The 72,089-nt window shown below is 46.6% G+C and overlaps 3 protein-coding genes across 4 annotated transcripts; 2 read left to right on the top strand and 1 right to left on the bottom strand.

The window, feature by feature from the left end:
• Positions 1-19,067: 19,067 nt before the first annotated feature.
• On the bottom strand, positions 19,068-34,733 carry LOC140185230 (zinc-binding protein A33-like). 2 transcript variants are annotated; one of them, XM_072238616.1, is made up of 7 exons: positions 34,403-34,733; positions 31,433-31,770; positions 30,648-30,743; positions 29,999-30,232; positions 27,061-27,083; positions 26,868-26,986; positions 19,068-19,820 (listed from the first exon to the last, which is right to left on the bottom strand). In XM_072238616.1, exons 1-7 carry the CDS (start codon positions 34,434-34,436, stop codon positions 19,276-19,278), a joined length of 1,389 nt encoding a protein of 462 aa, XP_072094717.1. In that variant the 5' UTR covers positions 34,437-34,733; the 3' UTR covers positions 19,068-19,275. The 2 variants fall into 2 exon arrangements, with proteins under 2 accessions (XP_072094717.1, XP_072094718.1); XM_072238617.1 differs by lacking the exon at positions 34,403-34,733 and having other exon boundaries at positions 31,433-31,864.
• Positions 34,734-48,936: 14,203 nt separating this feature from the next.
• On the top strand, positions 48,937-57,567 carry LOC140185220 (uncharacterized). The gene is made up of 2 exons (XM_072238609.1): positions 48,937-48,965; positions 51,816-57,567. Exon 2 carries the CDS (start codon positions 52,563-52,565, stop codon positions 54,462-54,464), a length of 1,902 nt encoding a protein of 633 aa, XP_072094710.1. The 5' UTR covers positions 48,937-48,965; positions 51,816-52,562; the 3' UTR covers positions 54,465-57,567.
• A 9,872-nt stretch (positions 57,568-67,439) lies between these two features.
• On the top strand, positions 67,440-69,123 carry LOC140185238 (uncharacterized). The gene has a single exon (XM_072238633.1). The coding sequence runs from the start codon at positions 68,124-68,126 to the stop codon at positions 69,060-69,062; it is 939 nt and encodes a 312-aa protein (XP_072094734.1). The 5' UTR covers positions 67,440-68,123; the 3' UTR covers positions 69,063-69,123.
• The last annotated feature ends 2,966 nt before the right edge of the window (positions 69,124-72,089 follow it).

The raw sequence follows: 72,089 nt of genomic DNA, 5'->3' as shown, positions 1-72,089 counted from the left end.
GCGAACATTACTCTTCCATTATCTCTACTCTAGACAGATGACCAAACAGCATCCTGACACTAACATCCTCACTAGCATCCTGTGCAACTTCAACATTAGATTCCAATTCATGTACGCAGCCCTTTGATTTATGAAGGCCAATGAGCCAAACGCTCTTTTCATGAACCTACCTTGGATTATGGAATTGTGTTCCCAGATTCCTCTGTTCTCCGCAGACGATAGGTGAAGCCCACCCAGCCTCGAAGCATATCTATATAAAAGGCTGTCGTAGGAAAGCAGCATCCAGCAATGGAGACGTCTACCACGCAGGTCACGCTGATACCATCAGTTGGAAGGTAGAAGAGCCCGAGGTCTCGAACCACCAGGTTCAGGAACAGTTCCGAGCCCTCCGCCATCAGGCTCTTGAATTAACCCATCATGGTATTCATCCCACAACCAATCATCTCACTTTCAAGGACGTGAGTTAAAAGGGATAACTTAACCCAACTTCACTTGCCCCATCATGATATTCGTCCCGCAACCAATCATCTCACTTTCAGGGACGTTTTATCCCATTATCTCATGTTATTATCATTTGTATATATTTTGCATTTGCACACTTTGTTGTCTTCTTCACTCTGGTTGATCTTTCATTGATCCTGGTATCGTTAGTATCCTTCAGTTTGCTGAGTATGCTCACAAAAATAAATGTTAGTGTTGCATACCGTGACAACAATATACTTTGGTAATACATTTACTCTGAACTTTGAAGTATCTCTGCTATGGCCCCTGCAATTTCGACACAATCCGCCTCAACGAAGCTCCGGCCCCTGATCAATACCCAGTCCCGCACATCCCGGATTTCTGCCTGCCTGGCGGGGAAAATTATTTTCTCGAAGCTCAGCCTCGTTCACGGCTCTCACCAGGTCCCTATCCACCCGAGTGGCATTCCTAAAACGGCCGTTATTACACCGGTTGGTTTGATTGAGTTACTTCGAATGCTATACGGTTTGAAGACCGCGGTCCAGACCTTGTTCTCAGGAATTCGACCACCTCTGCAGGACGCCTACAGGTGCTGGGAGAGTTTCTCTTGACATCCACGGTCCCGTGGTCTGCTTCGCAGCGGCAGTCGGCAGCACCAAGCTATGAACTCCCGTGCCCACGACGCAGCATGGCCCGCGGTCGCAGTGTTGCCGTGTCTGCAGGAGGCGAAATATGTGTTTGTGTATTATGATGGACATCGGGGTCCCCTGAGGCCGCCTTACGCAGGCATGCTCCGCGTGTTGGAGCAGGGTATGTTATTTTAACGCTGGATTTTGGATATGTCCCGGACAGTTATTAGTGTGAATGGTGTCAAGCCTGCCCGTTTGGACCTGGATTCTCTAGTGAAAGTGGCTCAGACCCCGCGCAGGGGCCAGCCTCCACCTGCAGACCTTCCGTCATTGACTGTTTTTCCTCCCCGGCAGCTGCCCGTGAAGACAGAGTTTTACGGGCCCCTGCTCGTCTGCTGGAGTGAATTTCTGGGGACGGGGCATGTTTAGGGTCTTCATTCGGCAGTATTCACCCAGACTGTCAAGAGTTAAGTTCGCCGTGTATGTTACGGGTTAGATAGTGCGTTGTGATGTTTTGGTGACGGGTGTTGAAAAAAGGCGTACTTTAGAAATAATTACACTCGTTCGATTGTCGACAATCCTACAGAATCCTCGAAGTAGGATTTTTGGATCATTTGGCTCTCTTCCAGCGATCGTGTACCTGTACGGAAGGAATAGTTTGCACCGCAAGTGGGGGGAACACTAATATCCTGGCGGGAAGGTTTGTGACTGCTGCAGGGTAGAATTTCAGCCCGATTTGCGTGGGGACAGGAAGAAGAATGCCAGTACAATTATTGGAAATGCTGTGGAAGGCAGACGTCGGTGAGCCCAAAAACAAAGTAAAAGGTGAGCATGGTGCGACTAGTGTCCTGAGCTGTGAATATTTCAGTGCAAGAATTGTCAGTGCAAGACGATGAGTTCAGGATCTGGATCAACTCCCTGAATGATGACGTTGCGACCATCAGTGAGACTTGGAAGCAGAAGAGGAAGAACTGGTTGCTCAGTAATGCGGCTCGGTTGTTTTAGGCGTGACAGAGAGAGAGGCATTGAAGTAGGAGGCGTGGCGTTACTTGTCAGGGAAAATGTCACCTCAGTGCTCCGCTAAGACAGAAAGGAGAACTCGACTAGTCTGGCTTTGTGGGTGGAACTGAGAACCAGATTGGCCGCGTTTATCAAGTGTGCACAGGAAGGTTTCCTTCATCAGTCCCAGCAAGAGAAGGCGAGACTGGATCTGCAGCTAATGAATGAGACAGTGCAGGTGGCAGTCATGTGTGGGGGGAACGCTTTGTATCCAGTGACCACAGTGCCGTAAGCTGCAAAGTAAATATGAGTAAGGAGAGGCCTGGTCCGCCGGTTAAGATTGTAAATTGGAGAAAGGCTAATTTTGATGGTACCCGAAATGATCTAACAAGTGTGGATTGAGACAGGTTTTCTTTCTGTCAAAGGTGCACTTGCTAAGCGGGAGGTCTTCTAAAGCAAATTTTAAGAGAACCAAGATTGCATGTGCCTGTCCGAGTAAAACGTAAAGACAACGATGTAAAGAACCTTGCTTTTCATGAGATATTGAGGCCCTCGTTCAGAGAGAAAAAGGGGGTAAATTGCAGTTTTAAGCAGGTAGGAACAAATAAGGTGCTCGTGTAATAAAATATCTGTAAGATCTACAAGAGAAAACGTAAGAATAAAATCGAGAGTGTGAATGAAGGTTTGAGGCTTCGCCAGCAGACACGGTGAAGGAGAATCACAAAGGATTCTACAGATATGCAAAGAGCAAAAAATACAAGGCTCGAAATTAGTCGTCAGGAGGATCACAATGACAATCCATATCTGGAGCCAAAACAGATGGGAATGATTTTAAATTATTGTGTTTGAATTTGTATTTAGTATGGAGACGGAAGCATAGAATTAAGGGAGAGCAGCATCAACTTCATGGACGCTGTGCAGATTACACAACTGAAGGTGCTTGCTACCATGTGGCGTATCAGGGTCGTTAAATCCCCAAGGCCTGGGATGTGTGGAGAGGCCGCAGCGGACCAAGCGACAGAACAGGTAACAGCGGACTAGAGGAGGGCCAAAGTTGTCCCTTTGTTTCAAAAAGACACTGCAGATAAACCAGTAAATCATGGACCAGTGTGTCTGACATCAGTTGTGGGAAAGTCATTGGAAGTTATTCTAAGGCACTGGATATACAAGTATTTGGATAGACATGGACTGATGAAGGATAATCAACATGGCTTCGTGAGTGGTCGGTCATATCTAACCAACCTCATAGAGATTTTAGAGAAAGTGAACTAGAAGTGGATGAGGGCAAGGCAGTGGATATTGTCCGCAGAAACTTTCGCAAGGCATTGAACAAGGTCCCACATAGGTGACTGGGCGTGTAGGCTTCGTAATTTGGCATTCAGGTGAGGTAGTAAATTGCGTTAGACATTGGCTTTGTGTAAAATTCGAAAACGGGTAGTAGATGTTTGCCTCTCTGCCTGGAAGCCTCTGACCACTGATGTGACGCAGGGATTGGTATTTTGTTGTTTCTTATCTGTATGAGTGATTCGCATGACAATATGACAATATGGTAAACTAAACTAAACAATAGTAAACTAAATTAGCAGAGTTGCTGATGAGTCCAGGATTCGGTGTGTAGTAGACAGCGAGCAACGAATTTAAGGCCGACAATTGCGATGTTTTGCACTTCGGTAGGACCACCCCAGGGTAGGATTTGCACAGTGAACGCTAGGTCATGGAGTAGTGCAGTAGAACAAAGGGATATGGGAATACAAGCCCATAATTCACTTCAATGGAGTTACGCACAGGTAGGTAGGGCCGTTAAGAAAGCTTTTCGCACACTGGAATTCATCAATCAAATACTGAGCATAGACGATAGCATGTTACACTTAGATAATGCTTCGCTGAAGCCTAAGTTGGTGTATTGCCTGCTGTTTCAGCTACCTGCATACAGGAAGGATGGAAAGAAATCCGAAATAGTACAGGAAAAATTTACAAGGGTTTTGCCGGGTCTGGAGAACCTGAGTGGCAAAGAAACCTAGAATAGGTTAGGAATGTATTCTTTAGAACGTGGAAGAAGGAGAAGAGATCTGAGAGAGGTAAGGAAATTTAAAAGACCATAAGATCATTTGGCTCACGGTGTCTGTTCCGCTATTTCATCATGGCTGATCTAGTTTTCCCCTCAGCTCCAATCTTCTGCCTTCCCTCTGCATCCCTTCATGGCGTGATCAATCAAGAATACATCCAACTTTGCCTTAAATGCGCATAAAGATCCGGCCTGCACAGCTGCCTGTGGCAATGAATCGAACAGATTTACTACTCTCTGACTAAAAGAAATTCCTCCTAATCTCCGTTCGAAAAGGACGCCCCTCTATTCTGTGACTGTAGATGATGAGATGTGAGAGAGACGGGGTTGCAGAGTGGTGGTGGGGGGAGGGGAGGCCGGAGTCTCAGTAGCAGCACGGAGTTCAAGGCTGGAGTCGCAGTCGGTGGTTGCGCAATCGCTTTGATTCCAGCGCCATCAATGCGGGCTCCAACGACCATGGGCACCTTCAAAGCGATTGCACACACACCACCAGTCTCCCCGCTCCCCCCTCTGATCCCAGCTCTCAAAACCCCCGTCTCCCCCTCCCCCACCACCACTCTGCAATCCGTGTTCTTTCACCCCTCACTCGACTGCTGGGTTTGATGCCCATATGTTAGGTTTAGGGCTGGGTCGTGTACAAGTTCCCAAAAGTTCAGCCCACGACCAACTCACTGAAGAAATTGGAGTGTTTAATGGATATGAAAGTGTTTATTCATCAGCATAAACAGGCATTTTCTTATAGACTTTCTTGGTAGAACCTCCCTCGCACAAACTGCATCAAGAGATTATATTCCTGAGGAAAATGGTGACAGTTGGAGATTCAATGTAATTTCACAAGCTACAATGATATACTTCAATATTCTGTGTCTGACAAATGGTTCCTTTGAAGCACATATTTACATTGGAAGCACAATTAATTGATAAGATACCTCGAAAGGTTCAGATAGCTTTGCTGGTACAATCTAACTTCCACAAATGATCTGAAATTTAATGCACTAAATTAATCTGACACCGCGGGGATTTCATTTGTCTGACGCAATCGGTGTGTAAATAATTTAAACATCTTTATTTTTAAAACTCTTCAAATCTGTCCCTGGGCAGTCGCTAATAGTATTAATATCTCAGGCAGGTGGTGCTTCAACGCTTCATTCCGAGATCCCCTGTAGCACGGGGTGCTGGGGGAATCGCTGGACACAGAACATGTCTGCAACGTGGGAGAGGTACGAGAGTGTGGAGAAAATATCCTTCGTATTCATTGCGGTCCTTGGAGTAACTGGTGAGTGAGGAGAGCAATTCGTGTTCGGTATTTCTGTGTGTTAACCGGTGTGAACCTGTTTATGATCAGTTTACAAACTTCCAACTTGATGTTCGTTGCACAAATATCCGTCAGTGGTATCCATTCCATCAATTCAACATTCTGATTTCTTTTCTATATTTAATCGGAAACGAGGCTAAACCTGGGACTCTTTTCTAACTCAAGGAATTAACTGCAGCGTTGTGACTGCCATTCATGACGCCTTCTCAAGAGTCGTCCCAGTGCAGGGGACAGGCAGCTCTCCGGGAAGGGGTGACTTGGCGGGTTTTAATGGGATTTTGCAGAGTTGTCCCAGCGCTGGGGACAGGCAGCTCTCCGGGAAGGGGTGACTTGGCGGGTTTTAATGGGATTTTGCACAGAGTTGTCCCAGTGCAGGGGACAGGCAGCTCTCCGGGAAGGGGTGACTTGGCGGGTTTTAAAGGGATTTTGCACAGAGTTGTCCCAGTGCTGGGGACAGGCAGCTCTCCGGGAAGGGGTGACTTGGCGGGTTTTAATGGGATTTTGCACAGAGTTGTCCCAGTGCAGGGGACAGGCAGCTCTCCGGGAAAGGGTGACTTGGCGGGTTTTAATGGGATTTTGCACAGAGTTGTCCCAGCGCTGGGGACAGGCAGCTCTCCGGGAAGGGGTGACTTGGCGGGTTTTAATGGGATTTTGCACAGAGTTGTCCCAGTGCTGGGGTCAGCCTGTTCTCGCCGTAGGGGGACCAGGAGAGGTTTAAATTGCCAAGTTCACACTTTCTGAGTTATTGATCAGAAAGAACACCTGGTCCTGTGTCTCATGTCTCCCCGTGAAGTCTCTCACTGTCGGATCCCCCGCATGTTGGTCAGTAAATTGGGTCTGATCACCTGAAGCAGTATCCACGGTTCTGCTGACGTGTGTTATGGAAATAAACTGCACTGTAGAATTAATGCATTAAAGCAGCCGCTCAGCCTCTGGTTACTGAGTTGTCCCTGCACTTCCTCCGAGGCGCTTCGTAAATTGGGACACCGCTTCATCCTGAAGAAGCGTCTCGTCCTGAAACGAGAGATTGCTCAATTTCATGAAGGCTGTCTGACCTACCGACTTCGTTAGTGTTTTATGTTTGTTACCACTCTCTGCATTGCTCCTCGGCCCCGTTGGGTACTGAGATTCCGGAGGCCTGGTCGGTCACGGTCAAATCAGTGAAACCAGCCCCATCCGCGACTGGAATCGGGATGAGCACCGATTGCTGTTGTTCATGTAGCTCGATTTTATCCCCGACAATTCCCCACACATCGTCTTATTTCCAAAGTGAAAAAAAGACAGTATGACGCGTGTCTGTTATATTAGCAGCCGTTCACAGACTCTCGCACTCGTGATCTTTAACTGAAACCCGATCCTTTGTTAATACCCAGAGAATGTGATCATTAATGCCCAGTGTCTGTTCTGTTCTCTCTCTGTTCTCTCTCGCCCCCCCCCCTCCCTCTAGTGAATTTAGTGGCGATTGTGATCCTGTCCCGGGGAAACTGCGGCCTCTCTACCTGCACCACTCGCTACCTGGTGGCCATGGCAGCGGCCGATCTACTGACCATTGTCACCGGGGTCATTTTGTATCGGATCAAATGGTATTACTTTCTGTGGAATTTTCTGAGCATCACCCCTGTGTGCAGTGTTATCGATGTGCTGAGGCACACAGCTACAGACTGTTCTGTCTGGTTCACGGTCACGTTCACCTTTGATCGGTTTGTCGCCATTTGCTGCCAGAATCTGAAAACAAATTATTGCACCGGGAAAAATGCGGCTGTAGTTCTAACAGCAACCGGCGTACTGTTCTGTCTGAAAAATATTCCTCAATACTTCACACGGGAATCCAGAGAGATCAGCGACAATGCACCGTGGCTCTGCACCTACATGGAAGATTATTTCACTGACCCAGGATGGATAGGGTACGACTGGCTCGATAGAATTTTAACTCCGTTCCTCCCTTTCGCTGGGATCCTGCTGCTCAACGCTCTGACAGTCAGACACATTTTAGTGGCCAGTCGGGTCCGTAAGGGGCTGAAGGGTCAAAACAACGGGGAGAACCGCAGTGACCCGGAGATGGAGAGCAGGAGGAGGTCTGTGGTTTTACTCTTCACCCTCTCCGGCAACTTCATCTTCCTGTGGATGACAAATGTTATTAATTTCATATTTTATCAGGTCACAGGAAAAGGACACGATTTCAATGATTCTGAATGGATCTTTCACAACGTCGGTTTTTTGTTGAGGGATTTCAGCTGCTGCACGAACACATTTATTTACGCGGTGACTCAATCGAAATTCAGGGAGCAGGTGATCAGTGCGGTGAATTATCCGCTCATCTCGATGCTTCGATTCATTCGTTGATAAAGCCGAGTCCTGAGCACAAGCCAACGGCAGCCACAGTGTCTCGAAGCCGGGATCCAGCATTTCACATTCACCGCCTGGCCTTCCAGGTGTTATTCCCTGGTGGATTCTCCCATTGGCCGGCTGCTCCGCGACATTAGGCCAGTGTGTGTGTGTGTGGGGGGGGGCGCGGTGGCAAAACACCGTCCTGACGACTCTACCTCATTGGCTCAGACAGATTTCAGTCAAAGAACTACTCATGGAATGCCGCCGACCCATTGATCTCCGGCTATGTCCATATATCCCCATTCACGCCCACCAACCTCACAATTCGACGACCCAGAGGGAGGCGAGGAGCTAGTATGATGGTGGTGGGACAATTGAATGTCAATCACACCAGTCTGCGCTTTCCCCTTGAATGATTGGCTAACATGAAGAAATATGTCGACGTATGAAGAGATGGCGATTGACTCTCCAACTTCAAGGAGTGTTCCCTCCAGTATCTGGACTGAAGTGTGATGCAGAGAACTTGGAAATAAAACACTACTTACTTTTTATTTTAGCATCCCACATAACACCTGTTACACCAAGATAACTTTCTGCAGCTTTCACAATAATTTTAATTTCCTTTATACGACTAGATGTCTGAGCAGCACAATTCACCATTATAAACATCACAAGCTTCATTTTACAGAACCAGCAAAATATCTTCATTAGGAGAACTGTGATGCCAACATATACACTTACTTTACAGCCCCTTCTCTGAAATACGCCGACACTCCCGAGACCCGTTTCCACCTTAAATCTATGTGTACCTTAAGATCCGTGGGCAGCACCGACACTGCATATCTCCAAATCCGCATGCAACCCCAAATCTATGTGCAACCCCAAGTCTGCGTGTACCGCAAACTCCAAGTGTAAACCCCAAATCTGCCTGCACCCCAGATCAGAGTGAACCCAAAAATCCATGTGCACCACCAAATCTGTGTGCAGTATAAGTCCCTGAGCACATTCAAATCTCACTTATCTCACAATGCTTTCCATAAGCCTCCATAAGCAAAGCTTGAACTTCTGATTTGATAAGTGCGTAACACTCAGGGCTATCGATTCGTGTTTATCTCGCGGAAACCCACGTCCGTCCGCCCAACCGTGTCTCACGGTTTGCGTAGTTACTGTGTAATGCCCCCTGGTACAAACTCACACTTCAAATATCGGACAGCACACCATGTACAATTTACAGATTACACCTTATAAATCTCACTGGAACTATGCAATTAATAGAGACACAATTTAAAAAGGGAATGTAAGAGGCGCATCTTATCAGAGTTCAACCACTTCGTGAACAACCGTTGGAGCTCAATTAGTGGGGTCCTCTTTCCGGCCAGGCTAATTTCCTCCGACCCCCTCGACTCGCCGCTCGGGACCAACCACGGTGGTCGACCAGAGCGCGTCCAGCACGTCCATCTTCTCCGGGTCTCCTCCTGAAAAGCCCGCCAAACCATACGGTTCCCAGCCATATGAGACAGAATATCACCCACAAAAAGAATAACATGGACACTCATTGGTTCGTTGGCTCTCTTATCGATAATATAACCCAAACAAGCAGAGAGAGAACTCCTCACATCGCAGTTATTATTACAGAACAACCATTTTTATATTATGACATAACAAAGAAGCCATTTTGTTAGCCTTCGCAGTAACATAAAAGAAGAAACCCCCTACACTCTCTCCCCACCAAATAAAGTCATGTCCTCATGACATTAAAGGAGTTCACCAATACTCCTTGCAAAACACAAAATCCAACCCAGGTGCATAAAGCAGTGACAAAATTTCCCAGGGCGGTAGAGATCACACCCGGTTCTCCCGGCGCTACATTGGTCAACTTCTCCGGAGGGTTCCTACTTCTCTGAGACCTCCGTACCTCCTCTGGTGACGCTTCCGGCTCAGAAACCACTGGAGACACCCCGGGTCTACCTGTCGAACCCTTGCCCGCTCACTCACTGGGACCCCTCAGCAACTCGGAGCTCTCTGTCTCGGGCTCTGGTTCCACCCTCTCTCCTTGCAAAGCCGGCTGTATCCCAGGCAGACCCCCAACACTCTCCGTCCTGTCACCTAACTCAGTGAGGGAAGGGTCAGGAGCCTCTTCTTCCGGTACCGGGGATTTAACGAACGGAAGCAGGTACCACACATCCGAATTATCATCTTCCTAATCAGTATCCTTCTTCGGGGCCAGGCATGGTTCAGCCTTCCCCGAAGTGGGCTGCCCCGTCACCCTGCGGCTCCATAGAGTCCTCGTACTAGGCACAGGCTCGATATCGGGCGCTGGGTCCACCTGCACCTCCTGTCCCGGGGCAACAGATGGTTGCGATGAAGAAACATTATAAGCCTATTCCCATCCTCTGGTCTTACCCGGTAAACAGGTAGGTTCGGCATCTGACTCTCTACCACATAGGGGGTGGCCACCCAGCGATCGGCTAACTTGTGCTTACCAGGTAGTCATAAATTCCGTATGAAGACACGGTCTCCCGGCATAAGTTGGGCGAACTTCACTTTCTGATCATGCCTCCTCTTATTCCCTTGATTCTGCTTGGTGGCCGCCGCTCAGCCAACTCATACGCCCTTTTCAACTCCCTCCTCATATCGGATACATACTTCACGTAGGGCTTCATAGGTAATTCACCTGCTTCAGTCCCAAAACAAAGGTCAGTGGGCAACATGACAAATAACAATGGACCCAGCACTGATCCCTGTTGCACACCACTAGTCACAGACTTCCACTCTGAGAAGCAATCCTCTACTAACACTCTTTGGCTTGATCCTTTGAGTCAATAGATATAACATTTGAAAAATTTGACAAATGTGAAGTAAACTTCTTAAAGTCTTGACCACTATAAATCAGAGTTCTCACATTTCATTGCAATATTTTAATCCTATTATGCATGTTCACAGGTAGACTGGGATACAGATACCCCACCTAACAAAACTTCATTTAAAGCTTCCCACAAAACACCAGTTACACCAAGATACCTCTCTGCAGCTTTCACAATAATTTTAATTTACTGAGTAGGATGGGATGCCTGAGCAGTACAATTCACCACATCATTTATAAACATCACAAACTTCATTTTATCCGGCAGTAAAGTATCTTTGGTGGGAGAACTGTGATGCCGGCATATCCACTGACGTCACAGTCTGTGCTCTGACTGGGAACACTTTATCCAGTTTACCTGCTCTGCTTGCTGTACTTGTCCATAACAGGCCCTTCTGCTCCTTGTGTTGTTCTGAACCAACTGAACCGGACATTTCATGCGTTATCAAACCAATCTCTCTGCCTACACAAGGAACACATCCCCTCCGTCTGTGCCTCCCACGATCCTGCAAACGTCTGTCAGACCTCCCTCAGCCTCTGCCGGAGATTACCTGAGATTGTCCAGTCTCACTTTATCCGAGCAGCATCCTGTTTAGCCTCTTCCACTCACCACCCAAAACCTCTGCATTATTCCTACATTAGAATGCAACATAACTGCCTGACACTGGAACCAGTATCTGGAGTAGTGAGCTCGGATTCCAAGATCCCTCTGTAGATTAATACTGTCCAATCCCGTCCCATGAATATAACCGCAAAGGGGTAATGCTGAGCCTTTATAACACTCTAGTCAGGCCACACTAGGAGTATTGTCAACAGTGTTGTGTCCCATATCTGAGAAAGGATGAGTTGTCATTGGAGAGAGTCCAAAGGAGGTTCAGAAGGATGATTTAGGGAATGAAGGAGTTAACATATGAGGAACATTTGTCAACTTTGAGCATGTACACCCTGGAATTCTGAAGAATGCAGAGGGAATCTCATAGAAACCTGCTGAATGCTGAAAGAACCAGATAAGGTGGATGCGGAGAGGATATTTCCAATAGTGGGGCTATCAAGATCTAGAGGGCACATCCACAAAGTTGAGGGGCCAACTTTTCAAACAGAAGTAAGGAGGCATTTTTTTTTTTTAAAATTAGACAGGGAGTATTGGATCTGTGGCATGCTCTGCACAGACTGCGGAAGAGGCCAAGTCTGTGGGTATATTTAAGGCAGAAGTTGATCGTTTCCTGATCGGTCAGGGCATCAAAGGATATGGTGAGAGGTCAGGTGTATGGAATTGAGTGTGATCCGGGATCAGCCATGACAGAAACTCAGCAGACTTGATGGGCTGAATGGCCTAATTCTGCTCTTATGATTTATGGTCTTATGGACACAAACCCCCTCGATCGTGATGAATCTCCTCTGCAGTCTTCCAGCACAAAACATCCTTCGTACAGAATGCTAAGCAGAACTGAATGCAACTTTTCAAGAATTTTGGCAAGTCCGGCAGCATGTATTGAATGGAATAGAGTCGATGTTTGGGACAGAGCCCCTCCCTTACGCCACTGACACAAGCCCTTCGGCCCAACTTTTCCATGCTGTCCTGGTGTCCATTTAAACTAATCCCTCTGCCTGCCTTTGACACAGAACATAGAAATCTACAGCACATTACAGTCCCTTCAGCCCACAATGTTGTGTACATCATGTAACGTACTCTAGAAACTGTTTAGGATTTCCCTGTCGTATGGCCGTCTATTTTTCTAAGCTCCATGTACCTATCTAAGAGTCTCTTACAATATCCTATTGTATCTGCGTCTACCACAGTCACTGGCAGTGCATTCCACACACCGTCCACACTCTGTGTGAAAAACTTACCTCTGACATCCCCCTTGTACCGATTTCCAAGCACCTTAAAACTATGTCCCCTCCTGTTAGTCATTTCACTCCCTCTTTCACATCCACATTCTTTTTGTAGTGAGGTGACCAGAGTTGAACACAGTACTGCAAGTGGGGACTAAATGTCTCCTAATATAGCCTCAACATTCCCTCACAGCTCTTCAACTCAATCCCACGGTTGATGAATCCATCACACCAGACGCCTTCTTAACAACACTGCCAACCTGTACAGCAGCTTTGAGTGTCGTATGGACACGGACCCCAAGATCTCTCTGACCCTGCACGCTGCCTAAGTGCCTTACCATTAATATTATAATCTGTGTTCAAAATTGACTTGTCGAAATGAACCACTTCACACGTATCTGTGTTGAACTCCATCTGCCACCTCTCAGCCCAGTTCTGCATCCTATCTATTTCCCGCTGTGATCTCTGACAACCCTCCAGACTACCCACAACACCCCCGACTTCTGTGTCATCAGCGGGGTCTTCTGGGAGTTGTAGTCATAGGCCTTCCTCCCCGCTAACTCCCTGCATTTTGTTTCTCAGCCACCACAGACATCACCGGAATGGACTCACTGAGGCGTCGGAGGAGAACCACACCCATCCCTGTGGGTGCCGAGACCGGCGACCACCGACTGCAGCGACTCGCTGAACTCCGCCATGGCGATGGAGAGGAGCAGCAGGGGCTGAACATGGGGCAGGATTCCACCAGCCTATCGTAGGTCAGGCACTCCTCTGACCCCTGCTGTCATTGGCTGTAATGCGTGTCGGTCAAATGAGAACTCAAACGGTGATTAGTTAATATGAACGTCAGTCAGCCTTCCTGTCTTTATGAGCTTGAGTTTGGATTTATATCGGGGATGGGATGCCACTTGTAGGAGGTGGAGTATTTGGTAAAGCAAATTGGGAGAAATGTAAGTTTTTAATGTGATGATGCATCTGTCTCCAAGTGACACTATTAAGAAAAAAAGGGTGCAGGTCTTGGTGAGGAAGGATGTGATTTACTGGAGGTCATATTGACATAATATTTGAAGGGATATTTAACTTGGAGTTGTTTGGGGTATGATTTAGAAAATGGGGGGATTTAAAATGATATTAATATTTCAGGATTGATTAATGAGGGCAAAATGATTTTTATTGAAACGGGGAAGGTTGTGTTACTCTCTGGGTCATCTGCTGTCATTCTTAATCAAGATAATTTAAGTGAAGTTAAACAACGTTGGGATATGTTTCTAAGTGAATACCCTGATGTGTTGGAAGTCAGTTGTATCAATGATAGTATCATTGACGTAGAGTTTTCTTTGTACAAATTTTAAAAGTATTATTAATGCAAGTCAGGCATCCCCAGGAAAGGGTGATATATGTAATTGTAGCTGTGTGTAATTCTATTTTGTGAAAATATTAACATTTTTGAATCGTGTTTAGAGATTGGGCCATCTCCCTCCCTCATGGAATATGGCAGCAGGATTGCCTGTACTGAAACCTGGCAGATCCTAGTGTGATCTTTCTAGCAATGGCCTATATTGTTAATGCCTCATTTATGTAAACTGATGGAATGTCTGGTAATCGAGCGCTTCAGTTCTATTTTGGAAAGAGAGGTGATATAGTGTTTTATTGGAGTGGATTTTGGAAGGATAGAATGACATTGGAATGAGTTTTAGGTTTGGAAGATGATTATAGGAAAGCACGGCTAAATAAAGATGTTGTAATAGCAGTATTTTAATATTTAAATACATATGATATGTTATGGAAGGATTTTTGATTGAAATTTGGAAATTAGGAGTGAGGGGAGATTGCATAATTTATCTGAGTTTATTTCGACGGACTGAGCGGGTACAGGTGGGCATGTTATGTTTGTGTTTCTATGAGATGGAAAATGTGACCCCATTAAGCAGTATTTTAGCCCTTCATTATTTAATATTATGATTAATGGCATTTTCTCTGAGATGGGTATGCTGGGTTAATCACTTTATACAGATGATATAGCTTTATAGATTAGAGGTAGCATTTCAATTTTACTGCAAATAGGATGAAATTTACAATTAATAGGTCAAACAGTGGGCAAATAGATGAAGATTTAAAGTTTTCAGTCACTAAAACACGTTATGTGTCTTACAAACAGGATTAATAGACCTGCACTTGATTTGAAATTATATGGTTAAACTCCTGAAAATATGTCAGTGGTGAGATTTCCAGGCATGTGGGTGGATAATAAGCTGACATGGAAGCACCATATCAGTAAAATAATTAATAAATGTAAAGGAGCATTAAGTATCCTCAGGCATCTGTGTGAGTGTTCTTGGAGTGCAACATTAAAATCTTTGTTGACCATTTATATTTGTGTAATTCAATCTGTTCTTGATTCTGGCTGTGTGTCTTATGGATCAGTTTCATGTTCAACTTTAAAATACTTGGGTGTGATACGAACACAGGCTTTAAGATTTTGCTGTGGTGCAGTAACGTCCTCCCTTGTTTCGGCTTTACTGGTTGAAATGGGACAATTGCCCTTCCAGTGACAGAGGTTGAAGCTGATGTTAACAAATTGGATTAATTTGAGAGGGCAAAGAAATTGTCATCCTGTGCTAGAGGACATTTGGTTTTCAGTTTTAGATGGCTGGGTTCATATCACGCTGGGAACATGGGTGTATTGTTGGGTGTACTATACTCAGGTGTAATCTTGAATACAGGGCGACGGTAGGAAACTTTGTCACATGGTGTGAGCAGAATTATCTGCCGCTTAATGTGAAAAAGACTAAGGAGCTGGTGGTAGACCTGAGGAGAGCTAAGATACCGGTGACCCCTGTTTCCATCCAGGGGGTCAGTGCGGACATGGTGGAGGATTACAAATACCTGGGGATAAGAATTGACAATAAACAGGACTGGTCAAAGAACACTGAGGCAGTCTACAAGAAGGGTCAGAGCCGTCTCTATTTCCTGAGGAGACTGAGGTCCTTTAACATCTGCCGGACGATGCTGAGGATGTTCTACAAGTCTGTGGTGGCCAGTGCGATCATGTTTGCTGTTGTGTGCTGGGGCAGCAGGCTGAGGGTAGCAGACACCAGCAGAATCAACAAACTCATTCGTAAGGCCAGTAATGTTGTGGGGATGGAACTGGACTCTCTCATGGTGGTGTCTGAAAAGAGGATGTTGTCCAAGTTGCATGCCCTCTTGGACAACGTCTCCCATCCACTACATAACGTACTGGGTGGGCACAGGAGTACATTCAGCCAGAGACTCATTCCACCGAGATGCAACACAGAGCGTCATAGGAAGTCATTCCTGCCTGTGGCCATCAAACTTTACAACTCCTCCCTTGGAGGGTCAGACACCCTGATCCAATAGGCTGGTCCTGGACTTACTTCATAATTTACTGGCATAATTTACATATTATAATTTAACTATTTATGGTTTTATTAATATTTATTATTTATGGTGCAACTGTAACGAAAACCAATTTCCCCCCGGATCAATAAAGTATGACTATGACTATTGGATGATACAATATGTCCCACTGTAGCTTTCTCCTTAACCCCATTTTGTGTTTTTTTTTTCAATGACTGTCGTTAATTTTAGGTTACACAAGTGGATTCTGTTCTGCCTGAGAGTCTGTTGGTTCATGAGTTTATTAATGACAGTTACTATCATACAGTAACCATTTTTACAGATGGATTGAAACATAATTTAACTGGGAATGTTAGTGTGGCTGTTTTCTTTTTTCTGTGTGTCTGAATTGCAGGTAATGATAAAGAAATCACTTACCAGCCATTTATGGGTATATGAAGCAGAATTCTTTGTCATCATTACAGTGGGTGGAGGAAATTGGTCCTTACAAACTTGTAATTTGTTCAGAATCCTTTTCGGGTTTGATGGTTTTTGCAATATCTTCAGGTCAGACACTTTTTACAAGTATATTTAAGTAATTTTCCATATATACAAGATTCTGACCTTATTTTAAAAATGAACCCTTTAGTGAAAGGCTTTATTGGGAAAATTTATAATTTGCTATTACAACAGGACAATTCTCCTTTCCTTAACATCAAGCAAGATTGGGAACGAGAGCTTAATATGACCTTGATGTCAGAGGATTGGTTGTGAATTTTGTGCCAGTCATTATCTATTTCAATTTAAAATTGTACATTGTTATTATTTGACGAAGGAGAGATTGCCTAAAATTTTTCCTAATGTAAATAATCAGTGTGATAGATGCAAAACTGAGATAGCTATATTGACACGTATGTTTTGGTCGTGTTCTGTATTGAAACAATTTTGGAAATCCATTTTTTCTATAATCTCTAAAGCTTTAAGAATCAATTTACAACCCAATAAATTGACAGTTTTGTTTGGTATAATTCCTCAACATATTCACGGTATTTCTCTTTCTGACCAGTATGTAATTGCATTTGTCACATTACTGGCGAGAAGGGCTATTTTATTAAAATGGAATGATGCCTCTGCTCCCACTTTGATACAATGGTTCTTTCAGGTGATTTTATGTCTTAGTTTGGAAAAAAATTAGAAGTGGAACTTTTGATCCTAAATTTGACTTTGAGAAAAGGTGTGGCTCTTTTGCCCGTTATTATCATTTGACTTGAGTTTATTAAGATGGTCCTTTTCTGATGCTTGGTTATATGAATTTGGTTGGTAGTTTGATGTCTTTTTTATGGAAGCTTGTATGGCGTATAGCTCCGGGTTTGTGCTCCAAATGGGTTTTTCCCCTCTTTTTTTTAGTTATTAGGGGTATTCTCTGTTTTAGTTAGTAGGGGTTCATTTTATTCCTTCTTGACTTTTTCCATAAAAAAAACTTTAATGCTTTGTTTTTTGATTATTATTGTTTTTCTGTTTAGCCTGGTTGATAATTTAACTCTTACTCTATATATGGCTATAGAAACATAGAAAATAGGTGCAGGAGTAGGCCATTCGGCCCTTCGAGCCTGCACCGTCATTTATTATGATCATGGCTGATCATCCAACTCAGATATGTTATCTTGATTATTTTGATGTATTTTTCTCTTGTTGATTTTCAATAATAATTAATAAAAAGATTTAAAAAGCAAGAAAAGGGTTTGATGAGCCTTAAAACAGGTCATTCTAGCAGTAGGTCAGATTGACTGTTGGGACCTCGTCAAGAAGTATTTCATATACAAGTTTGGTTTATGTGTCTGCACCTTATGGGCCCTGCACGTCGCACTGGTGAGGGAAATGATGGGGCTGACTGTTTAGCAACACAACCTGTTAAAAGTTCAACTGTGGATATAGACCTTCCACTTAGCAAAACTTAGCTTAGGGGTTGGTAGTGTTAAGAGTTACGGACTTATGGCAAGACTTGTAGGATACAGGACAGGCACCTTCACAGAATACATAAACCAATCGGGTGTATGGAAGAAGGGCTAAAAATAAGAATGGAAGAAATGCTATTGACACGACTTAGAAATGCCCACACGATGTTTAATTATGCCTTGTATCTAACCGGAAAATATCATTCTGTGTCGTGTACATTTTGTCATTATGAAACTGGTAAACACATACTATTTCAGTGTTAAGCAGATATGGCTGAAAAAAATCAAATGCAGTCTTCAGTACAATCTTTGGTGGGGTTGATTGTTTTCAGATAAAAACTTTATTAAGTTAAGGGACTGGCTTTAAATTAATTCGCAGTATTGAACGGGCAAAGCATATAATAACGGTAGCGTCACAATTATATCGGGGACATCAATATGCAAAGGGTTGGGAAAACCAGGTTGTTGTTAGATCACGATAGGGCGTTTGTTGAATGCCTACGAGACGGCTTTTTAAAGCAGCTTGTGTTTGGGCCTACTTGTGGGAAAGACCATCTAAGATTGGGTGTTGTGTAATAACCCTGATCATCTCCAGTAGCTGAAAGTAAAGGTACCCGTCAGAGGCAGTGATCATAATATAATTGAATTCATACTGCATTTTCATAGGGAGAAGCCTAAGTCACATGTATCAGTCTCGCAATGGAATACAGGGAATTACAGAGGCATGAGAGAGGAGCTTGCCCAGGTGAATTGGAGGACGATACTGTGGGGACGATGGCTGAACAGAGGTGGCTGACGTATCTGGGAATAGTTTACAAGGCGCAGGAGAGACATGTCCCACAAAAGAAATTCACAGATGGCAGCGGTGGGAATCCATGGCTGACAAGGGAAGTTAAGGACTGCGTGTTACCTAAGGAAATGGCATATAAGGAAGCAAAGGTGAGTGGGATGTTGGATTATTGGGATGCTCTTAAAATCCAGCAAAAGGCAACAAAAATCCAGCAAAAAGGCCATAAGAATGCTAAAGATGAAATATGAATCAAACTAGCCAATAATATAAAGCAGTATACTAAAAGTTCATTTTCAGTTACATGAAGAGTGAAAGGGAGATGAGAGTTGATATTGGATTGGAAAATGATGCTGGTGAGGTAGTGATGGGGACAAAGAAATGTCAGATGAACTTAATGAATACTTTGTACCAATCTTCACTGTCTTTTCCTGTCAGCACCGCCCCACTTGTCCCATTTAACCTGTATCAGTGAAGGTGGACTTTAGGACCCGGGGGAGCTCAGGACCCGCCGCCCGCGGCTGCTGCTGAATCCGCGGTGTTTCTGTTCTGTTGTCGGATGCGGTGAACAAGTTAAAATTAACGGATCGATAATTCTCATCTCGTGTTTATTTCACTCTCCGCACATTTATATTTACAGTGACTTTACTCCTGACGCCGGTCCCGGGACCCGATCCGTTTACAGACCGGGAGCGGAACCGGAGCAGATTCTCACCCACTGGTTTCCATCCCAGGTCGCGAAGAAAGGATAAAGTTTCCCCGTGAATTTATTCCCAGTGAAGGTGTGGAGATGGGACTTGGTCTCCGCGTTGTAAAATGAAACTGTCCCGGACTGGTAACTGAGATAAACTCCCACCCTCCCGGGGATGGGACCGGCAGGGAGACGGGACTCAGGGGAGATGAACACGTCACAATCCCGATGTAACACGTCACCATCCTGCCCGATGACCCAGCATCCGGTCTCCGGACTCAGTCTGTCCCCTCCCTCCCTCTCCACAGACTCTGCGGCGACTCCCAGACCCCAGACCCGATTCCCCGTCACCTCCACCTCCCAGTAATGCCTCCCCGATGTGAATCCCTCCGATCCCAGCACACAAGGCCAGACTGTGAATCTCTTCCCGGTGTCAGGGAGATCCCTCCAGGTCCCGGTTCGTCTCACACTCTTCCGATCCTCAGACACCTCGAGACACGGACTCGCCGTTTCCACATCCAGAGTGACAGAGACTGGGGGGATGAGCAGAGAATTAGAGAGTCCCCGGGGATCGGGGAGAGACTCGGGCAGCGAGGCCCCGGGGATCGGGGGGAGACTCGGGCAGCGCGGCCCCGGGGATCGGGGGAGACTCGGGCAGCGCGACCCCGGGGATCGGGGGGAGACTCGGGCAGCGCGGCCCCGGGGATCGGGGGGGGAGACTCCGGCAGCGCGGCCCCGGGGATCGGGGGAGACTCGGGCAGCGCGGCCCCGGGGATCGGGGGGAGACTCGGGCAGCGCGGCCCCGGGGATCGGGGTGAGACTCGGGCAGCGCGACCCCGGGGATCGGGGGGAGACTCGGGCAGCGCGACCCCGGGGATCGGGGGGAGACTCGGGCAGCGCGGCCCCAGGGATCGGGGGAGACTCGGGCAGCGCGGCCCCGGGGATCGGGGGGAGGCTCGGGCAGCGCGGCCCCAGGGATTGGGGGGAGACTCGGGCAGCGCGTTCCCAAGGATCGGGGGGGAGACTCGGGCAGCGGGGACCAGTGGAAAGGCCGTTAGGCCTCAGGCGCGGTCGGATGGCCGACAGGAACCTTTCCCGAGGTTTGAGATGATGAAAGCGGATGGACAACTAATGTCTCCCCAAGGTTTTCCGCTGGATGGAGAGCAGAGATTTCCCGATCAAACAGACACAAAATGCTGGAGGAACCGAGCGGGTCAGGCAGGAGGTGTGGAGAGAGATGGACAATCTACATTTTAGGTCGACATCTTCCCTCAAGAACGGAAATACATAGGGGAGACAAACAGCAGAAACTAAAGCGGGATAGGGATGGATTAAGATGGGCAGGGGGTGGGTGACTGGATTATCAGGAGGTCACAGAGTTTCTTCGGCCCAACTTGTTCGTGCCGACCAGCTTGCTTTAATGAGCAAGGCCCATTTGTCCATCATGTCTTTCACCTTTCTTATCCACGTACCTGCCAAGATCTGTTTTAAAACATTCTCCCTGTACCCATCTCTGCAGTTGACCAAGGGCCCGGTGTAAACAGAGATAACCCTCTTCCCCTTCCACTTTATCTTTTCCATTACTGATCTTTCACCTGGAGCCTACCAGCCTTCTCCTTCCCACCCGCACCCCCCCCACCTTCTTTATCAGGCCTCTGCCCCTTCCCTCTACATCCTGACGAAAGGTTTCGGCCCAAAACGTCAACCGATCTTTTCCACGGATGCTGCCCGACCTGCTGAGTTCCTCCAGTATGTTGTGAGTGTTGCTTTAACCCTCTTCCCTGTCCACTGTACCATGAATTTTAGTGTCACCCATAAACCTACTAATTATGTCGCCTACATTATCATCCAAATCATTAATATGATTGACAAACAACTGCGGCCCCAGCACCGACCTCTGCAGGTCACAGGCCTCCAGTCCTCTGTGTTTAAGAGACACATGGACAGACACTTCAACAGGCAAGGCACTGAAAGACACTGACCTAATGCTGGCCGATGGGATGAATGTAGGTGGGTAAATAGGTCAGCACAGAGGTGATGGATCAAAGGGCACATTTCAATGCTGTACGGCGATGGCTCTGTGAACTGAATAGATAAGAACCCCCAAACCCCTTCCCCCGACGGGTGCTGAGAATTCCAAACAGACAGTGACCCCTGACCCTTGACTCCTCAGACAGGGAAACATCCTGGCTGCATCCTTGCTGCCAGTTGACTCCTGAAAGAATGTTGTGTTTCCCTGGGATCTCCTCTCATTCTTCTGAACAGGGAACAGAGAACATAGAACAGTACAGCACAGGAACAGGCCCTTCATTCAATGTTAACATTCATTTGCAAGTGGGGAGTGTGAAGGTTCGAGACAGTAAAGGGAGTGATAACAGGAACCAGTAGGGGAGAGATGAATGGCAGATTGAACCAGAGCCAGGTGAGGGAGGGATGCAAAGCCTGTGGGTGAACTGTGTGCGTAGACGTAACGAGTAGCTGGAGGGGGACAAAGATGGAGATGGGGATCCATTTGTCCCCTTTCCCACAACCCCATCACCCGCAGCCCCTCATTAGGAGAGGGGAAGTATTTGCAGGGACCCTTAAACAACACGGGTTCTGATGCAGGGTTTCATCCCAAACTGTCAACTCCAGTCTTTGTTGTTCTGCAATTATCACTGCTTGTGTCCCCTTCCAATCTACTTTGCCCAGCAACTCCCTCAAGCCTCTGCAACTAACTTTACTCCTCTCTGACTCATCTCCCTTTCCATCTCATGATACATCTGACTTTATCTCCCTGTCAAACTCTGGCGTGAATTCTATCATTTTACGATCACTGCTTCCTAACAATTCTTTTACCTTAAGCTCCCAAATCATATCTGGTTCATTATAAAAATCCCACTCCAGAATTGCCTTTCTCCCATCGGGCTCAACCACAATCTGTTCTAAAAAGCCATCTTGGGGGCATTCTACAAATTTCCTCTCCTGGAATGCAGCACCAACATGATTTTCCCAATCTACATGCTGTTGAATCCCCCCATTCCGACCTTCACCGTGCCCTTTTTCCATCTCCTGGTGTGATTTGTATCCCATTTCGACCCTGGCTACTATCTAGAGGTCTGTATATAATTACCATCAGGGTCTTTTTACCCTTGCAGTTGTTTAACTCCACCCACAATGACTCAACATCTTCCAATCCTATGCCACCTCTCTCTAAGGATTTCATTTCAATTTTTACAACAGAGCCTCCCCATCCCCTCTGCCTACCTGCCTGTCCTTTGAACACAAGGTGTATCCTTGGATGTTGGGCTTCAAGCCAGCATCTCCTTTCAGCCACAACTCAGTGACGCCAACAACGTTATACCTGCCAATCTCTACCTGTGCTACAACATCATCTACCTTATTCCGTATACTGGAGCATTCAAATATAACACCTTCAGTCCTGTATTCATCAGCCTATTCGACACTGTCCACAGGAACTTAAGCAAGGTCTTTGATGTCGATTACAGACCACACTGGGGTATTGTCTGCATTTCCGCTTCCCCGAATATGAGGAAAAATAGAAACATAGAAAACCTACAGCACAATACAGGCCTTTCGGCCCACAACGCTGTGCTGAACATGTCCCTACCTTAGAACTACCTAGGCTTTACCCATGGCCCTCTATTTTTCTAAGCTCCATGTAGCCATTCAAGAGTCTCTCAAAAGACCCTGTTGTTTCCGCCTGCACCACCACTGCCGGCAGCCCATTCCGCGCACTCACCACTCTCTGTGTGAAAAAAACTTGGACAGGTACATAGATAGGAAATGGTTAGAGGGATATGGGCAAACACACACAAACGGGACATGCTCAGGAAGACATCTCAGTCTTGCAGATGGATGAAGTGGGCCGTTGGTTAAACATCCATCAAACCCCTCCCAGATCATCATCCTGAGCAATCTCACCCTGGAGTCTGTCTGTGAACTGTTGATGTGACCTCACATCAGAGGGCAGCTCAATGCCTCAGAAAGACTGGGTAAGGAGCACAGATTTCATTCCTAAATGGGAATTTGTGCCTGTCTCTTTGACCGTGTGTCACACTCTGATATTATGCGTGTGTGTGTGCTGATTGTGGTAAATATCAGTGTGTTTGTGTGTACACATTGAGGGAGAGTGTGCACATTGAATTATTTGTATGTCACAGTGTGTCATCACATGTCTGGTGTGTGCTGACAATGTGTGACATATGTCAGTTTTTTAAATAAGTAAATTACCGTGTCTGAAGAGAATAGTTTCCAGGTTGCTGAGGGAAATAACAACGTACATTGCTGAGACTCTGACTACAATCTGCCAATTCCTCTTGTGTATGTGTGTGGGGGAGTTTTGCCAGGCCGGTTATGCTGTGTGTGCTTCTCCCGAAATGAAATCTGAAAAATGTCAATGCTGGTTGGTGTGTCTGGGCTCATTCTTACAATGCTTCAATGTAGTGGTTTGATAACCATAAGACCATAAGATATAGGAGCAGAATTAGGCCATTTGGCCCATCGAGTCTGCTCCACCATTCAATCATGGCTGATCCTGTTTCTCTCCTCCTCAACCCCACTCCCCGGCCATCTCCCCACAACGTTTGATACTGTGTTCAAACTCTGTTTCTAAATAGACACGCCTTTATCGTGAGGCTGTGCCCTCTTGTCCTAGACTCCCCCACCATGGGAAACATCTTTCCCACATCTTCTCTGTCTTGGCCTTTCAACATTCAAAAGGTTAAAATGAGATTCCCCCCTCATCTTTCTAAATTCCAGCGAGTACAGGCACTGAGTTATCAAATGTTTCAAGTCTGATAACCCTTTCATTCCTGGAATCATCCTTGTGAACCTTTGCTGAACACTCAACGATACCAGCACATCTTTTCTTAGATGAGGAGCCCAAAACTGTTCACAATACTCAAGGTGAGACCTCACCAGTGCCTTATAAACCCTCAGCATCACAGCCCTGTTCTTGTATTCTAAATTCCATGAACTGAAACAATGGATTTACCTTTCCCACAAATGACTCTACCTGCAAGTTAACCTTCAGGGTGTTCTGCAGAAGGACTCCCAGGTCCATTTCCATCTCAGATTTTTGGATTTTCTCCCCATTTAAAATAATCTGCATATTATGTCTACTACCAAAGTACATGACCATGAATTTTCCAGCATTGTATATCCTACCAACCAGCCAATGCTCTGACCATACCAATAAGATTTCTGGAACACCGTGGGCTCTTAACTTGGTAAGCAGCCTCATCTGTTCAACCTTGTCAAAGGCCTTCTGAAAGCCCAAATATACAACATGCACTACAACCCCTTTATCTACCCTACGTGTAATCTCCTCAAAGAATTCCAACAGGTTTGCCAGGCAAAATATTCCCTAAAGGAAGCCATGCTGACTTTTCCTATCTTGTCCAGTGTCACCTAGTATTCCATAACTTCATACTTAACAATTGACACTAATGTCTTCCCAACCACAGAGGTGAGGCTAACTGGTCTATAATTTCCTTTCTGTTGCGTTCCTCCTTACTTATAGAGTTGAGTGACATTTACCGTTTTCCAGTCCTCTGGCACCATACCAGAGTCCAGTGATTTTTGAAAGATCATTTCAAATACCTCCACAATGTCTACCGCTACCTCTTTCAGAACACTAGGGTGCAGTTCATCTGGTCTGAGTGACTTATGTCCCTTTTTGAGCACCTTCTCCCTTGTAACAGTAACTGCACTCACTTCTCTTCCCTCGCACTCTTCAACATCTGGCACAGTGCTACTGTCTTCCACAGTGAAGACTGATGCAAAATACTCATTTAGTTCATCTGCCATCTCTTTGTGCCTCGTTATTATATCTTCGACCTTATTTTCTAGCAGTCCTATATCCACTCTCATCTCTATTTTATTTTTTACAATACTTGAAAAACAATATGATATTGTTTGCTCACTTGTTTTATAAAGACAGGTGTGTAAAAAGGGCCCGAAGGATCATTGGAGACCGGAGTCACCCCAACCACAAACTGTGCTGGTTGCTACCGTCTGGGGAATGTACCCTAGCATAAAAACCCCAACAGAGTCCAGGGACAATTTCTTCCACCAGGCCATCAGCCTGCTTACCTCATGCTGAGGTTACTGTATTTCTACGTTATATTGACAAGCATGTTATACATGTAGTTTATCAGGAAGAGAAGAAGAAGAAAGCCCTTAACTCCGAGTGGAGTCATCGGGATGCTGTCATGATGGCGTTTTTTAAGCCGGCTTTCTTATTCTTATGAGGCCGCGTTGCTAGCTCGACGCTCAACCCAGCACGGACACTGTAAATGGCACATTGAGACGGAGGCATAACATAAAGAATTTTACTGCTCGTTCATATGAAGAATGCAAGTAATAGTCAATTCAATTCAATTTAATATTTCATTTTTCCCTTCCCAATCATTCTTTCAGTTCCTCTCTGTAGGTATTTAAAAGCTTCCCAATTCTCTGTCTCCTATTAATTTTTACTTTGTTGTGTGCCCACTCTTCTGCATTTACATTAGCTTGTCTTCCCTTGTCAGCCATTTTGCCATTTGAGTATTTATTGATTTTTGGAATACGTCTATCCTTCACCTTCCTCATTTTCCCAGAAACTGACACCACTTCTGACAAATATACTTTGGCCAACTCCTTTCTCAGACCACTGTATTTATTTTATCCTCTGATTACTACAACGTCAAACATTACTTTCTGCTGATCAAATTTCAGGTTGAACTCAGTCATCTTGTGAGCATTCTCTCCTAAGGGTTCTTTTACCTAATCACCTCTGGTTCAATACATAACATCCAACCCAGTAGAGCTGTTCCCCGAGTAGGCTCAACGACAAACTGCTCGATAAAACATCACACAGCATTCAACAAATTCACTCTCTTGAGATCCATTACCAACCGGATTTTCCCAATTGTCCTGCATGTTGAAATCTCCCATGACTATCGTAACATTGTCTGTTTCATTGGCCTTCTCTATTTCCAGTTGTAATCTGTGGTCCACATCCAGCTACTGTTGGGATCCTGTATGTGACTGTCACCAGTGTCATTTTCACTTCTGAATTTCCTTAACTCAACCCACAAGGAATCGACATCTTCCAATCCTATGTTACATCTTTCTATTGATTTACCAGCAGAACCGCATCAACCCCTCTGTCTGCCTTCCTATACCACCGATACATTGTGTAACCTTGGACATTCATCTCCCAACTACAACCATCCTTCAGCCATGATTCAGTGATGGCCGCAACATCATACCTGACCATCTGTAATAGTGCAACAGGATCATCCACCTTATTTCTCATACTCCATGCATTGAGATATAACACTTTGTGTAGTGTATCTGCTACCCTTTCAATTCTGCATCCCTAATGCACTGATACTCACCCTGCTGGCTGCAATTTTGTCCTTGTACCTGTCCGCCCTATCTGACAGTCTGACTGCATGATATCTTTGCATTTTTACTATCAGTCCTGTCGCTTCACTCGTTCCCAACCCACCCCCGCAACCAAATTACAGACGATTCTCACTTCAAATTGGAACTTAATTAAACAAGGAGAAATGAATCTTTGTAAGTTTTACCTCGATCAACGGCATCAAGTGTTTCTCTCAGCACTGTGTTTAGCAAATAGGGGTAATCGAATTTTTCAAACAGTTGGGCCTCATCTGTCACTGACAATTCCTGGACATCATCATTAATCCTGTAAATATTAAACTACTTGTTATAAACTGCCAGTTTGAACTATACCGATTTTCAATAAAGAGTATGTCCTACCTCCTGTTCTGACGAGCTTCCTCCTGAAATAAATCAAACATAAATCTGATTAGACTTGGACGTACTGTCCACATCATGAATTTCATCCAAGTCATGACAAGGTGTTGAAAATTCCCACTCCCACAGTAACTCACAAACACAACCAATACAGAACCACCGGTTAAATTACAGGGAAAGTTCCTGAATGTCAGACCATTACTGAGAGGATGAAACTTACAAGGAAGACAGGACAGGTTGTGTATTTTCATCTGGATAGACATTAGGGTGATAAGATGTAGGAATTTAAGATCAATGATGGATTTAATTGTGTGCAGGGGTGAGGGATGTACCTCTATTTATGGGAAGAATTGTGGAAGATGACGTTCAGATGGATTTTAATAAATCCCAGAAGAAATTTAGTGAAGAGGAACTCGCTGCCACAGGAGTGGTTGAAGCGGAACAGCAGAGATTGAATGTAATGGGAAAACTGTATTGTATCATTTCTTAATGCATGCATTACTAAATGAAAATGAAAGGACTGCGTGTCTTCATAATCTAAAAAAAAAAACTGGATAAACACGTGAGGGACCATGGAGTTCAGGGCACTGTTGCTGGGTGTGGGAAGAGAATTCTGAAACAGGGAAATTGTTAGAGGATGACGGACCGAATGGCCTGTTTATGATGGAGACCGGATGAGATGTACCCCCGGCCACTGTGGGCGGGTGAGGGAGGAGATTGCTGAGCCTCTGGCGATGATCTTTGCATCATCAATGGGGACGGCAGATGTTCTGGAGGATTGGAGGGTTACAGATGCTGTTCCCTTATTCAAGAAAGGGAGTAGAGATAGCCCAGAAAATTATAGACCAGTGAGTCAACTTCAGTGGTTGTTAATTTGATGGAGAAGATCCTGAGAGGCAGGATTTGTCAAAGGCAGTTCGTGCCTTACGACCCTGATTGAATTTTTTGAGGATGTGACAAAACATATTGATGAAGATAGAACAGCAGATGTAGTGTAAATGGATTTCAGCAAGGGATCCAATGGGACATTGATTTGTGCAACCAGAATTGGCTTGCCCACAGAAGGCAAAGAGTGGTTGTAGACAGGTCATATTCTGCATGGAGGTCGGTGACCAGTGGTGTGCCTCAGAAATCTGTTCTGGGACCCCTTCTCTTGTGATTTTTATAAATGACCTGGATGAGGAAATGGAGGGATGGGTTAGTAAATTTGCTGATGACTCAACTTGGGGGTGTTGTGGATAGTGTGGAGGTCTGTCAGAGTTTACAGCGTGACAGCGATAGGATGCAAATCTGGGCTGAGAAGTGGCAGTTTGGAGTTCAAACCAGATAATGGTGAAATATGATGGCAGGCTTTGGTATTAATGGTAAGACTCTTGGCAGTGTGGAGGATCAGAGGGATTTTGGGGTCCGAGTCCATAGGACACTCAAATCTGCCACACAGTTGACTCTGTGGTTAAGAAGGGATTTGGTGCATTGACCTTCATCAACCACGGGACTGAGTTTAGTAGCCGAGAGGTAATCTCACAGCTATGTAAGAGCCTGTTCAGACCCCACTTGGAGTGCTGTGCTCAGTTCTGGTCGCCTCACAACTGGAAGGATGTGGAAACCATAGAAGGGGTGCAGAGGAGATTTACAAAGATGTTGCCTGGATTGGGGAGCATGCCTTATGAGAATAGGTTGAGTGAACTTGGTCTTTTCTCCTTGGAGCGACGGAGGATGAGAGGTGACCTGATAGAGGTGTATAAGATGATGAGAGGCATTGATCAGAGTCAGAGGCTTTTTCCCAGGGCTGAAATGGCTAGCACGAGAGGACACAGTTTTAAGGTGCTTGGAAGTATGTACAGAGGAGATGTCAGGGGTAATATTTTTAGCAGAGAGTGCTGAATGTGTGGAATGGGCTGCCGACAATGGTAGTGGATGCCAATACGATGGGGTCTTTTAAGAGACTCCTGGATAAGCACATGGAGCTCAGAAAGATGGAGGGCTATGGGTAAACCTAGGTAATTCCTAAAGTAAGGACATGTTGGACTGAAGGGCCTGTATTGTGCTGTAGGTTTTCAATGTTTATATTTCTACGTTTCTAATGTGAAACTTATGTGAAAAGATAAAGAAACATTGAAAGTTTCCCTAACCTGATGAAAACCGGATATAGAGGATAAGTCTGATGTGTGGGTCACATTCTATGTTTTCACAGATTGACAGAGAGACCCTCACACCCACCGCACCAAACACACTCACAGCCTGTGACTGGAACTGGGTGCTAATTGGAGATTTAGAGGATATTTAACGTGATAAGTAAGGACACAATCAGCAGCTCTGTGTTATGATCAGAATAAATTATTTCAGAGAAGTTTGCATTCTGTCCTGGATGTACAGAAGTTGTGGAAGTCCAGTTTTGGGACAACAACAACCCTGAATAGATGCATCAATTGTCCAGTGAAAAACAGTTTACTGCCATTTATTAATGCTGTGTGTAGGAGCGACACATCTGTCTTCTGTCTTTGATAGCCCTGTCTGCATTGTTTTCTGTGTTACGTGATTGTTATAGTAACTAGTCACGTGTGTGGGGACCTGGTAATAGTGAAGGGCATAAGTTACGTATCTGTGCTTTGTTCTGGGCAGTTTTGAGCTGAGGACGGACCAATATCGTATCGTTTGTTGACTGTTCCATGGCTGATTAATTTATGATTAATTACGCTGATGTTTCATCGCTTCATGATTGTATCTTGCAGATAAAGAACTGAATACATATTTTCGACATTTTGGAAGGTCGTTATTCATGTGACTGGAGGACTCGTCATACAATCATAACAATCTGTGTGACGTCGCCAACAGCAGCAATTGGCTTGTTAGAATTGGCCACTGTGCTGTGTTTATTTCAAATATACCACTGTTCATTTAGTGGCCTTTGACAGAAACAAACTGAAATAAAATCCCTCACCTTGAGAAATATCACACTTTCTTTTTGATCCATCTGTTCCTTTAACCCAGTGATTTCCTCCTGAATTGACCTTATATGCTCTTGAATCTCACGAAGATTTTTCTCCATTAGATTGAGAATCCTCTTCTCTTCTTCCTTGAGATCCCTGAGTAAGCTCTGCTCTTTCTCAGTGATAATCTGGCGCAGTTCAGCAAACTGGGATGTGACGTGGGACTGAAGGCTGTGTGACTGTTCCTGTCGAATGAAAGGTAAAGATGAATTTACTGTATTGTTACGTGTACTTCTTTATGACATTAAGGAGACCATTCGGTCCATTAATGTCCATGCTAGCTCTGAAACATTCCCATCAACCCCATTCACTTACATTTTCCTGAAACCTATTCTACCCATTGACCCATTAACTCCCACCCGATTCACATACACCCTCCCCCACCTTCACAGGGTTAATTGTATTTAACCATTCATGCAGCATGTCCGTGGAATGTGTCTGAAACTGTCGTGGTCACAGGGAGAACATGCAAACTCCACACAGACAGCATCAGAGGTCAGGATCGAACCCAGGTCATTGGAGCTGCGATACTCGGCTATTCTGCATTAAAGGGAGCAAAACTATACAGTAATATCAGAAATTCCACTCAGGAAGCCTCACCCGAACTCCGAAAATCTTCTCGTTCTGTTGCTGCTCCTTTTCCTGGAAGTCTGATTTCATTTTTGTGAGAGAGTCTAAGGAAGATTTAAGCTGATCCTGGAAGTCAGAGAGAGAAGGAAATCGAAACAAAGATGGATCATAAGAAACAGGTGATCAAACCCGATCATCGCACACAAAATGCTGGAGGAACTCAGTGAGTCAGGCAGCATCTATGCAGGGGAAATAAACACTCGACGTTTCGGGATGAGACCCTTCATTAAGACTGGGAAAGAATGGGGCAGAAGCCAGAATGAAACGGTTGGGGATGAGAACCAGCTGACAGGTGACGGGTGAGACAACGTGAGGGGGAACGTGGGGGAGGGTGATGAAGTGAGAAGCTGAGAGGGGACAGGTGGAATAGGAAAAGAGCTGAAGAAGGAATCTGATACGAGAGGACAATCGACCATGGAAGAAACGGGAGGAGCTGGGGCTGTTTGGGGCTCTGAATGGTGACGAGTGAGGAGGTTAGGAGTCAGGTGTAGCACTTGTCCCGCTTCCAGGTGTCAGGGCCAGGAGGGAGATCAGTGGGGAGGAGCGAGTGGATAAGGGCGATACAGTCCGGGGAGCGATTCCTACAGAGAGCGGAGAGTTGTCGGGTGTGGGATGGGCTGTGGGACGGATAGATGGTAGAATCCCGTTGGAGATGGCGAAAGTTGCAGAGAATGATGTGTTGGTTACGGAGGCTCGTGTGATGGCCTGTAGGAGAAAGGAAATGCGTTAAGTATTAAATTAACGTTAGTTTTTACCATGTAGATTTTTACAGCTTCTTTAATCGGTTTGAAGCGGTGCTCTCTGTGTTCCTCCGCCACTGCACAGATCACACAGATCAGCGACTTGTCCGTTTCACAAAACAGCTTCAGTTCTTCCTCATGTTCCTCGCACTGAAGTTTACTTTCCTTCCCTTTCCGATTTAGGTTTAGATTTCGAGCTTTTTCAGCCAGATTTGCTAAGGCCCGATTGGCCCTGAGGGTGCGGTCAGCAATCTCCTCTCGACATTCCGGGCAGGAGTTTCTCTCCTCCCTTTCCCAACACCGTGTGATACAAGAACGACAGAAGTTGTGTCCACACTCCAGGATAACCGGATCTGTGAAGAAATCCAGACATACGGGACAAATTGCCTCCTCGGTTAAACTCTGGGCCGGTGCTTTCGAAGCCATGTTAACTCCCGGCACTTCCTGATTCAGAACGCTTTCACTTTCGGGGAGCTGCTGATCCCCTGCAGTACCGCGATTGTCCACTACTCGCGCTGCAGACTCATGGGTGAACATGGTTATGCTGGATGTGTTCAGTGGAAATTCTGGCCATTTCTATGTTTAGTGTAGGATCAAAAACACATTAAACAGGCAACAGATAAGAAAACGCGGCCATGGACTGTCTAAGCCCGGCTACGAGCGGAGAAGGGTTGGCTGTACGGATAGCAACCCCATCTCGTAAAAACCTCGTGCGACAAAAATGTCAACTGAATCTCCAAAACCCCATCGCTGCGATCCGGAGGACCTTCACCTGGAAGACGATTGAAGTCGTGTGATCATCCTCGGATCGAGGATGAGGAGAAATTTCCCCATCCACAGTGCAGTGAATATTTGGAGCATTCTCCACAAGTTTTCTAAATTAAAAGGGCTGCTGCTGGCGGCCTGTGCCCCAGTGGGCGTGATGGGCTGAAAAAGAAGCTGAATAGAAATTAAGCCGGAGAGAAGAGCCTGGTTCAGTCTGAGGCAGGGCTCAGGGGGGAGTTCTAAAGACATGAGAGACTGCAGATGCTGGAATCTCTGGTGAGAAACATGATGCTGGAGGAACTGAGCGGGTCAGGCAGGATCTATGGAGAGAAATGTACAATCAACTTTCCGGGTCGAGATCCTTCACCTGGGCTGTCTCAACCCGAAATATCGATTGCCCATTTCCCTCCACGGATGCTGCGTGACCCGTTGAGTTCCTCCAGCAGCTCGTTTTTTCTAAATCTTTCTCCAGGTCTAAAGAGAGTCAGAGTGGAGTGTAAAACGGTGGATTTGTGAACAGTGACAATAACTATTAAATTAGCTCATGTCAGGAGAGTAGGGATGTGGAGAGAATATTGTGCTGTGCAGTGGTGATGACCGACCTGTGGCTGCAGGAAAAAGCACAGCACTGGACATTCTACATTACAGGGGGGGAAATGATATTTGTTTTCGGCGAGGTCCTGATTTCAACAGCCCTTCGTGTGAAAAACTTCGTGACTGAACCCATGTCAGTCCCGTCTCCAACAGAAGCCCAGTCTCCCTCACTCTGGACACAGATCAGATGCTGATACTTCTTTGTATCAAAGTAAGCTTTATATAGAATATTCAGCATGATAAAACGTGCAATGCCTTTCCCCAAGGAATTTACATTTGTCGTCTATGCGGTGTTTAGTGTTTTACATTCGGTAAAACCGATAGGACTGTTGTCGCGCATGTGCCCCCCGCCCCCCCGGGGTGTTTCACTCCTACACTAACTGGGAGGCTTCCTCAGCCGACCCGGCCCCTCCCGGTCCAGTACTAGAGGATCTCTATAGTTTCAATGGTGTCCCTGCAGCCTGGAATGTGCCAGTCGGCAGCATTCCTCCACGACAGGGATTCCCCAACTCTTTTATGCCAAAGACCAATTCCATTAACCTTGGACCCCAGGGTGGGAACCCCTGCTCTCCGGACATCTCGGTATGGTGACAGACCAACAATTTCCTGGCGTCTTTCGCCGAGTTGATGATCTTCCAGCAGCACTTGATGTCCGTTTTCCTGTGCGTCCTGGGAACAGCCCGAAGATCAGTGACCCTTCTGTCACGCAGCTGCTGCGACACAGGCCCTTGCATCTTTCTCCACACATCTTCACCATCCCACAGTCCGCAAAGAGGCGAGTGACCGTCTCGTCTCCACTGCAGTAATCTCGGGGCAGCGCGCTGTGGAAGTGATCTCCGGGCATGCAGCAAGGATCAGACTGGGAAGGCCCCTCTCGCCCCCAGCCAGGTAAGGTCTTGCTGCCTGTTGGTGAGATCTGGTGAGGAGGCATTCTGCCAGATGGTCTGAACTGTCTGCTTAGCGAACCACTCCACTATGTCCATCCAGTTCTTCTCCTGCAGTAACTGCAAGACATTCCGTGCTGACCACAGTCTGATGGTCTTGTGGTCAAAGCTGCTGGTCTGAAAGAACTGTAACCAACTTCATTACCACAAGCAACCAACAAACAACAAACAACCCCCCCTCCCACTTTCAAATCTCTTACTAACACTTCCTTCAGTTAGTCCTGACGAAGGGTCTCGGCCTGAAACGTCGACTGTACCGCTTCCTAGAGATGCTGCCTGGCCTGCTGCGTTCACCAGCAACTTTGATGTGTGTTGCTTTCATTATCACAAGGTTCACATGGAGAAGCTTCCTGACTGAGACAGACACAGTCTCACAGGGTAGGGGCAGGAATGACGTTTCTCCTGGCTGGGCAGTGGAACCGGGGATCACAGACTCAAAATCCGAGGTCACCTCAGCAGGAATGAGATGAGGATAAATATCCCCGCACACAGTGCAGTGAATATTTTGTGTTTTCTAAATTAAAAAGACATATTTAGGGGCTCGGCCATGATGGATGGGAACTTTGAAGGAAAGTGGCGCTGCGGTCAAGAATCAGCCATTTCTAATTGAGGGGCAGAACAGCGCAAGGGGCCGAACGGCAACGCCTGCTCCTGTTTCTCAATTTCTAAAGCAAGTATTTACCTTTGCGCCTTGTTCTCCCTTGGCCTTCAGCCATTCGGATTGCGCAGGGGTGCGGTGAGAGCTCCAGAGATCCATCGGCAGCCGCTGCGGTTATTTCATCTCTTGTTATTTATCGCTATTTCTCCATATTTGCGTTTGTACCGTTTGTTACCTTCAGCACTCTGGCTGATCTTTCACTGCCTGCTTCTGTTATGGTTACTATTCTCTACTTTTTCTGAGTATGTCCGCAGGAAAATGCTTCTCGGGTTTGTATGTGGCGATTTATCTAAACTCTGATAATAAAATTTACTTTTAAATTTGAGCTTCGGGGAACTTGTTATGATTCTGAGAACAAACTGTGACTGACATCTCCGTCTCCCAGTAGCAGCCCGTTCTCAGACAAACTCTCAGCCAACCAGCGATCACTGCTGGGAGAAGGATGCTCTCATTGGCTGAGGGGTGTCAGTGGGCGGGACGCTGAGCGCTGGAAGCGGGCCGGAGTCTGGAACCGGGACCGAGTGAGGCCGGAGACTGGGAGCTGCGCCTCGGGTTTCGGCTGCAACACCGGCGGGTCCTGAATCCTTTCGAAGGCAGAGCTGAAGAGACTGACGGAGATTCCGTGAGATGTTTCAGCTACACGGAGGGCGCCCGGCCTTTCCCCGCCGAGGATCGGGGCCTGTTGTCTGGGCTCGTCCCCTGCTGCTGGGAGACGGGAGCTGCCCCGCAGCGGCTGCCGATGGATCTCCGGAGCTCTCACCGCTCCCCTCTGCAATCCGAATGGCTGAAATCCAAGGGAGAACAAGGCACAAAGGTAAACTCGTGCTTTAGAAAATAAGAAACAGGAGCATGCGTGGCCATTCGGCCCGTTGCGCCTGTCCTACCCTTTCCTCGGAATACACCCGATCTTTGACCTCAGCGCCACTTTCCTGCAACGTCCCCATAATCCTGAGCCCCTAAATTTGGCTTTTGAATTTTTAAAACTTGTGAAGAAAATTCCAAATATTCATCACAATCTGGGTGAGGAAATTTCTGCGCACCCTGTGAAACTGTGTCTGTCTCAGTCAGACCACCTCTTATTTCTCTAGTTTTCAGACAGGCCCAGTCAGTGTAATCTCTCTGAGGACACAACCACAACCCTGAAATCAATCTGGGAAAATTCTTCATTCCCTTTATCCCATAGACTGTTTCTGGGAAGGAGACCAGACCTGTGCATAGTGTTCCATGTAGGCCCTCAACGGGACCCCACATACCTTCAGAGGAGCTTTTTATTCTTGTATTAGACCATAAGACCATTTTCCCTATCATATCTGTTTAACCATTTCATCATGGCTGATCAATTTTTCCTGTCTGCAGCTACAATATCTCCTGCTGCACCCCCCAACCCGTATCCCGTTATGCCCTACCAATCAAAAATCAATCAACCTCTGTCTTCAATATACATAATGACTTGGCCTCCCAAGCTGCCTGGGCAAAGATCTCCACAGACTCAGTTCTCTCTGCTACAGAAATTCCTCCTCATCTCCGTTCCGAACGGACGCCCCTCTATTTCGAGGCTATGTCCTCTGGTCTTAGACCCGCCCACCAGAGGAAACACCTTCTCCACATTCACTCCATCACGGTCCTTCAGTATTCAATATGTTTCAATTAGGGTACCCTTCAGTCTTCTGAATTCCAGTGAATTCAGGCCCAGAGCCATCGAGCGATTTTCATATAACAAGCCATTTAATTCCGGAATCATTTTCATGAACCGCATTTGAACCCTTTCCAGTTTCAGCTCACCCTTTCCAAGATAAGGTACACAAAACTGCTCTCAGTACTCCAAGTGAGGCCTCACCAGTGCTTTATAAAGACTCAACATTACATCTTTGCATTTGTAGTCTCGTCCTCTTCAAATGAATGGTGACATCACATATGCCTTCCTCACCACAGACTCCTGCAAATTAACCTTCAGGGAATCCTGCACAGGGACTCCCAAATCCCTTTGCATCTCAGTTTTTGAATTTTCTCTCCATTCAGAAAATAGTCCATAAGACTATAAGAAGTATAAGACATAAGAGCAAGATTAGGCCATCTGGCCCATCGAGTCTGCTCCACCATTCAATCATGGCTGATCCTTTATTTTAAAATCTCCTCCTCAACCCCAGATCCCGGCCTTCTCCCTGTAACCTTTGATGTCATGTCCAAACAAAAAGCTGTTAATATCTGCATTAGATACACCCAATGACATGGCACCACAGCTTCATGTGGCAACAAACTTCCGAAAATTCACCACCCTTTGGCTGAAGAAATTTCTTTGCATCTCTGTTTTGAAAGGGCGCCCCTCTATTCTGAGGCTGTGCCCTCTTGTCCTGGACTCTCACAGCATGGGAAACATCCTTTCTATATCTACTCTGTCTAGGCCTTTCAACATTCGAAAATTTTCAATGACATTCCCCCTCATCCTACAGACCCAGAACCATCAAACGTTCCTTGTATGATAACCCTTTCATTCCTGGAATCATCCTTGTGAACCTGCTCTGGACCCTCTCCAATGCCATCACATCTTTTCTCAGATGAGGGGGCCAAAACTGTTCACAATACTCAAGGTGAGGCCTCACCAGTGCCTTATAAAGCCTCAGCATCACATCCCTGCTCTTGTATTCGAGACCTCTTGAAATGAATGCTCAGATGGGATTTACCTTCCTCATCACCGAACCAACTCAACCTGCAAGTTAACCTTCAGGGTGTTCTGCACAAGGACTCCCAAGTCCATGTGCGTCTCAGATTCCTGGATTTTATCCCCGTTTAGAAAATATTCCACACATTTATTTCTACCACCAAAGTGCCTGACCAGGTATTTTACAACATTATATTTAATATGTCACGTTCTTGCCCATTCTCCTAATCTGTCTCAAGTCCTTCTGCATCCTACCTGATTCCTCAACAGTATCTGCCCCTCCACCAATCTCCGTGTCATCTGCAAACTTGGAAACAAAGCCATCTATTCCATCATCTAAATTATTAATATACAGAATAAAAAGAAGTGGTCCCAACATCGACCCCTGTGGAACACCACTAGTCACTGGTAACCAACCAGAAAATGATCTTTTTATTCCCACTTGCTGCCTCCTACCAATCAGCCAATGTTCAAACCATGTTAGTAACTTTCCTGTAATACCATAGGCTCTTAACTTGGTAAGCAGCCTCATGTGTGGCACCTTGTCAAAGGCCTTCTGAAAGTCCCAATACACAACGTCCACTGCATCCCCTTTATCTATCCTACTTGTAATCTCCTCAAAGAATTCCAACAAATTCATCAAGTAAGATTTTCCCGAAAGGAAACCATTCTGACTTTGTACTGTCTTGTCCTGTGTCACCAAGTACTCCATCAGCTCATCCTTAACAATTGACTCTAACATCTTCCCAACCACCGAGGTCGAGCTAACTAGTCTATAATTTCCTTTCTGCTGCCTTTCTCCTTTCTTAAGGAGTGGAGTAACATTTGCAATTTTCCAGTCCTCTGGCACCATGCCAGAGTCCATTGATTTTTGAGAGATCATTTCTAATTCCACAACAATCTCTGGTGCTCCCTCTTTCAGAACCCTAGGGTGCAGTTCCTCTGGTCCGGGGGAGTTATGTACCTTTAGGTCTTTCAGCTTTTTGAGCAGCTTTTCTCTTGAAACAGTAACTGCACCCACTTCTCTTCCTTCACACATTACAACATCAGGCATAACCCTAACCCTTTGAGGGGGGATCTGATTGAAACGTATAAGATCCTAAAGGGATTGGACAGGCTAGATGCTTCCCGATGTTGGGGAAGTCCAGAACGAGGGGCCACAGTTTGAGGATAGAGGGGAAGCCTTTTAGGACCGAGATTAGGAAAAACTTCTTCACACAGAGAGTGGTGAATCTGTGGAATTCTCTGCCACAGGAAACAGTTGAGGCCAGTTCATTGGCTATATTTAAGAGGGAGTTAGATATGGCCCTTGTGGGTACGGGGATCAGGGGGTATGGAGGGAAGGCTGGGGCGGGGTTCTGAGTTGGATGATCAGCCATGATCATAATAAATGGCGATGCAGGCTCGAAGGGCTGAATGGCCGACTCCTGCACCTATTTTCTATGTTTCTATGTTTCTATACTGCTAGTGTCTTCCACAGTGAAAACTGACGCAAAATACTCATTTAGTTCATCAGCCATCTCCCTGTCCCCTGTTATTATTTCCCCTGCCTCATTTTCTAGCGGTCCTATATCCACTGTCATTTCTCTTTTATTTTTAACATACTTGAGAAAACTGTTACTATCCACTTCGTTATCATTTGCTAGTTTGGTTTCAGATTTCATCTTTTCCCTTCTAATGATTTTTTTAATTGCTCTCTGTAGGGTTTTAAAACTGTTCCAATTGTCTACCTTCCCACTAACCTTTGCTTTGTTGGGGGGCCTGTATATATCTGCCATCAATGTCCTTTTAACCTTGCAGTTTCTTAACTCAATCTACAATGATTCAACATCTTCTGACTCCATGTCTCATTTTCCACTGATTTGTTGTCATTCTTTACCAGCAGAGCCACATCACCCCCTCTGCCAACCTTCCAATATAACGTGTAAACTGGGACATTCTGCTCCCAACTATAACCATCCTTCAGCCACCATTCAGTGATGGCCACAACATCACACCTAGCAATCTGTAATATTGCAACAAGATCATCCACCTTATTTCCTATACTACGCGCATTTAAATACAACACCTTGAGTACCGTATTTGCTATCCTTCCTGATTTTGCATCCCTAATAATTTGATACTCAGCCTGTTGGCTGCAACTAAGTCCCATCACCTGCCTGCCCCTTCTGACAGTCTGACTGCACGCAATCTTCAGTTTTTTACCAGCCATCCTATTCTGAGTCCCTTCACTCTGGTTCCCACCTCGCCCTGCCAAGTTAGTTTACACCCTCCCCAACAGCTCTAACGCACCTGCCCGTGAGAATATTGGTCCCCCTCGGCTGCAGGTGCAACCCGTCACTTTTGAACAGGTCATTCCCTCAGAAGAGATCCCAGGTATCGAAGAACCTGAAGCCCTGCCCCTTGCACCAGCTTCTCAGCCATGTACTGTATTTATCTGCCAAATCATTCTGTTTTTACCCTCACTGGCGTGTGGCACAGGGAGCAATCCGGAAATTACTACCCAGGAGTTCCTGCTTCTCAGCTTTCTACCTAGCTCTTGAAATTCTCTTTTCAGGACCTCATTGCTTTTTCTTCCTTTGTTATTGGTACCAATATGTGTCCAGACATCTGGCTGCTCCCCCTCCCTCTCCACAGTGTTGTGGATGTGATCTGAGACATCCCTGACCCTGGCACCTGGGAGGCAACTTACCATCGGGGTGTCCTGTTCACGTCCACAGAATCTCCTGTCTGTTCCCCTCACTGTCGAATCCCCTATCACTACCGGTCTCTCCTTCTGTCTCTTTCCCTTTTAGTCAACCCTTTTATTTCTGAAACCACAGTGCATGACCATACACTTGCCAACACTGTATGCCATCTGCCACTTCACTGCTCATTCTCCTGATCTGTCTTAAGTCCTTCTGTAGCCCTTCTGTTTTCTCAGAACTTCCTGCCCCACCACCTGTCTTCATATCGTCTGCAAACTTTGCTGCAAAGCCGTCAATTCTATCATCCAAATCATTGACATGTAACGTGAAAAGAATTGGCCCAACAGAGACCCCCGTGGAACACCACTAGTCTCCGGCAGCCGACCAGAAAAGGCTCCCTTGATTCCCACTCTGCCTTCCGCCAGTCAGCCTCTGCTCTTCCCATGCTAGAATCTTTCTGTAATACCATGGTCTCGTATTTTGTTAAGCAGCCTTGTGTGAGGCACCTTGTCAACACATTAACCAATTCTCCTTTGTCTATTCTGCTTGTTATTTCTTCAAAGCATTCCAGTAAATTTGGCAGGCAAGATTTTATCTTCAGGAAACCATGTTGACTACGTCCTATTGTATCATGTACCTCCAATTACCCTGAAAGCACGTCCTTAGCAATCGACTCCAACGTCTTCCCAACGACCGAGATCAGATTAAATGGCCTATTAAATTTCCTTTCTTTTGCCTTTATCCCTTCTTGAAGAGTGGAGTGACATTTGCAATTTTCCAGTCTTCAGGAACTATTCCACAATCTAGCAATTCTTGAAAGATCATTACAAATGTCTCCACAGTCTCTTCAGCCACCTCTTTCAGAATCCTGTGCGTACACCGACTGGTCCAGGTGACGTCCACCCTGAGTTTTCCAAGAACCTTCTCCCTGCTGATGGTTATTTTACACACTTCGTCATCCTTGACACCAGCAACTTCCACCATTCTGTTAGTGTCTTCCACGGTGAAGGCTGATGCAAAATACTTTTTCAGTTCATTAGCCATTTCCTTGTTCCCAATTACTAACTCTCCAGCATCGTTCTCCAGTGGGCTGGTATCCCCTCTCAGTTCTCTTTTACACTTTATGTATCTGAAGAAACTTTGGTATCATCTTGAATATTATTGGCTAGTTCACTTTCATATTCAATCTTTACTTCTTTAATGACTTTTTAGTTGCCTTCATCAGTTGGTGTTTAAAACTTTCCCAACTCACTCATGAGTGCATTTCAAAATGACAATAAAAGAGGACAGAGTGTTCTCATAATCTAAAAAAAAAATATTCCGCTCTATTATATACCCTCTCTTTGGCTGTTATTTCGGCTTTGAATTCTCTTGACAGACATGGTTGTGTCAGCTAACGTTTAGAATACTTCTTCTTTGGTGTGTATATGTCCTGTGCCTTCCCAATTGCTTCCAGAGGTTCCAGCCATTGCTGCTCTGCCATCCTCCCTGCCAGTGTTCTTTTCCAATCAGTTCAGGCCAACTCCTCTCTCATGCCTCTGTAATTCCTCTTACACCACTGTAATACTGACACATCTGATTTTACCTTCTCCTCCTCAAATTTCAGGGTGAATTCAATCACATTTTACCTTAAGGATTTTTTTTTTTTTACCTTAAGCTCTCTAATCAATTCCAGGATTCATTGCAGAATACCTCTCGTGGGCTCAGCCACAATGAGCCATCTCGAGGGCATTCTAGAAATTCCCCCTATTTGAAACTAGCAGCAACCTAATTTCCCCAGTCTGGCTGCATATTGAAATCCGCCATGACTGTTGTAACTTTGCCCTTTTGGCATGATGCATTTTCTACTTCGCACTGGAATTTGTAGACCACGTCCGTACTACTGTTTGGTGGTCTGTACATACCCCCCATTAGGGTATTTTTACCCTTGCAATGCCTCAGCTCTCTCCACAATGATTCAACACCTTCCGAGCCATTGTCACCTTTCTAATGATTGAATTTCCTTGTTTACCAACAGAGCCACACCACCCTCTCTGCCTTGCTGTCTGTCCTTTCAATGCAATGAGTGTCCTTGGACAGAACCAGCTATAATCTGCTTTCAGCCATGATTCAGTGATACCTGCCGATCTGTAACTGTGGTACAAATTCATCGGCCTTCCTCTGTGTACTACACATATTCAAATATAACACCTTCAGTCCTGTATTCACCTTTTCTATTCTGTCCACCTTTTACATTGGCAACTCCTCCTGTTGATTGCAATGTTGCCCTGTCATCAGCCTCTCCTCGCCAGGAGTCTCACTACACTTTGCCTCTTTTTATCCCAATAAAATTATATGTTCAAAGTTTATAAAGGCTTCAAAGATTGAACTTCTTTTATCATTTATAGCTTTGACTTGATGTTTTCAGATCCATTTGCTAACTTTTAATTACTTTGTGACGAGCTGCATTTTTATCTGACTGCATTGTTTTCAGTTTAGTAAACAACAATTGACTTTGGTTCCTACTTAGTTCCCCACTGCCTGACAACATGCAAGCACAAATACAAATGAGAAGCAGGAATGAGATACTTGGGTCTTCTCTGCCAATTATTAACGTTAATGGTGATCCAGATGTGACCTCAATTCTCCATTCTCCATGGCTCTGTTGCTTGTGGAGAATCTAATTTTGGCTTAAAGTTACTCAAAGACTGCTTCAAACATCCTTGAAGGAAAAAAGTCCCAAGGACTAACAACCCTCTGAGAGAGGAAAAACACATTGTCTAATCTGTTTCAAATGAATAACCCTCATAGAGTAACTGGAGTGATGGAATGTAATGTCATTTCCACATTTACTCTGCCATCTCCTCTTGCTCTTCTAAATCCAAAAGAAACAAGACTAGATTGTCCGACATTCCCCATAAGACAATCTGCCTGTTCCATTCAATATCCCAGTAAACCTACTCTGAACTACTTCTAATAAAAGGAAAAAATGCAGTACACAGGGAAGATGAAAGAAAGATGAGTTTTATTTGTCACAAGTACGTCGGAATATTGAATCACAATGAATCGCCCTGTTTGTGTCAGTGACCAACACAGCCCGAAGATGTGCTGTGGGCACTGAACAAGTGTTGCCATGTTTCCAGTGCCAACATAACATGCCCACAACTTACTAACCCGGACCCGTTTGTCTTCCGGAATGTGGGAGGAAACCGGAGCATCCAGAGGAAACGCAGGTCCTCACGGGGAGAACAGCGGCAGGAATTGAACCCCAGTCTTCCGATTGCTGGGGCTGTGAAGTGTGAAGTTAACTGCTACATTACCATATCCCCTGGATTGCATCCTTCTCTTTGCAATAGTCTCCGATAAAACCAAGGTATACTTAAACACTGGGAACACAATTAACATTTCAGAATAGATGTCACCTCGTTGCTAAGAAAGGTTATTTTGCCCTTTGCAATGAGTTTTTTTTTGCTCAGACCTTAACTCATGCCTTGCTTATCACTGAGTTTGACTGCCCCAATTTTTTCCTGGGTGGACATTGTTCTTTCATTTTGTCTGAAAGAACATCAGCGATTTCACACTGGAGAGAAGCCCAGTTCAGCTGCTCAGACCGTGGGAAGGGGTTCAGACACTTATTCAGTCTGAGGAAACATCAGTGACTTCGCACTGGGGAGAAGCTGTTCACCTGTTCAGACTGAGGGAAGGGATTCAGACCCTCATCCAGTCAAAGGAAACATCAGCGAGTTTGCACTGGAGAGAGGCCATACACCTGTTCTATCTGTCGGGAGGCATTCATTCAATCATCCCACCTACTGACACACCAGTCAGATCACACTGGGGAGAGGCTGTTCACCTGATCTGAATGTTTCAGAGATGGCCACATATTTGCCAATTTGTAGCTGAATTTCAAGATCGTCCATTTTATTTTTATGCTCCGTGCATTCATATGTAAGGGGTTTCTTCTTTTATGTTACTGAGTAGGCTAATTACAATGATTCTTTTTTATGTTATAATTGAAGTGGCTTCTCTGTTATATTATCTGCTGAGAAAGTCCACCCGCTAGCAGTTTGGTTGGATAATGTTATTGATAAGAGGATGTTACGAACCAATTGGGATAGATGTTATTCTTTCTGTGTGTCTGTAAGTTATTGTGATGCGCGGGTTTTTGGGCAGAAGGCGCGAGAGAGAGAGCGAGGATGGACAAGGTGCTGTGAGTCGGCTAACGGTGTCGGACCCCGATCAGGAGTCCGACGTCCGTGGTGTTCGGCGAGGAGAGGAGAGGAGATGGAGACGGACTCGTGTGGAGCGTCTGGTCGACCACCGTTGTTGATCCCAGGCGGCAGGTCGAGGTGGTCTGAGGGGATCACGGGGTGAAGAAGGAGGGTCCTGAGCTCCAACTGTTTGTGCACGAAGAGATAGCACTTTGATACGTGTGGCGCCTTTTATTTTCCTTTTATATTTTATTCTCTATTAATTATATAATTCCAATAATATCTATAAACTGTAATTCATTTAATTGTATCTGGTGTATTGTCTGTTATTTGGGTGGGGTGGGGTACATCACACAGTATCCACACAAACTAATTACCCAGTTTGGCGGCCGAGGGCTGTTTCCCTGGACGACAGCGAGCTGAGCGACCCTGAGGCTTGCCGGGGGCTAGACAAATATTACACTTTCAGTCCAGTATTTGTTGCTTTCTGTTTTAACTGCACCATGTCATTATTGCCCTTCAACTCATCTACCCTGTGGTTATGCCTCATCTCCTGCCCGTTCTTTCGATTATCTCTGTTGCACGCTATCTTTGATTTATTTCTGTTTTCCCCTATCGCTCTGTTCCCACACCCCTACAACATTAGTTTGAACCTTCTCTAACAGCCTATTAAAGGTTGCCCACATGGACATTGGACCTCTTTGGGTTCAGGTGTAACCCGTTCTTTTTGTACAGGTCGGATCTCCCCCAGAAGAGGCCCCAATGATCCAGGAATCTGAAGCCCTGCCCCCTACACCAGTCTCTCAGCCACACATTAATACGCCTGATCATCCTATTCTTTTTTTTTTTTTAATTTCAAAATTCTTTATTACAAATGTCGGTGCTATACAATATTTACAAACCCAGTGAATAACACATTTACTACACTACAAACAGACAATACATGTTAAACCAGTATATTGCCATCCTCATCAATGATGGCATTTACACCCCGCAGAGCCCAACGGTCCCGGAACATCTCGACGGTCGCCGTGGACTGTGCGTATTCCTTTTCAATGTTCACCCGGGCTCGAACATACCCCCTAAACATAGCCAGGCAGTCCACCCGGGGAGAACCTCCTGCCACCCTTTTCCAGGAGCCACGGATGGCAATTTTCGCCAGCCCCAGGAGCAAGTTGACAAGGACATCCTCATCCCTCTGTGCCCCCCTCCTTACTGGATGACCATATATGAATAGGGTGGGACTGAAATGCAACCAGAAGGCGAGAAGCAGCCCACGCAAATACGCGAAAAGGGGCTGCAGCCTCACACACTCCACGTACATATGGTACACGGTCTCCTCCAGCCCGCAGAAGTGACACGCGGCTGGGAGATCCGTGTACAAACTAAAGAACTTATTGCAGGGCACCGCTTTATGCAGCACCCTCCAGCCGAGATCCCCAAGGTGCATGGGAAGGACTCCCTTGTAGAGGGACTTCCACTGGGGACCCCCCTCACCTCCAGGTGGAAAGACCGACCGCCATGGCGTGTCGGGACGGTGGACAAATGCTAGGAAGTGGAGGGTGTGGAGCAGCAGCCCATAAAGGTATCTCCTGCCTGCATCCCTGAATGGGATTGTGGGTGTTGATGAAAGACGGCTCAAGTTGTGTGGATTCGTCTCTCTGGTAAGGCTGCGGGGCCTGGGCCCGACGAGCAGCTCAGCCCGAGTCGTTCCACACACCTGAGCCGCACTGACATCCGTTGAGACAGGGCAAGGGTCGGCCAGGACCCCGCCCTCTGCCAGAGGAGGGGATTCCCGGCCTGAGGCAACCATGTTCCAGACTCTCAGTAGGTCCTGATAGAAGCCGGGCAGCCTCTGCAAAGCAGCACGGCTGACGCCCGCCGGTGGTAGCTGCATATCTTCGGCAAGACAGCAGCCCCTCCGGAGGAAGAAAGTCGCCAACACGTGCCACCTGGGAGGGTGCTCGGCGTACAGGAATCTCTGCAGCGTCCTGAGGCGGAGAGCCGCCAGTCGTGTGCGTACACACACCAGCGACTGTCCGCCCTCTCCTTCTGGGAGACTCAGAACCGCTGCAGAGACCCAGTGCTTCCTGTTTCCCCAGAAGAAGTCCACTAGCTTCCTCTGCATTCTTGCGACAAAAGGGGCGGGGGGGCCAAGGTGACCATCCGGTACCACAACATGGAGGCCACCAGCTGGTTTATGACCACCACCCTGCCTCGATAGGAAAGCACCCTGAGAAGGCCTGACCAGCGCCCTAGCCGGGCCATGACCTTTGTCTCCAGGTCCTGCCAGTTCGCCAGCCAGGTCTCCCCAGAAGGACTCAGGTAGACTCCCAGATAGAGAAGACGTCTGGTGCTCCACTCAAAAGCTCTCATCTCCTCCGGCAGGGAGTCCACCTGCCACTGGCCTACTAAGAGTCCGGAACATTTCGCCCAGTTGATCCTGGCGGAGGATGCCGCCGAGAAAACATCTTGGCACTCGCGCATCCTCCGCAGGTCACAGGGGTCTGTCATCATGAGGAGTACGTCATCGGCGTAGGCCGAGACCTATTCTTGCGCTCGCTAGCAGGTGGCACAGGCAGCAATCCTGAGATTACTACACCAGAGGTCCTGCATTTGAGCTTCCTACCTAACTCCCTGAATTCTCTCTTCAGGACCTCTTCCCTTTTTCTACCCGTGCCATTGGTACCAAGACTTCTGGCTGTTCACCCTCTCCCTTCAGAATACTCTGCACTCGATCCGAGACATCCTGTACCCTGGCACCTGGGATGGAACACACCATGCGGGTATCTCTATGAGGCTGCCAGAACCTCCTGTCTGTTCCCCTCACTATGGGATCCCCTACTGACAACCGCATTTCACATCTTCCTCTTTCTCTTCTGCACCACGGAACCAGGCTCAGTGCCAGAGACCCGATCGCCATGTTCGTCCTGTCAGGTCATCCCCTCAATCGTATTCATAACGAGAAAAATATTACGGAGGGGTAAGGCCACAGGGGACACCTCCACTACCTGAGCTCTCTCCTTCGCTCTCCTGACCGTCACCCTCTTATCTAACTCCTGCAGCCTCGGGGTGACTGACTCCCTGTAGCTCCGCTCCATCCCCTGTTCACTCTCTCCAATAAGCTGTAGGTCATCGAGCCGCAGCTCCAGATCCCTAACACGGTCTCTAAGGAGCTGTATCTCGGTGTACCCCGTGTAGATGAGGCCATCAGGGAGACGGACAGTGAATGTAGGTCAGGGTAGGAGACAGCCGGAGAGACTACATTTGCTGACACCGACAGTATCATCCCCAGGGTACTGAAAGCCTGTACGAGCCTGCTGTCTGGTATTTTGGTGCACCCTGACAATCTGAGACCGAGTCAGGAAAAGATGTGGAATAATTCCTGCCTTGGTCCCTTACCCAGTATGGTAATTATCTGAACTTAATGAGGACAATCACTACAGACCAATTGCCCTCACATCTCATATGATGAAGGTGATGCAGAGGCTGGTCCAGACTTCCTCGGACCCTCTACAGTTTCCCTACCAACCTCATGAGGGAGCAGATGATACCATCATCTCCCTGTTGCAGCGAGCTCACTCCCACCGGGATGATGCTGGTGGGATTGTGAGAGTCACTGTTTTTGATTTCTTTAATGCCTTCAATACAATCCAGCCACGTTGTCTGAGCAAGGATGGGCGTAGACAAATTCACTATCTCCTGGATTACTGCCTTCCTGACAGACAGACCCCAGTTTGTACCGCTGGGTGGTTCTGTGGTGAGTGGCACTGGAGCACCACAAGGGACTGTCCCGTCTCCGTTTCTGTTCACACTGAACACCTCAGACTTTCAGTGCAACTCTGAGTCTGGCCACTTAAAGATGTTCTCTGATGGCTCTGCCGTAGTTGGGTGCATCAGAGATGGGCAGGACTCGGGGTACAGAGGGCTGGTTTAACAGGATTGTGGAATAGTGAGGGAAGAATCAACTGCTCCTGAACGTGGTCAAAACCAGGGAAATGGTGATAGATTTTAGGAGGAAGAGGACTGTGATGAGTCCTGGGTACATTCTGGGAGAAGAAGTTGCGATGGCGGAGGAGGACAACGACCTGGGTGTTCGCCTCGGCTAGAGACATGACTGGAAAACCAACACCAAGGCTGTTTAAAAGAAGGGGATGAGCAGACTCTATTTTCTAATGAAGCCCAGATCCTTGAACACGTGAGGCAGGATGTGGCAGATCTTTTACCAGTCTGTTGTAGTGAGTGCAGTCTTCTTCGCTGCTTTACGTTGGGAAAGACTAAATAAACTCATCAGAAAGGTTGGATCCATCCTTGGCCACAACCCCGACTCTTTCGAGTGAATGTTGGAGTGGATGTCACTGATCAAACTGTTATCGATTATGGACAACCGGAACATCCTCTCCATGACCTACTGAATAGGCAGCAAAGCCCCCGACCCCTTTTGAACAAACTCACTCAGCTCCGCCCTCACAAGGATCGTAACAAAAATCTTCTGCGACAGGTGAACACACATCACAGTTCAATAGTCCCTGCATTGTTGTTTTGTACATTATTATTGCACACTGATACAGTGTTATTGTGTATATTATTATTCTGTACTTTATTTTCAGTAAAGTCAGCCCGCTGCTTGCTGTGCTTTTAGATGTTGCTGCAGAAACGAATGAATTTCCCACTCGGAATCAATAGAGTATTTATTATTATTATTATTCTCCAGCCCTTTATCTCTCAACAATCAACTTCCCAGCTCTTCACTTCACTCCTCCCCCTCTCCCGGTTTACCCTATCACCTCACCTGCCCCACATTCTGACTCCCTCCCTTCCTTTCCAGTGCTGAAGAAGGGTCTGGATCTGAAACGCCGACTGTTCACTTCTCTCCATAGTTGCTGTCTTCCTCCCTGACTTTCCTCCAGCATTTTCCGTCTGTTGTTTTGGATTTCGGCATCTGCAGATTTTCTTCCGTTTGCTCACACGCGCATGCGCAGAGGTATGAGGTAAGCCCAAATATCGCGCATGCGCTCCGTGGTCGAGAGGCTCACAAAGACCGGCCGCAGGTAGGAGGGGTCTCCGGTGGGGAATTAATCAGCGGCGTCTGAAACGTGATTGACTGGCTATTACTGTGAGCTCCTGGCGCACTGGTCCTGCACCCCAGCACAGTCCCGGTCCGTTCCCTCTTTCTCAGCCCCACGATCCGTACCCAGTGCCGCCAGGCTTTCGGCTGATGAGCGCTGGGCCGCCGCCGTTTCTGTAGCGCATGCGCATCGCTTTATTGTTCGGTGGCTGACAGTTAGGTTTCTCGATCGTGGGGCCTTCTGGGTAAAGAGGCAGCCATGGATGATGCTACCAAGCGTTGTTCCCGTACAGTCGAAGGAAATGGGAGCGAATGTATCTCCCAAACACTGCCGTGTTTCAGCTATGTAAATCCGAGGATTAGTAACTCGGAACAAAAATATAGTTCCCAGTTAATCTCGGTTGAAGAGTTTACCTTCCAGTCAGTGAGAATGTCAATTAGAGCTGTATGGAAATAAAACCTTCCGTCAGATTTAGTTCTCTCCGAGTAAATAACGATATGAAACACCTTTGCCTCGATGACAAGTGACTTGTGGCTTTTATATCACAAAAGTGCCGCAGTCCAATGAGAATAGCCACTGCCCTCCACTTTATATTAATTGGCATTGCCATCGATGGGTTCCTCACTGTCAATCAGCTGGTGGGAGGCGATCCAAATAATTAGTAAATCTCCAAGATCATACATGTGGAAACAAGTGCTCTTTGTAGTGTTGTGGAGCATGACCAGAACTTGAAATAATACCAAATGACCGAGACATATTGAGCCAAGTTTTAGGTTGACTGAAGTCAGAAATAGCCCATTCTCACACAGACAGGAATACAGTCAGAGAATTTGATGGTCACTCAGAATGTCTGATCTGTGCCTTGTTAGAAGATGATTGCGTATAGAAATAGAAATCTACAATATATTACAGGCCCTTCGGCCCACAGTGTTGTGTCATCCATGTAACCTATTCTAGAAACTGCTTTGGATTTCCCAACCACGTTGCACTCTGATTTTCTGAGCTCCATGTACATATCTCTCAAAAGACTCTATGGTATCTGCCTCTACCATCATCGCTGGCAGTGCATCCCATGCACCTACCACTGTCTGTGTGAAAAACCTACCTCTGACATCCCCTTTAACCCTACTTCCAAGCACCTTAAAACTATGCCCCTCGTGTTTGCCAATTCAGCCTTAGGAAAAATGTCTCTGGCTATCCACACGATCAATGCCTTTCATCATCTTATACACATCTGTCAGGTCACCTCTCATCTTCCGTCGCTCCAAAGTTCACTCAAACTATTCTCATAAGGCATGTTCTCCATTCCATGTAACATCCTTGTAAATCTCCTCTGCAGTCTTTCCATAGTATCCACATCCGTCCTGTAATGAGGTAACTGTACTGTGTGGGTTTTAAGAAAGTCTTATATAGCTGTAACATTACCTTACCGATCTTGAACTCAGTTCCATGGTTGATGAAGGCCTTCTTCACAACAATGTCAATCAGCACTGCAGCTTTGAGTGTAAAACTGACATGGACCACAAGATGTCACTGATCCACCACATTGTCAATAGTCCCAACATAATATTGTATTCTGTCTTCAAATGTGATGTACCGAAATAAACCACAGCACACTTATCTGGGCTGAACTCCATCTGCCAGTTCTGCATCCTATCTGCATCCTGCTGTAACCTCTGGAGAACTGTCCAGACTCTTCACAACACCCTCAACTTTTGTGTCATCAGCACCCTTCTCCTTCCTCATCAAGATCATTTATAAACATCACAAAGAGAAGGAGTCTCAGAACACATCCCTGCAGAACACCACTGGTCACCGTCCTCCATGCAGTATACAAACCATCTACAGCCACCGTTGGCTTCTGTGGGCAAGCCAATTCTGGATCCACAAAGCAAGGTCTACTTGGATCCTTGCCTCGTTACTTTCTGAATGAGCCTCACATGAGGAATCTTATCAAAAGTCTCATGAAAGCCATGTACACAACATCCAGTGCTCTACCTTCATCAGTGTGTTTGTTACATCCTCAAAGAATTCAATCAGGTTTGTAAGGCATGATCTGCCCTAGACAGAGCCATGCTGACTATCCCACATCAGATTATGCTTCTCCAAATGCTCATAAATCCTGCCTCTCAGGAGCTTCTCCAACAACTTGCCCTGCACTGAAGTAAGAACCACTGGTCTGTAATTTTCTGGCTGATCTCTACTCCCTTTTTTAAAAAGGGAACAGTGTCTTCTAATCCTCTGGTACTTTTCCTCTCCCTATTGATATGCAAAGATCATCGCCAGAGGCGCAGCAATTTCCTCCCTCACTTCCCACAGTATCCTGGGGTTGAGTACCCCCAACTTGTGTTGAAGTTGGTAAAATTGTGATGCCAGGATATCATATAGAAACATGTAAAATTATGGAAGGAATAGATAAGACAGAAGCAGGAAAGTTGTTCCCACTGGTAGATGAGACTAGAACTGGAGGGCATTGCCTCAAGATTTGGGGGAAGTTGGGATGGAGATGAGGAGGAACTGCTTTTCCCAGAGAGTGGTGAATCTGCAGATTTCTCTGCCCAATGAAGGAGTGGAGGCTACCTCAGTAAATATATTTAAGACAAGATTGGATAGATTTTTGCGTAGTTGGGGAATTAAGGGTTATGGGGAAAAGGCAGGTCAGTGGAGATGAGTCCATGGCCAGATCAACCATGATCTTATTCAATGGCAGATCAGGCTCAAAGGGCCAGATGGCCGACTCCTGCTCCTATTTCTTATGTTCTCAACACAGACTGAAATCTCTCCTGAAATATTGTCCTTCACCATTGATGTCTTTTGCAAATATTTTTACAGGTTTAAAATGGCAGAACACTTGTGTATGGGAATCTCAAACACAACAACAAATCAGTTTTGCTGTCTGGATATTTAAGGAGCGACCAAATTTATTCTTTGCAACACCAGCACATCTGGTGTTGATTCTTGGAGGTGAAGAAATATCTCATCCCACCTGGTAATGTATTCTGTCTCTGAGATGAAGTTTTCTGTTTTTACTCTGTGAAATTCACTGGAACCAGGAGCTGGGAACACTCCAGCATATGTTCACTGGAGATCAGTTCTTCAACTGCATCAATCGTACAAGGCATTCAAACATCTGACTTTCTGAATTGCCAGAGAATTGTTCGCAGTAGATATCATTCTCCTTCTCTCAGTGTGGAAAGAGATTCACTCACAGGCTACCCGCAGACACGCCAGTGAGTTCACAGTGGGGAAAGGCCATTCACCCGCTCTGTGTGAGGGAGGGGAACCACTCAGTCATCCAGTCTGAAGATACGTCAGCAAGTTCACACCATAGTGAGATGCTCCACCTGTTCTGCAAGCGGGAAGCCATTCTGTTATTGATGCTAAAGGTATATCAGAAAATTCACCAGTGAGAGGACATTGACCTGCTCGGACGGTGGGAAGGCATTCACACACTCAACCACGCCACAGTGACACCAGCGAGTTCACACTGGGCAGAAATCATTCGCCTGCTCTGAATGTGGGGAAGGATTCACTCAATCATCTCAACTGAATGAACACCAGCTCGTTCACACGGAAAAGATGCCGATCACCTGCTCAGACTGTGGGAAGGGATTCACTCAATCGTCCACACTACATAGGCACCAGCGAGTTCACACTGGGAAGAGGCCATTCACCTGCTCAGACTGTGGGAAGGGATTCATTCAGTCAAACGACTTGCTACAACATCAGTTAGTTCACACTGGGGAGAGACCATTCACCTGCTCAGACTGTGGGAAGCGATTCAATCAGCGTTCTCAACTCCAGACACACCAGCGACTTCACACTGGGGAGAGGCCATTCATCTGCTCAGACTGTGGGAAGGGATTCATTCGCTTTTCTGCACTACAGAGTCATCGGCGAGTTCACACTAAGGAGAGGCTATTCACCTGCTCAGACTGTGGGAAGGGATTCACTCACTCGTCCAATCGACAGAGACACCAGCGAGTTCACACTGGGGAAAAGCCGTTCACTTGCTCTGAATGTGGGAAGGGATTTGCTCGGTCATCTGAACTGAAGGTACATCAGCGAGTTCACACTGGGGAGAAGCCATTCAGCTGCTCTGAATGTGGGAAAGGATTCATTCATTCATCTCAGCTCTTGAAACACCAGCAAATTCACACTGGTGTGAAACCATTCATCTGCTCTGAATGTGGGAAGGGATTCACCGATTCAGCTCATCTGAAAGAACATCAGTTTGTTCACACTGCGGAGAGACCGTTCACCTGCTCAGACTGTGGGAAAGGATTCATTTGGCATTCTCACCTGCTGACACACCAGTTAGATCACACTGGGGAGAAACCATTCACATGCTCTGAATGTGGGAAGGGATTCACTTGGCAATGTCAACTGAAGGAACATCAGCAAGTCCACACTGGGGAGAAGCCATTCACTTGCTCTGAATGTAGAAAGGTATTTTCTCGGTCATCTCAACTGAAGATACATCAGCGAGTTCACACTGGGGAGAGGCCATTCAGCTGCTCTGAATGTGGGAAAGGATTCATTTCTTCATCTCAGCTCTTGAAACACCAGCGAATTCACACTGGGGAGAAACCATTCATCTGCTCACAATGTGGGAAGGGATTCACCTATTCAAGTCAGCTGAAAGAACATCAGTTTGTTCACACTGCGGAGAGGCCGTTCACCTGCTCAGACTGTGGGAAAGGATTCATTCGGCATTCTCAACTACTGACACACCAGTTAGATCACACTGGGGAGAAACCATTCATCTGCCCTGAATGTGGGATGGGATTCACCCATTCAGCTCAACTGAAGGAACATCAGCGACTTCACACCGGGGAATGGCCACTCACTTGCTCAGTTTGTGGGAAGGGATTCACTCGGTCATCTCAACTGAAGGTGCATCAGCGATTCCACACTGGGGAGAAACCTTTCAGCTGCTCTGAATGTGGTAAGGGATTCACTCGGTCATGTCAACCGAAGCTACATCAGCGAGTTCACACTGGGGAGAAACCATTCAGCTGCTCTGAATGTGGGAAAAGATTCACTGGGTCATCTCAACTGAAGGTACATCAGCGAGTTCACACTGGGGAGAGGCCATTCACGTGTTCTGAATGTGGGAAGGGATTCATTGAGTCATCTCAACTCAAGAAACATCAGTTTGTTCACACTCAGGAGAGGCCATTCAGATGCTCTGAATGTGGGAAGGGTTTTGCTCGGTCATTTCAACTGAAGGTACATCAGCGAGAACACACTGGGGAGAGACCATTCAGCTGCTCTGAATGTGGGAAGGGATTCACTCTGTCATCCAAACTTGTGAGCCACTACCGAATTCACACGAGGGAGAAACTCCTCACCTGCTCAGATTGTGGGAAGGAATTCACTCGGTTGTCTGAGTTTAAAATACATCAGCGAATTCACACTGGGGGGTGCCACTCACCTGTTCTGAATGTGGGAAAGGATTCACTTAGACAACTCAATTAAGACTATAAGATATAGGAGCAGAAGTAGGCCATTCGGCCTTTCAAGTCTGCTCCACCATTCAGTCATGGGCTGATCCAATTCTTTCCAGTCATCCCCACTCCCCTGCCTTCTCCCCATACCCTTTGATGCCCTGGCTAATCAAGAACCTATCTCTCTCTGCCTTATATGCGCCAAATGACTTGGCCTCCACAGTTGATTGTGGCAACAAATTCCACAAATTTACCACCGTCTGAGAAAAGTAAGTTCTCCTCATCTCCGTTCTAAATGGATGTCCTCCAATCCTGAAGTTGTGCCCTCTTGTCATAGACTCCCCTCCCATGGAGAATAACTTTCCCATATCTAATCTGTTCAGAGCTTTTAACATTCAGAATGTTTCAATGAGATTCCCCTTCCGACCACTGTTCTCCTGAACTCCGGGGAATACAGCCCAAGAGAAGACAGATGCTTCTCGTATGGTAACTCTTTCATTCCTGGAATCATTCTTATGAATCTTCTCTGAACCCCCTGCAATGTCAGTATATCCATTCTAAAATAAGGAACCCAAAACTGCTCACAATACTCCAAGTGTGGTCTCACGAGTGCCTTATAGAGCCTCAACATCACATCCCTGCTCTTATATTCTGTACCTCGAGAAATGAATGCCACCATTGCATTCACCTTCTTCACCACCGACTCAGCCTGGAGGTTAACCTTTAGGGTATCCTGCACAAGGACTTCCAAGTTTCTTTCCAGCTCTGCATTTTCAATTCTCTCCCAATCTAAGTAATTGTCTGCCTGTTTATTTCTTTCACCAATATGCATGACCATACACTTTCCAACATTGTATTTGGCCCATTCCCTGAAACTATCTAAATCTCTCTGCCAGCACTCTGTTTCCTCAGCACTACCTGCTCGTCCACTTACCTTTGTATCATCGGCAAATTTTTCCACAAATCCATTAATCCAACAGTCCGAGTCATTGACATACATCGTAAAAAGCAGTGGTCTCAACACCGCCTACAGTGGAACTCCAGTGGTAACCGGCAGCCAGCCAGAATAGGATCCCTTTATTCCCACTCTGTTTTCTGTTGATCAGCCAATGCTCCAACCATGGTAGTAAATTCCCTCTAATTCCATGAGATTTATCTTGCTAAGCAGCCACATGTGCAGCACCTTTCAAAGGCCCCTGAAAATCCAAGTATACCACATCTACTACATCCCCTTTGTCTACCCAACTTGTAATTTCCTCAAAGAATTGCAGTAGGTTAGTAAGGCAGGATTTTCCTTTCAGGAAACCACGCAGGCTTTGGCCTATCTTGTCATGTGCCTCCCGGTACTCCGTAATCTCATCCATAACAATCGATTCCAGCAACTTCCCAACCACTGAAGTCAGGCTTTCAGGTCTGTAGTTTCTTTTCTGCTGCCCCCCACCCTTCTTAAATAGCGGAGTAACATTTGTAATTTTCCGGTCATCAGGTACTATGCCAGAATCTATCGATTCTTGAAAGATCTTTAGTAATGCCTACGAAATCTCTCCAGCTATTTCCTTCAGAACTTGAAGGTGCATTCCATCAGGTCCAGGAGATTTATCCACCCTCAGACCTTTAACCTTCCTGAGCACCTTCTCAGCTGTAACTTTCACTGCATGTGCTTCACTCTCCTGACACTCTTGAATGTCCGATATTCAGTACTGCAGATGTCTTCCACCGTGAAGAATCATGCAAAATACGCATTCAGTTCCTCTGCCATCCCTATCTCCCATCACAACATCGCCCGTATCATTTTCTATTGGTCGTATATCTATTCTCAACTCTCTTTTACCCAGTGGCAGCCATCCTTTAGCCAAGTTTCAGGTTTGGCCACAACGTCATATTGCTAATCTAGCTGAATTTCAAGACCATCCACTTTATTTCTTATGCTGCGAGCACTCAAATACAGCTCTGTGTGGTGCCCCCTCTCCAAACCTGTCTTGCTGCGTTTTGGAGGACAGGAACCCCTGAACTTGCCGGAAGGTCTGAGGAATGGAAATTAAACTTAACTGAGAAGATGCTGGGACATGAAAATGCATTTTGGACTGATGAGGCTGATGTTTGTTACTCCAGGATTACTTACAACACTATTGGAGTGACCAAGGATACCCCTTTCTGAGAGAGGTCTCGCCCGTCATCCGGTATTGAATGAACTCTGCACGTATACACAGGGGAGAAACTGTACAACTGCTCAGACTGCGGGAAGGAATTCACTCAGTCATCTCAACTGAATGAAATCAGCGAGTTCACACTGGGTAGAAGCCGTTCACCTGTTCCAACTGGGAATGAATTCACACTTTCATCTCGCCTGTCTGCACACCAGACTGTTTTCAGCAGTGAGAGGACGTTGTCCTGCTCAGACTGTGGGAAGGCATTCACACACTCATCCACACTGCAGAGACAGTGGTGGGTTCACACTATGGTGAGGGTGGTCACCTGATCTGAATGTGGGATGGGTTTCAATCAGTCACTCATCCTTGTGTCACCCTGCCGGGCTTTGACCCATCATTAATCGAAGAGATCAGAAGTTTGAGAGGACACAATTCACTCAAGTTCGACAATTGAGCATTAAAGGCAGTGGTTTCAGGGCAGGTTATTTTTGAGCTTTCACCAGTGGCCAGTCAACAGTCAGGATTGATTAACAAGAAGATGCCAACGTTAGGCAACAGCAAATGGAGTGGCCGATGCTGGACTGGGCAGAGTTGGAGTGGAGACTTTGAGGCTTTACCTCTTTGAGGGTTCAGTCAGGACAGCCTTCGCACAGAGAAGGCAACATTATACTGGAGGTGGAAGTTTTTTTGCCCCCTTCCTCACATTTGCTCAGTTAGAACAGTCAAGGTGCCAGGCAGGATAGTGGAAAGCTCCTCTTGCGGGATGTGGGAAGGCAGGAGACCCTCCTGTGTCCCTGATAACTACACCTGTGAGAAGGGCATCCAGCTTCAGCTCCGAACAATCCACATTAACGAGTGGGATCTGGAAGTGGATGAACTCCAGGTCATTCGGGAGGCTGGAGGGGTGATAGGTCGGACATATAGAGAGGTAGTTGTAACCTGGCTGTACGCCACAGGAAACTGAGTGACAGTTGCGAAGTGGAAAAGGGTGGGGGGACAGCAAGTGCAGTGTACCCCTGTGTCCATCCCCCTGAACAACACATATATCACTTTGGTCACAGTTACAGATGGTAGGATAACCTGGCAAAGGAAGGTCACAGCAGGAGGGTCTCTGGCACTTAGTCTGGCTCTGAGACTGAGAAGGGGAGGGTGGAGAAGAGGCGAGCTGTGGTCATTGGTGAATCATTAGCTAAGGGAACTTACTGGATGTTCTGTTGGCGAGAATGAGATTCCAGGATGGTATGTAGCTTCCTGTGTGCTCCAGGTCTGGGTTATCTCCGGCCGAGCACTCAGCTTTGCTCAGGAGGGTGAACAGTGAAGGTCGTGATCCATATCATTGGTACCCATATGGGCTGGTAGAGTAACGAGGTTCTGCAGGAAGTGAGGTGCTAAGTTAAAGGGCAGCTCGCCCAGGGCTGTGACCACAGGTCCGTTATCTGTGCCACATGCCAAGAATAGGAAGATTATACAGTTTAACATGTGTCTAAGGATTTGGTGCAGGAGGGAGGGCATAATGTTATTGGATCATTTGAGCCCGCAAGGATTACTGTATGTACAGGAGTTTGCATTGGGGTAGAGGGGACATGGTTGCTGGAAGGTGAAGTGGGCGGACAGGTCTCTCTCTCTCTCTCAGACACACACAAACATATGCAGTGGAGTGTGAGGGAGGGGACTGGGGAGGGATAAGGGGAATGAGGAGGATGGTGTTAGGGCTCATTCACAAAGTCTCAGACTCACCCAACCGTCCCCCTCTGGAATTGGTCCCATTCCCTACCCCAGGCTGGGGGTGAGCATTGAGTTGCCTTGCCAACAAGAAACTGAATTGTTGATAGCATCTGGTTAACATCAGTAATAAATTTAAGTTGAACTTGAACATTGAAACGTATTGTTTTTAAAACTTGTACTGATGAGAAATAATCTCTGTGAAGGTCCAGGAGTGGAAAATCAACCGGTGTTCAGCTCCATTGCTCTATGCCAGACAAGAACCTCTATCTGAGTCTGTCCCATCTGTCTGTGCTTGACATGCCTCCCTCTAAAGTTTCCTTCTGCTGTACCTGTCCCAGTGTCTTTTATTTTCCTTCACAACCTCATTCTCCTGCCTGCACCCTTTAACCTTTGATGACTTTACTAATCAATGTATGTTTTATCCAAACAGGATGACTTGGCCTCTGAGCCGTCCGTGGCAATGAATTTCACAGGTCCCTCATCTGTCTAAATGCATGCTCTCTGGTATTTGACATTGTGACCCAGAAGATTAAAAGTGGCAGTTATCTACTCTATCGAGATCTTTCGTTATCTGATCAACTTCTATCAGGTCACCCTGAGCTCCTCCACTCCAGAGAAAACAGCCCAAGTTTATCCGAACTCTCCTTACACAGTAGGTTACGATTCCAATCCACACAACATCCTGGTGAACCTGTTCTGCAATCTCCTCATTGCTGCCCCAAACACCAGTGGCGTAGTGGACTTAAACTAAGTAAATAGTGAATTGTTGATTAATAAGGGTGTCAAAGGTGACTGGTAGAAGGCAGCAGCGTGGGGTTCAGAGGGGACATCCAATAGCCGCGATCGAATGGTGGAGAAGACTCAATGGACGGAATGGGTATTTCAGTTTCTACTGAATTGATGTATAGTGTTGAGATGCGAAGTGGTGGGGAGTAAGGTGCGGGTGCAGGTAAGAGTGAGTGTCCAGGTAGGAGATGGTGTTAAGCACCTTTTCACCATGTCTGGTAACGAACAACAATTAACTCAGAGTGGATCAATCATAATTGCTTTTATGTTTATTTGCAGCAAGGGAAGACTAGCACTGCCCAGGTGCTGGTAATAGCTTTATCAAAAAGAGACAATACCATCACCCCTTTGGACACAAGTTCAAGGACAAGGTGCATTCTGTTGTCTGCTGAATCAACGTTTGGCATTCTTCCAGTAACACAGCTGCGGTTCTGCACTCAAGTGCTCAGGTACCATCAGCATCATGTTGCACCAAGATTATTAGCAAAGCACTCCGATGCAATACAGGTTCCATTTTGTTACAGAAAGAAATGCCATTTTGGTACAACAAGTGAAGTACGTTTCCCTAGTGGTGGAGAAGCATTCCTTCACACCCCCTTACGTCACTCCCCATTTCTGTTCACACCTCTGATCCTTCACACCTCACCCTCTGTGAAAACCCTTACATCACTCCCCATTTCTGTTCACACCTCCGATCCTTCACACCTCACCCTCTGTGAAAACCCTTACATCACTCCCCATTTCTGTTCACACCTCCGATCCTGGCGGTGCTCACCATCTGTGAAAACCCTTCTTACCCTACACCCATCGTCATTTTGTAACCCCGCCTGACCCCTACACCATTTACCATCCCTGTAAAGCCTCCACCATCCACACTGGCGCAATAGCTGACAGCTGACCTGAGAAGGACACCGAGCGTGGCAGGTAGCAGCGCTCACAAAACACACTCACACCAGCTGACATTTTTTATAACCCGACCGATTTGCATGGTTATCTTGTCTAAACCGCTTCCTACCTTCCTATCTTTACCTTACCCCGGTCCCCCCACTGATCTCCGTCCTGAAACATATCCTTGCCAGCGAGGGAAGTTCTATACGCTCCCATTTACTTCCTCCCTCAGCTCCATTCTGGCTCAAACAGTCCTTCCAGGTGAGACAACATTTCAAAATTGGGTAAGAATAGGATGATTCGGCAGATGAATGTGTGGCTGAGGAACTGGTGCAGGGGCATTGCATCAGATCTCTGTGTCATTGGGATCTCTCCTGGGGTTGCAATGATCTGTACAACAGGACGGGTCGCATCTGAACCTGGCGGGGTCCAGTATGCTCGTGGGCAGGCTTGTTACAGCTTGTGTTTAAAATAACTTGTCAGGGGGATGGGAACCGGAGTGTGAGTGCTGGGGTTGAGGTAGTTGGTTGGCAACAGAGGTAGCAGGTAGTTGGTTGGCAACAGAGGTAGCGTGCAGTGGGAGTACTAGCAAGCACCATGCTGCCCTCATGTTATGAGAGACGGCACACCACACGATCAACTTTATCTGTGCCTGCTCATGCTGTGTCTGTGCCTGATACGAGAACCTACACACTGAATAGAAGCTTCCTTCACTGTGCTATCAGAATTTGGAACAGCCTTTCAGATGCTGTGGTTGGAAACATCAGCGATGATGGGTTCCAAGCCTTCAAGAGTCGAGTGCACAAACACCTATCATCTCTGGGAGGGAAGGCACATGCTTCTTCAGAAGATATGATGAAGGGGACCAGGATGGCAATGCTTGGCTGTTGGCAGGTAGGGTTAATACCTGACTTTCAAGAGCACTTTGAGTTATGTTCCGGCTGGACTTAGTCCTTAAACTGCTAGAGAACAGTGCGTAAAGAACAGATGCTGTTTTCTCCCAGTCGTGATTAGTTTTTAGTTCCAAGTGCTCCTGTCACGTTTTGTCACCCTGCAACCTTATTCTTCAATCTCTTTGAATAATAGAGGACAGCAGGTGTATAAATGTCTCTCTCCAGCAGACTTCATCATGACTCCAGTATTTCTACTATTTTTTTTAAATGTTTCTTAATTGTACATATGATTTTCTTGTGTTCTATCGCTGAGCAGCGGTGAACCATCTGATTGGCCTGTCAGAGTTCTCTTTGGGAACTAGTTGACTTGATCAGCGTTTCTGATCCTGGCTATTGTTCACGATCACACGTAATAAACAAAAATGCAGAGGCTGATATCAGGTGAAAATTGCAGTCAACGGAATGAGTTGCACCGTTAAAGTGAGACAACATCTATAAGGGTGATGAATGCAGGGCTGAAGGAACGTGCGCAGTGTACAGAGTAACAAAGGTGAACTTGTAGCACAGTGTGATTTGAGTACATCTCCGTGTCGTGGCTGAAAGAAGATTACAACCCGGAGCTTAACGTCCAAGCAGACACGTTGTATCTAAAGGACAGGTAAGTAGGCAAAGGGGTGGGTGCCTCTGCTGGTAAATATGAAATCAAATCATTACAAAAAAAGGGGCGGCAAAGTATCAGAAGATGTAAAATCTCTGTAGGTAGAGCGAAGAATTATTAAGTGTAACAAGACCCTGCGATGATTTATATGCAGACCTCGAACCGTTGTAAGGATGTGGTCTACGAATTACAATTGGAGAGAAAATGCATGCCAAGAGGGCTATGTTACGATAGTCATGGGGGAATTACAATTAGGAAAATCAGGTTAGCGTTGATTACAGAGGGGGAAATTTGTAAAATGCCAACGAGATGTCAGTTGAACACGTTGGGGATCAGCTATTCTGGATTGTGTGTTGAGCGATGAACTGGAACTGAGTGCTGATGAAATCGCAGAGCACACTCGATGGGCCGAATGGCCTGATTGTGCTGTATCATGTGGAGTTCTGGTCTAACAAACCCCTGCAATGCTGAGTGACCAGAGTTCAGTCCTGGGTGTGAGGAACTGTTGCAATATCTGCAGAATCTGACATTAACAGTCCCTCGTCAACTCGCAACTGGATTTAGTTACCATCTGACAGTGACTGCAGGTCAGGGTAGGAAACAGGGGAGAGACTACATCTGCTGACCCGTCTGACAGTGACTGCAGGTCAGGGTAGGAGACAGGGGGAGAGACTACATCTGCTGTCCCGTCTGACAGTGACTGTAGGTCAGGGTAGGAGACAGGGGGAGAGACTACATCTGCTGACCCGTCTGACAGTGACTGCAGGTCATGGTAGGAGACAGGGGGAGAGACTACATCTGCTGTCCCGTCTGACAGTGACAGCGGGTCAGGGTAGGAGACAGGGGCAGAGACTACATCTGCTGTCCCGTCTGACAGTGACTGTAGGTCAGGGTAGGAGACAGGGGGAGAGACTACATCTGCTGACCCGTCTGACAGTGACTGCAGGTCATGGTAGGAGACAGAGGGAGAGACTACATCTGCTGTCCCGTCTGACAGTGACAGCGGGTCAGGGTAGGAGACAGGGGCAGAGACTACATCTGCTGTCCCGTCTGACAGTGACTGTAGGTCACGGTAGGAGACAGGGGGAGAGACTACATCCTCTGTCCCGTCTGACAGTGACTGCAGGTCAGGGTAGGAGACAGGGGGAGAGACTACATCTGCTGACCCTGTCGGCATCAGCCCCAGGGTACTGAAGGCCTGTACGATCCTGTTCTCTGGTATTTTGCAGCACCATTACAATCTAAGACTGAGTCAGGAAAAGATACCGGTGCTGGGGAAGACTTCCTCTTTGGTTCCTTTGCCCAATACGATGACTCCATCTGGACTTAATGACAACAGACCAATTGCCCTCATGTGATGAAGGTGATGCAGAGGCCGGTCCAGACTTACCTCGGACCCTCTACAGTTTCCCTACCAACCTCATGAGGGAGCGGATGATACCATCATCTCCCTGTTGCAGCGAGCTCACTCCCACCGGGATGATGCTTGTGGCATTGTGAGAGTCACTGTTTTTGATTTCTTTAATGCCTTCAATACAATCTAGCCACGTTGTCTGAACAAGGATGGGCGTAGACAAATTCACTATCTCCTGGATTACTGCGTTCTTGAAAGATAGACCCCAGTTTACACCGCTGGGTGGTTCTCTGCCTGAGGTGGAGATGAGTGACACTGGAGCCCCACAAGGGACTGTCCTGACTCCGTTTCTGTTCACACTGAACACCTGAGACTTTCAGTGCGACTCTGAGTCTGGCCACTTAAAGATGTTCCCTGATGGCTCTGCCGTAGTTGGGTGCATCAGAGATGGGCAGGACTCGAGGTACAGAGGGCTGGTTTAACAGGATTGTGGAATAGTGAGGGAAGAATCAACTGCTCCTGAACGTGGTCAAAACCAGGGAAATGGTGATAGATTTTAGGAGGAACAGGACTATGATGAGTCCTGTATACATTCTGGGAGAAGAAGTTGCGATGGTGAAGGAGGACAAATACTTGGGTGTTCGCCTCGGCGAGAGACATGACTGGGAAACCAACACCAAGACTGTTTAAAAGAACGGGATGAGCAGACTCCATTTTCTAAGGAAGCCGAGATCCTTGAACACGTGAGGCAGGATGTGGCAGATCTTTTACCAGTCTGTTGTAGCGAGTGCAGTCTTCTTCGCTGCTTTCCGTTGGGAAAGACTAAATAAACTCATCAGAAAGGTTGGATCCATCCTTGGCCACCACCCGGACTCCTTCGAGTGAGTGGTGGAGTGGATGTCACTGATCAAACTGTTATCGATTATGGACAATCCGGAACATCCTCTCCATGACCTACTGAATAGGCAGCAAAGCCCCCGACCCCTTTTGAACAAACTCACTCAGCTCCGCCCTCACAAGGATCGTAACAAAAATCTTCTGCGACAGGTGAACACACATCATAGTTCAATAGTCTCTGCATTGTTGTTTCAAACATTATTATTGCACACTCATACAGTGTTATTGTGTATATTATTATTCTTCACTTTATTTTCAGTAAGTCAGCCCGCTGCTTGCTGTGCTTTTAGATGTTGCTGCTGGAACGAATGAATTTCCCACTCGGAATCAATAGAGTATTTATTATTATTATTATTCTCCAGCCCTTTATCTCTCAACAATCAACTTCCCAGCTCTTTGCTTCACTCCTCCCCGTCTCCCGGTTTACCCTATCACCTCACCTGCCCCACATTCTGACTCCCTCCCTTCCTTTCCAGAGCTGAAGAAGGGTCTGGGTCTGAAACGCCGACTGTTCACTTCTCTCCATAGTTGCTGTCTGCCTCCCTGACTTTCCTCCAGCATTTTCCGTCTGTTGTTTGGGATTTCGGCATCTGCAGATTAACTTCAGTTTGCTCACACGCGCATGCGCATAGGTATGAGGTAAGCCCAAATATCGCGCATGCGCTCAGTAGAGGAGAGGCTCGCAAAGACCGGCCGCAGGTAGGAGGGGTCTCCGGTGGGGAATTAATCAGCGGCGTCTGAAATGTGATTGACGGGCTATTACTGTCAGCTCCTGCCGCACTGGTCCTGCACCCCAGCACAGTCCCGGTCCGTTCCCTCTTTCTCAGCCCCACGATCCGTACCCAGTGCCGCCAGGCTTTCGGCTAATGAGCGGTGGGCCGCCGCCGTTTCTGCGGCGCATGCGCATCGCTTTATTGTTCGGTGGCTGACAGACAGGTTTCTGGTTCGCAGGCCCTTCTGGGTAAAGAGGCAGCCATGGATGACACTACCAAGCGTTGTTCCCGTACAGTCGAAGGAAATGCGAGCGAATAAATCCCCCAAACACTGCCGTGTTTCAGCTATGTAAATCCGAGGATTAGTAACTCAGAACAAAAATATAGTTCCCAGTTAATCTCGGTTGAAGAGTTCACCTTCCAGTCAGTGAAAATGTCAATTAGAGCTGTTTGGAAATAAAACCTTCCGTCAGATTTAGTTCTCTCTGAGTGAATAAGGATATGAAACACCTTTGCCTCAATGACAAGTGACTTGTGGTTTTTACATCACAAAAGTGCCGCACTCCAATGAAAATAGCCACTGCCCTCCACTTTATATTCATTGGCATTGCCATCGATGGGTTTATCACTGTCAATCAGCTGGTGGAGGGTATCTGAGTAATTAGTAAATCTCCAGGATCATACATGTAGAAACAAGTGCTCTTTGTAGTCTTGTGAAACATGACTAGAACTTGAAATAATACCAAAGGACAGAGACAAATTGAGCCAAGTCTTAGGTTGATTGAAGTCAGAAATAGCACATTCTCACACAGACAGGAATACAGTCAGAGAATTTGATGGTCAGTCAGAATGTCTGATCCGTGCCTTGTTCGCAGATGAGTGCATATAGAAACATAGAAATCTACAATATATTACAGGCCCTTTGGCCCACAGTGTTGTGCCGTCCATGTAACCTATTCTAGAAACTGCCTCGGATTTCCCAACCGCATTGCACTCTGTTTTCCTGAGCTCCACGTACATATCTAACAGTCTCTCAAAAGACTCCATGGTATCTGCCTCTACCATCATCGCTGGCAGTGCATCCCATGCACCTACTACTCTCTGTGTGAAAAACCTACCTCTGACATCCCCTTTAACCCTACTTCCAACACCTTAAAACTATGCTCCTCGTGTTTGCCAATTCAGCCCTAGGAAAAAAGTCTCTGGCTATCCACACGATCAATGCCTTTCATCATCTTATACACATCTGTCAGCTCACCTTTCATCTTCCATCGCTCCAAAGTTCACTCAACCTATTCTCATAAGGCATGTTCTCCATTCCATGCAACATCCTTGTAAATCTCCTCTGCAGTCTTTCTGTAGTATCCACATCCTTCCTGTAATGAGGTAACTGAACTCAAGACTCTAAGTGGGTTTAAAGAAGGTCTTATATAGCTGTAGCATTACCTCACCGATCTTGAGCTCAGTTCCATGGTTGATGGAGGCCTTCTTAACAACACTGTCAATCAGCACTGCAGCTTTGAGTGTAAAATTGACATGGACCACAAGATCTCGCTGATCCTCCACATTGCCAATAGTCCCAACATAATATTGTGTTCTGTCTTCAAATTTGATGTACCGAAATAAACCACAGCACACTTATCTGGGTTGAACTCCATCTGCCAGTTCTGCATCCTATCTGCATCCTGCTGTAACCTCTGGAGAACTGTCCAGACTCTTCACAACACCCTCAACTTTTGTGTCATCAGCACCCTTCTCCTTCCTCATCAAGATCATTTATAAACATCACAAAGAGAAGGAGTCTCAGAACACATCCCTGTGGAACACCACTGGTCACCATCCTCCATGCAGGATACAAACCATCTACAACCACCTTTGGCTTCTGTGGGCAAGCCAATTCTGGATCCACAAAGCAAGGTCTACTTGGATCCTTGCCTCGTTACTTTCTGAATGAGCCTCACATGAGGAATCTTATCAAAAGTCTCATGAAAGCCATGTACACAACATCCAGTGCTCTACCTTCATCAGTGTGTTTGTTACATCCTCAAAGAATTCAATCAGGTTTGTAAGGCATGATCTGCCCTAGACAGAGCCATGCTGACTATCCCACATCAGATTATGCTTCTCCAAATGCTCATAAATCCTGCCTCTCAGGAGCTTCTCCAACAACTTGCCCTGCACTGAAGTAAGAACCACTGGTCTGTAATTTTCTGGCTGATCTCTACTCCCTTTTTTAAAAAGGGAACAGTGTCTTCTGATCCTCTGGTACTTTTCCTCTCCCTATTGATGTGCAAAGATCATCACCAGAGGCTCAGCAATTTTCTCCCTCACTTCCCACAGTATCCTGAGGTATATCTCAAGTTGACAACCCCCAGCTTGTGTTGAAATTGGTAAAATTGTGACGCCACAGCTCACATTCAGAGGAGATCATATAGAAACATGTAAAATTATGGAAGGAATAGATAAGATAGAGGCAGGAAAGTTGTTTCCACTGGTAGATGAGACATTGCCTCAAAATTCGGGTAAATTGGGATGGAGATGAGGAGGAACTGCTTTTCCCAGAGAGTGGTGGATCTGTGGATTTCTCTGCCCAATGAGGGAGTGGAGGCTACCTCAGTAAATATATTTAAGACAAGATTGGACAGATTTTTGCATAGTTGGGGAATTAAGGGTTATGGGGAAAAGGCAGGTCGGTGGAGATGAGTCCATGGCCAGATCAGCCATGATCTTATTCAATGGCAGATCAGGCTCTAAGGGCCAGATGGCCAACTCCTGCTCCTATTTCTTTTGTTCTGATGTTCTCACCACAGACGAAACCTCTCCTGAAATATTGTCCTTCACCAATTGATGTCTTTTGCAAATATTTTTACAGGTTTGAAATTGCAGAACACTTGTGTACAGGAATCTTCAACACAACAAAACATCAGTTTTTCTGTCTCTGTCTGGATATTTAAGGAGTGACCAAATATTTTCTTTGCAACGCCAACACATCTGTTGTCGATCTTTGGAGATGAAGAAGTATCTCATCCCAGCTGGTAAATGTATTCTGTCTCTGAAATGAAATTTTCTGTTTTAACTCTGTGTAATTCACTGGAACCGGGAGCTGAGAACACACCAGCATTTGTTCACTGGAGATCAGTTCTCAACTGCATTGATTGTACAAGGCATTCAAACGTCTGTCTTTTTGAATTGCCAGAGAATTGATCGTAGTGAGATATCATTCTCCTTCTCTCAGTGTGGGAAGAGATTCACTCACAGGCTACCCACAGACACGCCAGTGAGTTCACAGTGGGGAGAGACCATTCACCCGCTGTGTGTGAGGGAGGGGAACCACTCAGTCATCCAGTCTGAAGACACATCAGCAAGTTCACACCATAGTGAGATGCTCCACTTGTTCTGACTGTGGGAAGCCATTCTGTTATTGATGCTAAAGGTATATCAGAAAATTCACCAGTGAGAGGACATTGACCTGCTCGGATGGTGGGAAGACATTCACACACTCAACCACAACACAGTGACACCAGTGAGTTCACACCGGGGTGAAGCCATTCACCTGCTCTGAATGTGGGAAAGGATTCACTCAATCATATCAACTGAATGAACACCAGCTGGTTCACACTGAAAAGATGCCGTTCACCTGCTCAGACTGTGGGAAGGGCTTCACTCACTCCTCCAAACTACAGAGACACCAGCGAGTTCACACCGGGGAGAAGCCATTCACCTGCTCAGACTGTGGGAAGGGATTCGCTCAGTCATCCAACCTACAGACCCACCAGCGAGTTCACACTGGGGAGAAGCCATTCACCTGCTCAGACTGTGGGAAAAGATTCATTCAGTCAAATCACCTGCTACAACATCAGTTAGTTCACACTGGGGAGAGACCATTCACCTGCTCAGACTGTGGGAAGAGATTCCTTCAGTCATCTGACCTGCTGACACACCAGCGAGTTCACACTGGGGAGAGGCCATTCACCTGCTCTAAATGTGGAAAGGTATTTGCTCGGTCATCTGTACTGAAGGAGCATCAGCGAGTTCACACTGGGGAGAAGCCGTTCACTTGCTCTGAATGTGGAAAGGTATTTGCTCGGTCATCTCAGCTCTTGAGACACCAGCAAATCCACTCTGGGGTGAAACCATTCCTCTGCTCAGAATGTGGGAAGGGATTCATCGATGCAGCTCAGCTGAAAGATCATCAGTTTGTTCACACTGTGGAGAGGCCATTCACCTGCTCAGACTGTGGGAAAGGATTCACTCGGCGTTCTCGACTACTGACACACCAGTTAGACCACACTGGGGAGAAACCATTCATCTGCTCAGAATGTGGGAAGAGATTCACCCATTCCGCTCAACTGAAGGAACATCAGCGACTTCACACTGGGGAATGGCCATTCACCTGCTCTGAATGTGGGAAGGGATTCACTTGGTCATCTCGACTGAAGGTGCATCAGCGAGTTCACACTGGGGAGAAACCTTTCAGCTGCTCTGAATGTGGGAAGGGATTCAGTCAGTCATCCAAACTTGTGAGCCACTACCGAATTCACACTGGGGAGAAACCGTTCACCTGATCAGATTGTGGGAAGGAATTCACTCGGTCATCTGAGTTTAAAATACATCAGCGAATTCACACTGGGGGATGCCACTCTCCTGTTCTGAATGTGGGAAAGGATTCACTCAGTCAACTCAATTAAGACTATAAGATATAGGAGCAGAAGTCGGCTATTCGGCCTTTTGAGGCTGCTCCGCCATTTAGTCATGGGCTGATCCAATTCTCCAGTCATCCCCACTCCCCTGCCTTCTCCCCATACCCTTTGATCCTCTGGCTAATCAAGAACCTATCTCTCTCTGTCTTAAATGCACCCAATGACTTGGCCTCCACAATTGCATGTGACAACAAATTCCACAAATTTACCACCCTCTGTTCTCCTCATCTCTGTTCCAAATGGATGTCCTTCGATCCTGAAGTTGCGCTCTCTTGTCCTAGATTCACCTACCATGGGAAATAACTTTCGCATATCTAATCTGTTCAGAGCTTTTAAAATTCAAAATGTTTCAATGAGATTTCCCCTCCCGACCCCAGCCCCCATTCTCCTGAACTCCAGGGAGTACAGCCCAAGAGAAGCCAGATGCTTCTCGTATATCTAACGCGCTGTAATGTTTCACTGCTAATGTAATGGCTTCTTTGTAATGTTCACTGCTGAAGTAACAGTTTCTCTGCAGCAGCAATGTTCGTGTTATGGCTGGCGATAACAGGACTGTGGGATGCATGTCAGCCAATCAGGATTTTGTTGCTCTGTTTCGTGAATCTGGGAGCGGTTGATTTTGTCAGAGAGAGAGATGGAGAGAGAAGACGCGAATGGAGAGATTTGCTAGACTGCCGGACAGGGTGGAATCGGAGCGCGGGTCCGGAGGGCAGTACGATCGGAGGAGGCCGATGGGGACCGATCGGCCTATCAGTGAGCTCCACTTTTGCGCACAGACTGTTTAATAAGATCGCACCCTTTTTTCAATTTTGTTTCTCTACTAACCATACAGTCAAAGTAAGAGTTATAAAGCTTAATCATTTAATCGCAAAGTGTGTTCTGTTTGTTATTTCTGGACACTAATTTGTAACAGGGGACACATCGGGCAGCATCCATCCAAACGAGATTTCTTCAGTTGGGCCGGGAAGGGGGTTATCACCCCCTAGATTAAGCCGCTAGGCAAAGCGAGAATTACAATTGTGAGGGCTACGTTCGAGATTGATTCTGTTGGATGTTGTGTAATTACCCTGAACAATGAACCAGTGGGGCAGATATTTGTACTGCGGATGAATTGTTAATTCCACTGTTAAGTTCTGTTGAAGTTGTGATTGTGAGCAGAGACTTGATAAAATGGCGGATGCAGCTCTTGTTCTCATGCAGACCAGCGCTGAGGGAGCTGGTGGCGGAGATTTCAAAGACAGGGTTCTATCATTTCTGTGGAGTGAGGGGAAAGAGTGGTCGGAGTTGGAAGGTCTAATTAGTCCACGTCCCCTGGTGAAGAGTGAGAATTCTGAGGTAGTAGCCGCCCTTACTTCTCTGGCGAATAAATGGAAAAATCAGATTCAGAGTCCCAGCTATGGCAGGCTCCACCTATTCTCTGGAATAACGCCCACCCCTAAAGGGGAGGAGGAGTATGAGACGTGGGCGGAACGAACCTCTCAGTTGTTCGATGAGTGGCAGTGCTCGGATGATGAAAAGCGACAGCGATTGGTTGAAAGTTTGAATGGGCGGGCCGTTGACGAGAGAGCTGTCAGGTTACATTATCCCGTAGCGACAGCTGTCAGTTATCAACAAGCACTGGGCAATGACTTTGATCCGACTGGAAGCCCAGTGGAGCTCCTGGTGGCGTTTCAAAGCATGCGTCAGGAGCAGGGGGAGAAGCTTTCTGCTTTTATTTTACGGCTGGAGAGGCAGCTAAATTGCTTGCGGCACAGAGGGGTCATTCAGGCGGCTGAGGTGGATCGGTTAAGAATGGACCAGATAGCCATGACCCGATTGTGTGGGGTCTCTGACAGTCTCGTAAGACGCGTCCGCTCCATCTTTTGTTAAGCTGATCAGAGAGGTACGGGAAGAGGAGATCGCGGCGGAAGCGTGGGAGGACTCAGTCAGCAGCATACAGTCCTCGGTAGTGTCTCCTGCGGTGAAGTGACCACAGATAGCCTACCCCGGGGAGTGGTAGAAGAGATTGTGGCAGAGTTGAGAACGGAGATACGTCGGTTGTTATCAGCGGGTGTGACCCCCCTCCCCCATATGTTGGGGCTGATGTGGGGGGGGGGTGCAGATTCCCCAAGGGGATGAACAGTGCGGAGGGCTGCTGGCAGCAGGTGTCACGCCAGAGGGAGAGTGAGCCCCCGGGTACCTCGGCAGGGAGAGTCGTTGGGAAAACCTAGAGGAGACCCAGTGAGGGAACGGCCCGGTGTCTCTGGGGGAACACGTTCCCAGCAATGTACCAAGGTACTCCCGAAAGTAAAAGACCATATTCCTGAAGGCTTAGTGGGACCACGCTCCAGTGTGTCGCTACGGATAGAGAGTATTTACGCTAAAGCCATATTCGACACGGGGTCGCAGGTCACGTTACTGTACCATTTGTTTTACAACCGGTATCTGAAGCATTTACCCTGAGTGGTGCGAAGTGGTTTAGTGTGCTGGATTTGAGGAGTGGATAGTACCAGATCCCCATGAGTGAGGCCGACAAATAGAAGACGGCACTTATATGTCCCCTGGTATTCTTCCAGTTCGAAAGGATGCCCCAGGGCATATCGGGAGCCCCTACGAACTTCCAGCGGGTCATGGAGAAGATGGTTGGGTATATGAACTTGCTTGAGGTGTTCATGAATTTGGATGACCTCACAGTATTTGGATCCACCTTGGAAGAACACGAAGCGAGGCTACTGAAGGTGCTCGGCTGCCTGAAAGCTGCAGGGTTAAAACTTTCCCTGTCTGTTATCTAAGTCGGACACATAATCTCACAAATGGAGTAGCTGCAGACCCGGCTAAGATAGAAGCGGTGACCACTCGACCAAGGCCCCAGACTGTGAGCGCCCTGCGGTCGTTCCTGGGGTTCTGTGGTTA

Source organism: Mobula birostris, chromosome 20, assembly GCF_030028105.1.
Source record: "Mobula birostris isolate sMobBir1 chromosome 20, sMobBir1.hap1, whole genome shotgun sequence".
Classification (NCBI taxonomy): Eukaryota; Metazoa; Chordata; class Chondrichthyes; order Myliobatiformes; family Myliobatidae; genus Mobula; species Mobula birostris.
Note: the sequence above shows the minus strand (reverse complement) of the source record. Positions and strands in the feature narration are given on the sequence as shown.

Coding starts and splice junctions, on each gene's coding strand:
- LOC140185238 (XM_072238633.1), top strand. CDS start 68,124: ATGCCGTTCACCTGCTCAGACTGTGGGAAGGGCTTCACTCACTCCTCC.
- LOC140185230 (XM_072238617.1), bottom strand. CDS start 31,843: ATGGCTTCGAAAGCACCGGCCCAGAGTTTAACCGAGGAGGCAATTTGT. Junction 30,744..31,432: donor AAGCTGTAAAAATCTACATG/GTAAAAACTAAC, acceptor TCTGACTTCCAG/GATCAGCTTAAATCTTCCTT. Junction 19,821..26,867: donor ACTTGATGCCGTTGATCGAG/GTAAAACTTACA, acceptor TCATCCCCCCAG/TCTCTGTCACTCTGGATGTG.
- LOC140185220 (XM_072238609.1), top strand. CDS start 52,563: ATGCCGATCACCTGCTCAGACTGTGGGAAGGGATTCACTCAATCGTCC.